At 39.5% G+C, this 72089-nt stretch overlaps 1 protein-coding gene across 3 annotated transcripts; it reads right to left on the minus strand.

Moving 5' to 3' along the window:
- Nucleotides 1–14189: 14189 nt before the first annotated feature.
- On the minus strand, nucleotides 14190–37851 carry LOC103974039 (calcium-transporting ATPase, endoplasmic reticulum-type). Of its 3 annotated transcripts, none has more exons than XM_009388769.3 (9): nucleotides 37695–37851; nucleotides 35495–36977; nucleotides 34725–34830; nucleotides 34512–34633; nucleotides 17138–17416; nucleotides 16644–17027; nucleotides 16138–16247; nucleotides 15831–16059; nucleotides 14190–14995 (listed from the first exon to the last, which is right to left on the minus strand). In XM_009388769.3, the coding sequence occupies exons 2-9, from the start codon at nucleotides 36854–36856 to the stop codon at nucleotides 14435–14437; spliced, it is 3153 nt and encodes a 1050-aa protein (XP_009387044.2). In that variant the 5' UTR covers nucleotides 36857–36977; nucleotides 37695–37851; the 3' UTR covers nucleotides 14190–14434. The 3 variants fall into 3 exon arrangements, with proteins under 3 accessions (XP_009387044.2, XP_065024382.1, XP_065024383.1); XM_065168310.1 differs by lacking the exon at nucleotides 37695–37851 and adding an exon at nucleotides 37417–37688; XM_065168311.1 differs by lacking the exon at nucleotides 37695–37851 and adding an exon at nucleotides 37150–37388.
- Between the last annotated feature and the right edge of the window lie 34238 nt (nucleotides 37852–72089).

Consider the following 72089-nt stretch of genomic DNA (forward strand, 5'->3'; position numbering starts at 1 on the left):
TGCTAGTCATAGGTGCCCAGCAAGCCAATCACGTGAGTGATGGCATGTGTGACTTGATACAGAATCTTTTTGCTTATTATATTTTGGCATATATCACTTTATAACTATTGCATAAATGCATACATATATTGTGATGTCCTTGGATTTGTGCAACGGGAATCGGATCGTGATGAGATCACGATAATGAGATCGATTCACCTTTACACACATATCCTAAATAATCCCGGTCATAGGTTACTCGAGAGGGACATCGTGATAACCGGATAGATTGGCGTGCTGTATACCCGTTCATATGATGGATGCAGCTGGTCTCATAGCTGCTCGTGTAGGGACACTAGGGATACAGTACAGGTGCTCATTGGAGAATGAGTTCACTGATTGATCCGCTTACGGAATGCTGGATGGTTGATGATGCCTTATTGTCAGACAGTGATTCCGTAGTCCTAGTGGTGTATCTGGTCCTTAGACTTGAGACACCAAGGATGTCCTGTATGAGTGCTCCACTCTTTGATACCAGACTTATAGGTTTGGCTGTCCCCAGATCTAGTACAGTTGGTCATTGGGAGTGGTAGTCGACCTTACGAGGGCTATTGAGTGTCGATAGAGGATCATCCACTCTTGGCATCATGAGAGGAATATCCTATGTGTTCTTGCTCAGACAAATCCCTGGCTAGGGTCATTCGGGTTGAGAGAGAAAGAGTTCTCCGGGAGAATCCGATTAGAGCGAGACTCGAGTAGAAACCGTATGGGTCTGACAGCACCATGCTCGATATACGGTCTCTGGGATATTAGATGGATGAGGGACTATAGGTACATGGTAACTGAGGACAGATAGGTCTAATGGATTGGATTCCCCTATATCGTCTAGGGACTACGGCGTAGTGGCCTAGTACGTCCGTAGTCGATGAGTCGAGTGAATTATTACAAAGATAATAATTCACTGAGTTAGAAGGAGTTCTGATAGGTATGACTCACGACCAGCTCGATATTGGGCCTAGAGGGTCACACACATATGGTAGGCATTGCGATGAGTAGAGGTTCGGATATGAGATATCCGACGGAGCCCTTGTCTTATTGGATGCAGATCCAATACCCACTAGGGAAGGACCTATTAGGGTTTGACACGGGATCTCTATAAATAGGTGGGATTCACAGCCTCATAGGCTAGAGTCTTTACTTGCTTTTCCTATTCTCCTCTCCCTCTCCACCTCAGAGTAGGCCTGGAGTTTTGAAGAGCGTCGTCGCAACCCTACTGTGTGGATCACCGCTAGAGAGGAGGACGCTTGACCTCCTTCACCCTCTCCTAAGGATCTGCAAGGAAACAGGGATATACGATTTCCCTAGGTAACACAATCTCTATACGCAGTTTTATGTTTCGCGGATTTTTCGCACCAATCTTCGCACGACGACGAACATCTTTTTGGGAATCGGGGATTTTGTTTTCTTGTTCTTCCACTGCGCATGTGATGTCGCCCCCATTGATTTCCCAACACACTAATGGTCTTCCTTCAATAGGCAAAGACCAACCATATTCTTACAAAGCTTTCTCCTTTTTACGGATTTAGGAGACAGCCCTTACAAGCCTCACACCTATTCTCTAATTATTACAAAGTTGAAGAAAGAGGAGGACTCTTAGTACTTTTACAACACTTTTATACCCCAACACTTAAAGATTTTTTCACACTTTTCTGCTATTTTTATTACCCTTTTATGCAAAAAGGAGTGGGGTATTTATAGGCCCCAAAGGTTTCAGAATTTAAGCCAAAAAGTGTCTCATCCTAGATTTTTAGGGTACTAGCGTTACCACCGCCAGTACTGGGCAGTACCACCACCTGACACTCTAACATTGGGTAGTACTATCGCCTGATAGAGCCTTGGAGACTGGGCTCTGGTAATACCATCGCTTGCAGCATTAACTGTCGGTGGTACACTGCCCAATCTAGGCTATACCATCGCCCAAACCACCTTAGAGGCTGAGCCTCAAGCGGTTCCACTACCTACCCTAGGCAGTGCCACCGCCTAGCATGGCTCCAAGTGGCCGAGTGGGCCTTCCATCCGGCCCAACTCAACCCTAAATCGGGCCCAATTGGCCCCTAACTGAATCCTAACTCAATCTAAGTTCTAACTATGACAATTAAGGTATTAACTAAGCAATCTTTGTCTGGTATATCAATTATTCTTCCGGTGAAGTCTCGATGAACTTCCGATATACTCTTGGCTTGCTTTTAGCGAACTCTTGGCGAACTCCCGATGAACTCTCAGTGAACTCCTGATGAACTCTCAGCGAGCTCCTAATAGACTCTCGGCGAGCTCCCAATGGACTCTCAGCGAACTCCTGACGAACTCTTGGCAAACTCCTGACGAACTCTCGACGAACTCTTGGCGAGCTTCCGATACATCATCCGAATCTTTGATGTATCATCCGATCTTTAACTCTGGCCTAATATCTATTTATGCCTTATTCATTATCGTAGTTAAACCTATAATACTTATCTGAATATATAGATTAGATTCAACAGCTTTAACTGAGTTAATTTAGTGTGAACCAGGGTTCAATTGGAACTAATCCAAGTCACGGCTCAAGTGGCCTGAACTGACTCTAGATGGTCTAAACCAATGAATTGGTTTGAATCTACCTCAATTGGTCCAGACCGCAACTCAACTCAATTCTCTAAAATAAGATATTTGCTTGTACTAGTCTTAATTGGTTTGAATCTACCTCAATTGGTCCGAATCGTAACTCAATTCAATTCTCTAAAATAAGATATTTGCTTGTACTAGTCTTAATTGGTTTGAACCAAAACTTAATTTTTCTGAATCGAGATTCTGGTCCAATTATACCCAAACCAGGTTTAGTACACATCCAAGCCTAGCTGCAATCCAGACCGCCGGTTCGGTCAGACCGAGGCTAGCTGCTTTGATTCAAACCCAAATTGGTTTAATTCTGACCGATCCTTGCCTTTCTAGGCACCAAATCTGAATATATGACCCAGTTTAGCATGTTTAGATTCGGCCCAGTGGATTTTAGTCCAATAAAGATGGTCATGCCTGCTCGTATGGGTGTGCTTCTTGGGCTTGGGCCTCGGCGCAACTTAGTCAGATTCGGCAAGCGTGGGTCTGGGTCCTGATCAAGACCAATGGAATCGTTCTCCCTGATCGGGTCAACAGGATCTGACCAGGGTCGAACCTGGTTAAGAGCCGCCCAAACTTGCACTTAGGCATTGTTGAATCTCGGATTTTGATGATGAAATCAATTGGTAAATTATTTGATCTAATCCATGTGTTGAGATAAGTGTGCAAGATGAACTACGATAGCAACAAGGCGTAAAGCAGATGATGGGCCAGAGTCGAAGACTCGGATGATATACTAGGAGCTCGTCCAGAGTTCATCATGAGATCACCGGAAGCATGTTGGAAGACTCACCAAAAGCTCATCGGAAGATCGCTGGAAGCACTTTGGAAGACTAGCTGAGAGTTGGTCAGGAGTTCGCCAGAAGCGCGCCAGAAGACTCGCCGAAAAGTTCGTCGAAAGATCGCCAAGTGAAAAATCGATGCACTGGACCATGCTTGTCTTAATCATAGTTAGAATGATAATTAGAGTTGATTTGGAATATAATCTCATCAACTCTGTTAGGGGCCAATTGGGCTCGGAGTTGGGCTGGTTTGGCCCGGAGTCAAGGCCCAACCAGGATGCTGAATTCCTGGCCAGCGGTGGCACCGCTTGGAAAGTAGCATCCCAGGTGGTTTGGGCGGTGGTACCACCGGAAGTTATTGCTACCGGTGGTGGTACCACCCCTGTCAAATAGTGGTACCACCAGAGCTCGGTCTCCGAGCTTTGTCAAGCAATGGTACCGCCCAGACTGAGCGGTTGTACCGCTCAGTGTTAGGTGTTAAGTGGTGGTACCGCTCAGTAATGGCGGTGATATCGCCAGTACCCTAGAAATCCAAGATGAGACACTTTTTAGCTCTATTTTTTAAAGTCATTAGGGCCTATAAATATCCCACCCTTTTAAGCATGAAAAGATACTAAAGTGTGATAATAATCTTGAGTTATTGGGGTGTAAAAATATTATAAACAAGTGCTAGAGTTCTTCTCCTCCCTTTCTAAATTTTCAGATTATTCAAGAGAGGGGTGAGACTTGTTAGGGTTCTCTCCTAAACTTAGGAAAAGGAGAAAGTGCTGTAAAGAGATATTCGGTCTTCACCTATTGAAGGAAGACCTTTAGTGGATGTCGGAGATCTCATCGAAGGAGGAATCCGAAAGTGGACGTAGGTCACCTTGACCGAATCACTCTAAATTCCAGTTTGCTTTTCATTTGTACAATTTACTTTACTGCAAACCTCCTTAATCTTCTCTTGCACCTTTACGAAAGCTTTCAAGTTTAACTTCTTTCCGAAATAGATTGAACTGAAACCATTTTCATCGGAATCAGTTTTAAATGAAAAGTTTTTCGTTGCACTAATTCACCCCCCACCTCCCCCCCTCCTCTTCGTGCCGCTCTTGATCCTAACAATTGGTATCAAAGCAAGGTTCACTCTCATTTGGTTTAAAACCTAAGAGAGATGGCATTTATCGGCAATCAAGATGGTCATTCAATTACATGTCCACCCATATTCAATGGGATGAATTACACATATTAGAAGACTAGAATGAAGATCTTTCTAATTTCAATGGATTTTGAGCTATGGAACGTTATCGAAAATGGTTTTCAAAAGTCTTCTCTTCCAATGAACGATTAGAATGAGTTAGAGAAAAAGACTTTCACTTTAAATGCCAAGGCTATAAATGTATTATTTTGTACATTAGATAAAAACGAGTTTAATCGAGTATCGACTTGTGAAACGAATTTTGATATTTGGCACACACTCAAAGTGACTCATGAAGGCACTAGTAGAGTGAAGGAGTCAAAAATTAATCTTTTAGTACACACTTATGAGTTGTTTCAGATGAAACCGAGTGAGACCATTCGAGACATGTACACCCGATTTACGGATGTCAATAGTCTAAAAGGAATTGGTAAAAGTTTCTCGGATTTTGAACTTATTAATAAAATTTTAAGATCCCTTCCAAAGGACCCTAAAGTAACGGTCATTCAAGAGGCTAAAGATCTAAATAATTTTCCTCTCGAAGAACTAAATAGGTCACTAATGACCTATGAAATAACTTGTAAAGCTCATGAAGAGATTGAGGACATCCTTCTAAAGAATAGGAAGGATATGGCACTAAGAACCCAAGAAGACCACTTGAAAGAAAACTCAAGTGATGAGGACCTTGATGAAGATTTGGCACTCTTAACAAAAAAATTCAAAAAATTCATAAAAAAAAATAAATTTAAAAATGACACTAAAAATAAATTTAAACCCAAGAAAGATCAAGTAATATGATACGAATGCAAGAAGCCAAGACATTACAAGAGCGAATGTCCCCTAGCTAAGAAGAGGAAACCAAAGAAGAAGGCTCTCAAAGTAACATGGGACGACTCAAGTGTATCCGAAGAAGAGGAGCCTACCATCACTAAGCAAGTTGCTCACTATGCACTAATGGCCATTGGAGACAAGGTAACAAGTTCATTTGATGCAAATTTATCCTTTGATGAACTATCAAATGCTTTTCATGATTTATTTGATGAATATAAATTAATTAGTAAAAAATATAAATTATTAAAAAAGGAGCATGCTTCTCTTGTTAGTGATTTTGATAGATTAAATATTGAGCATAATAGTAGTTTAACTCCTTGTACGAAATGTGATGAACTAGAAATACTTAAAAAAAAAAACTTACTACTCAAAGAATCCTTAGAAAAATTGAAGGTTTGTAGCAAGTCTTAGAACGTGATCCTTGCCAATAAGGGTCATGTTCATAGGAGAAGTAGAATCGGATTTGTGAGTAGCTCTCACCAAAATCCAACCACCTTTATTAAAGGGCCAACCTTACATATTTCACCTCACAATAAATGCAACTTTTGTTGCAAACTCGGACATATTGCCTATAAATGTCCACTTAAAAGATATAGTCCACATAGATTAATTTGAGTTCCTAAAAAAACCTCAAATGATTCAATACAATATGATAAGATATGTAGATCAATTTTTGAGACACCTAAGGTCAAATGGGTACCTAAAAATCATCATTTTTTATAGAAAAATGTACCATCACAAGCTAGGAGCAAGAGATGGTACCTTGATTTTGGATGCTCATGGCATATGACCAGAGATTCATCTTATTTCTCTAAGCTCACTAGCCTAGACAAAGGATATGTCACCTTCGGAGACAACAACAAGGGCATAATCATTGGCAAAGGAACCATAGGTAATAAATCCAACCTTCTTATTGAAGATATATTGTTAGTTGATGGTTTAAAGCATAACCTTTTGAGTATTAGTCAATTATATGATAAAGGATATATCGTTAGATTTGAATCTAATACTTATATTATTAAAAAATCACACAAAAACATATATATGATTACCCTAAAATAAAATAATGTATACACTATCGAGATTGATGATTTTTGTAATGAAATATGCTTTTCGATTTTGAATGATGATACTTGGCTTTGGTACAAGAGATTAGGTCATGCTAGCATAAAACTAATCCCTCAATTTTCATCTAAAGAACTTATAAGAGGAATTTCTTATATCAAGTTCGTCAAAGATAATATGTGTGATGCATGTCAACTAGGAAAATAAATAAAAGGTAGCTTCAAACCTAAGAACCAAATAAGCATCTCTAGACATTTGCAATTGATTTATATGGACTTGTTCATACTAATTGCTACATCAAGCCTAGGAGATAGCAAATACGCATTTGTCATCATTGATAATTATAGTAGATATATATGGACTTATTTTCTAGTACACAAAAGTGAATGCTTTAGGTATTTCTCTAAGTTTTGTAAACTTGTTTAAAATGAAAAGAGTTTTATGATTTCATCAATTCGAAGTGATCATGGTGATGAATTTCAAAACCGTGATTTTCAAAAATTTTGTGAATATAATTGATACAACCACAACTTCTCTACTCTAAGAAATCCTCAACAAAATGGAGTAGTAGAAAGAAAGAATAGAAACTTATAAGAAATGGCAAGAACCATGTTAAACAAACATAGCCTACCCAAATATTTTTGGGTCGAAACCGTAAATACAATATGCTATGTTATGAATAGGGTTCTAGTAAGACCACTACTTTCTAAGGCTCCTTATGTGTTGTGGAATAACAAAAAACCTAACGTTTCATACTTTAAAGTTTTCGGATGTAAATGTTTTGTTTTGAATGAAAAAGATGCCTTAGGTAAATTTAATGTAAAATCCGATGAAGGAATTTTTCTTGGCTATTCTTTTATCTCTAAAGCATTTCGTATATTTAACAAAAGAACTTTGATTATAGAAGAATCTATTCATGTTATTTTTAATAAAATTTTCGAAGGTAAGAAAAATAATTTTGATGACGATCTTAAATTTGATCCTTTGAATTTAAATGAATCCCTTTCTCCATCTAGTAACTTAGATGTATCTTCTTCCGAGCCTTTTTTGTCGAAGGAATGGAAGTATGTAGATGCTCATCCTAAGGAGCTAATTATAGGAGACACATCGAAAGGGGTTCAAACTCGTTCTTCTCTTAAGAATTTTTATGCCAACGCTGCTTTTCTCTCCCAAATTGAACCTAAATGCATTGATGAAGCCATGAAAGATGATTCATGGGTCATCGTAATGCAATAAGAATTGAATCAATTTGAGAGAAATGAAGTATGGAAGCTTGTTCCAAGGCCAAATGACCATTTAGTTATTAGTACTAAATGGGTCTTTAGAAACAAGTAAGATGAATTTGGTATTATGGTTAGAAATAAGGCTAGATTAGTGGCTAAGGGTTTCAACCAAAAAGAAAGTATCGATTATGAAGAAACCTTCACTCTTATAGCACGATTAGAAGCCATAAGGATGCTCCTTGCCTATGCTAGTAGTAATAATTTTAAGTTATTTCAAATGGATGTTAAAAGTGCTTTTCTTAATGGCTTTATCTTCAAAGAAATTTATGTTGAACAACCTCCCGGATTTGAGAATGATAATTTTTCTAATCGTGTTTAAATTGACTAAAGCTCTCTATGGATTGAAACAAACCCCAAGGGCTTGGTATGAGAGACTTAGCTTATTTCTAATTCATAATAATTTCTGCAAGGTCGATACTATATTATTTATTAAATATTTTAAAAATAATTTTTTATTATTTAAATTTATGTTGATGACATTATTTTTTGTTCTACAAATGAATCTTTATGTGAATTATTTGGCAAAAGCATAAGTCTAGAATTTGAAATGAGCCTAATGGGAGAACTAACCTTCTTTTAATCCTTACAAATTAAACAATTTAACAATGGTATTTTTCTTAGTCAAACAAAATATGCTTTAGACTTGCTAAAAATATTTAACATGGATAGTTCAAAAGCTTCCTATGAGTACCTCCACTAAGTTAGACATTGATGAAAATGGAGAAAGCTTTGATCAAAAAGCTTATAAGGGTCTGATAGGTAGTTTACTTTACCTCACCGTAACTAGACCAGACATCATGTTTAGCGTAGGACTTTGTACTAGATTTCAATTTAACCCTAAGCAATCTCACTTAAAAGTTGTTAAAAGGATATTTAGATACCTAAAAGGAACTCCTAAACTAGGATTATGGTATCCTAAATCTAAGAACTTTGAATTGCTTGGTTATGCTGATGCGGATTTTGCTGGATGTAGTTTAGATAGAAAAAGCTCATTCGGAACGTGTCAATTTTTAGGACACGCACTCATTTCTTGGTCTTCCAAGAAACAAAACTCGACTGCATTATCTACAACTGAAGCTGAGTACATAGCTATAGGTGCATGCTGTCCTCAAGTTATATGGATGAAAAACACTTTAAAGGATTATGGAATTGACCTGAAAAACATACCTATAAATTGTGATAACATTAGTGCAATATGCTTAGCTAAAAATCCTATTCAACACTCTAGAACTAAACAAATTGACATTATGCATCACTTTATATGAGATATTATTAATAATCATGATATAATAATCATGACATTATGCATCAATTAGCCGATATCTTTACAAAACCCTTAAATAAAAAATAATTTGATTTCATTAGAAGGGAATTAGGGATGTTAAACTATCCGAACTCATGAATTTGTTAAATTTTTATTTTCGGACTTTCTTGATCACTCACCTAAATTATGATCTTATAGTATGCGCAATGAGCCATATGCATTTTTCCATATGAGTTATTACGTTGCTTGCGTATAAATTTTATATGGTGAATCATGAAATTACAATATGTATTTTTTTTACAAGTTCTATACAATGTTTGAGTATGGTATGTATTTTATATGATAAATCATGAACGTACAATCTTCAATACGAATCTTCTCCTCTTATGATATGAATTTTACGTGATGAAGTAAATAAAGTTGTGTGCTTCACAACAATAAAAATCTTGCAAAATTGAAATCACTTGTGATAGCACCACACACCAATGTGAGTAGTGCTCACTGCTTGTAGGCGGTGGCACCGCCTAGCTGGCGATAGCACCGCCAGTTGTCACGAGTGGAAGGCGGTAGCACTGCCCAGCTAGTAGTGCCACCGCTCGCAACCTCTGCCCTGTAAAAAGGCACTTAGGGCCGATAGTAGAACCGACCCTAAGCCCACCTATATTCCTCCAAACACCTCTAAACACCTCTCCACCCCTCATTCTCCTTGATCCTCCTCTAGAAACTCAAGGAAACCCTCCTCTTCTTCAAATTCAAGGATCAATCTCAACCTTTCAAGAAGATTACTGCAAAGGTAATTCTCAAACCTCTTCTCTCAATTTATTAATAGATCTTGCCTCTTATGTGTAGTTCTTTCATCATTTATGTGTTTAGTCTCATGGCTTTTAGAAGATCCTCTAGGGACAAAGGGAAGAGGAGATTAGATAAAAATTATGACTCCCTACTTTTCGATTCTAATCAACATGCCCTAAAATTTCCATCAATAGAGTCTAGACATGTTCATAAGGGTAAATATATTGATTTATATAATAAAGTGATTTGAAAAATATTCAATGGTTTGCTAATCTAGACATTCTCCTAATCCTTCAAATGAGTGAACCTATCTACCCTAGACTTGTTAGGCTATTTTACAATAATTTATATGTAGATGAAGATGAAAGGGTATTTACCTATCTATTAGGACATTATATACCCATTACGGATAGATCAATTTCCAACATCATAGGAATTCCAGTAAAAGAAATAGAGTGTTATTTTAAAGGACAATGGGATAAAGAAACAATTGGGACTACTTACGTTGATGCCTTAGGAACATTTTTTGGCAATCCTAACTTAACAATTCTTCCAAAAAGCTGCGAACATTTACTACCTTTAAGCACAAAAATATTTCATCACATCCTGATAAGTATCATTCTTCCAAAGCAATATCATCATGATGAAGTAAGCCAAATGGAACTAGGTACCATATGTTAGATTATGAAGGGACATAACAATTGTTTTAGTTACCTAATCCAACAAAATATGATTGAACTATCAAAAAAGGACATGATACTTCCATATAGGGGCTTAATCACAAGACTACTCCATGTCTATAATATTACCATTCCACCCAACGAAGAAGTTATAAAACTAAACAGATTTAACATCATAAATAGAAATCTATTTCGAAGGATGAGATGTACATTCAGAAATGATATATGGACTAGACTGCCTAGAAGGACTGATCCCCTCCAACCTAAACCAGAACATAAAACATTAATTTTTAGGGATAATCTATCTCCTCCAACTGGTCCCTTTGAGGAATCACCTCCAATAGAGTAAGTACCTCCCTCATCTATCAACGACATAGGGACTCGGATGGATCGATTTGAATAACGTCAAGATCGACTTGAACAATGCCAAGATCAAATTTTGATTGAGCTACAGTAAATTCATCAACAACTCAATACCCTGTTTAGACATTTTGACTAACCACCACTTGAATAATTAATTATGACTTTTTGCTGATAACAAAGGGGGAGAAATGGATAAAATCTCATTTTATTCTGCTTACTTTAATGTTGTAATCCTATGCTATTTACCTTGATGTTGTAAACTTCAAATGCTACTTACTTTGATGATTATAATTCTGTACTTTGATTTCCATGTTATCTCTTCAAATGATGAGTATGATATCATGCTTACCTTGATGCTAAATATTTCTATCAATATCATGCTTATTTTGATACTGAAAATATATGTGATTTTGACTCGAAAATGGATGTCATGTCTTAACATCATTTTTATCGACGAATACATGGTATCATCTTTAGATTTGGTAAATCATAATGTGCATGATGATAATAAGTCTAAATTATCAATTTAATACTTGAATTCAAAGGCATTGAATTCAAGAGTATCTTTTCTCAATTATGGCATATAGATAGGGGGAGTTAAGATTAACTTCATCACCAATTGGTTGTCATCATAAAAAAGGGGGAGATTGTTGAATCTCGAATTTTGATAATGAAATCAATTGGTAAATTATTTGATCTAATCCATATGTTGAGATAAGTGTGTAGGATTAACTATGATAGCAATAAGGCGTAAAGCAAATGATAAGGCGTAAAGCAAATAATGAGCCGGAGTCGAAGACTCGGATGATATACCGGGAGCTCGCCGAGAGTTCATTGTGAGATCACCAGAAGCACGTTGGAAGACTTACCGAAAGCTCATTGAAAGATCGCCAGAAGCACGCCGGAAGACTAGCCGAGAGTTGGTCGGGAGTTCACCGGAAGACTCGCCGAAAAGTTCGTCGGAAGATCGTCGAGTGAAAAATCGATGTACCGGACCATGCATGCCTTAATCATAGTTAGAACGATAATTAGAGTTGATTTGGGAGGTAATCCCATCAACTTTGTTAGGGGCCAACTGGGCTCGGAATTGGGCTGGTTTGGGCCGGAGTCAAGGCCCAACCAGGATGCTGAATTCTTGGCCAACGGTGGCACCGCTTGGAAAGCAATACCCTAGGTGGTCTGGGTGGTGGTACCACCGATAGTTATTGCTGCTAGTGGTGGTACCGCCCTTGTCAGGCAATGGTACCGCCAGAGCTCAGTCTCCGAGCTTTGTTAGGCGGTGGTACCACCCAAACTGAGCGGTAGTACCACTCAGTGTCAGGTGTCAGGCGGTGGTACCGCTAAATAATAGCGGTGGTACCACTAGTACCCTAGGTGGTCTGGGCGATGGTACCGTCGATAGTTATTGCTACCAGTGGTGGTACTGCCCTTGTCAGGCAATGGTACCACCAAAGCTCGGTCTCCGAACTCTGTTATGCGATGGTACTACCCAAACTGAGCGGTAGTACCACTCAGTGTCAGGTGTCAGGCGGTGGTACTGCCCAATAATAGCGGGATGAGATTTTTTTTGGCTCCATTTTTAAAAGCCATTGGGGCCTATAAATATCCCATCCTTTTCAACATGAAATTGTACCGAAGTGTGATTATAATCTTGAGTTATTGGGGTGTAAAAGTGTTGTAAACAAGTGCTAGAGTCCTCTTCCTCCCTTTCTAAATTTTGAGATCATTCAATAGAGGTGTGAGACTTGTAAGGGTTCTCTCCTAAACCCAGAAAAAAGAGAAAGTGCTGTAAAGAGGTGTTCGGTCTTCACCTATTGAAGGAAGGCTTTTAGTGGACACCGGAGACCTCGTTGGAGGAGGAATCCGAAAGTGGATATAGGTCACCTTGACCGAACCACTCTAAATTCTAGTTTGCTTTCCATTTGTACAATTACTTTACTGCAAACCTCTTTAATTTTCTCTTGTACTTTTATGAAAGCTTTCAAGTTTAACTTCTATCCGAAACAAATTGAATCGAAATCATTTTCATCGGAATCGGTTTTAAACGAAATGAAAATGAAATGAACAATTTTTTAAAATCGTGCAAGTTTTTCATTGCTCTAATTCAACCTCCCCCCCCCACCCTCTTAGTGTCACTCTTGATCCTAACAGGCATGAGTCGGCCTTACGCACAACCCTGATGTAAACCGCGCGGCTTTCCGTCTCTTTCGTGTTTTCCCTTTTTCTTTGAATAAAAGTTAAATTGAAATACTGTAATCCAGAAATTAGATTCATAAATCTAAAATTCTTATACTTAGATTACATGTCAAATTACATAATTTAGTGACATGATTTAATTCTAAGAACAAGCCAAATCCCATATGATTGATTATTGACATTCTTTCCTGTTTTAATTCTTTGTTATTATAAATCCGGAATTAACAGAAATATTTTTTAAAATCATTGAATCATGGTTCGATATCATTTTTTCATGAATCTCTTAAATGATGCCTTCCATAAAAATCTAAACTTGATGCAACATGTATAAAAAAAATTCTAAAACAAATAATATTACATTATTTAAAGGAATATAAATTATTTAAACACAACAAATAATGAGGAAACCTATCTCTTGGCCATAGCTCCCCCTCCTCCAAGCACCCATAAAAACTAAGCCAATTTGTGTGCGGAGAGGGCGAGGGCTAGGGCTTAGATAGCTGTTCAGATGAGCTAGTTCTAGTGTTTAAAAATGTTAAAGACTCTTAGGCATATTATCTTTAGGGATAAAATATATTTTATAAATTCAAATATTAATATAAAATGCATAAAATCCTAGTAAAAAGAAATATCGGGTGTTAAAAATATACTGTAATTAGATTCTGTATGTCTATGGGGGGAATTTGTTCAAAGTGTTTATGTTTTATCTTTTAGCTAATAGTATTTTGATTTTCTTATTTAAAATAATTTGCTATATGTTAAAAATTAATAAATCTAAATCAAATTAGTCAATACATATATCAATTTGAATATCGATTCAATCCAAATACTTAAGCTTATTAGATTGTGTCAAACCCTATATATATATATATATATTGAACAATACCAAATAACAAATCGAAATGCCACAAGTTGCAGCTACTGTGCAAACGATACTCTCTGGCCACAGGCAGGGGTTCACAGCAGAAGTGAGAGGAAACAGAAGGGTTTAGGTTTGATAACAGAGGTAAAGGAGGCGACTAAGTTCTCCACCTGACAGCAGAAATTGTTCGCTCTAAATAGGCATTTTGCCACTTGGTCTCTAGTTAATAACTCTTTAACTCAGTACCAAAATAGAAGTTACAAGAATTAGAAAGAAAAGCATAACACATTGACCAGTTATATAAATTTTCACCAGTAACTTTTACAGATTGCGGTACAAGGCGCAATACATTAGCACCGGGGAAGATACAGAAACACTCTTTCACCTGATGGTTTCTAAAGAACTAAACGCTATTTGATTTCTAACAGAAAATTCTACTGTACGATTTAATCAGTGTCTATGAGAGGGTTACAATCTTTCGAATGTTCAAAATACTACTAGGTCACGGCATCTATGCCATCTTTTGCTTATGAATCCTCCACCATCGCCTCCTACCGGCATACTTCAGCACCTCATCAATTAGCACCACAGGGAGAGACACCGATACAACCAGAAGCCATTCATTCAGGCTCAACGGAACGATTCCAAAAATATTTGCCAGAAAAGGGACATAAACAATGATAAAATGGAGCCCAAATGAAACCAGCATTGCAAGGATTAGCCAAGGGTTCCTCCATGGGGGCACATGAAGTAAGCTATTGTCTTCTGATAAAGCATTGAGAGAATTGAACATCTCATTTGCTACTAAAACAGATAAAGATAAGGTCATTGCCTTGACTTTCCCAACTGTGAAATAGTCACAGGGATCTGTGAAAGAAATCACTCGATCACCAGCTACAAATGAATTAGGATAGAAATCAGGCCATGCAGGGCATTCTCTCCATGAGCGGAGTTCAGCTAGAGAGATAAACGTGTGGCCATCACTAGCAAGATCTAGGCCCATGAAAGATGGTTGAGTGTACCACAAGATGAAGACACCAACAGATGCTAAACCAACATAAGCACCGATCACCTGATTAATCAAAAACAGGCATAGCTCACAATCAAATTGTACAATTCAAAAATATTTGATCTAAGTGAACGCACAAATGTGACAGTTTAACAATCATAGTTAAAGATTTTACTTATTAAAGCTGTTCCACTATGACAAAAAATGTACTATGATTTATCTCAGAAAAGCAATAATACCGAAAAAATACCATCATAGAATCTGACAGAAACACATTCGAGATAAGCATCCAGCAAGTTCCTCTGCTTATACATCTCTATGAACTCAAGTGATTGGCCCAAATTTAGTAGACCTTATATAACACTTAATACTAAACCGAGTATTTTATTGTTTTGAACACATACTACATTTCTATCATATGCGAGAGAGAATCTTTTTAGTTGTGCACTAAATTCCTAAGAAAAATCAGATAGGTAGCTGTGCACTATATTCATAAGAAAAATCAGATAGGTAGCTGTGCACTCGATGAATGAGAAACAGAGCCCACGGAGTGGGGTGCTTATGTGAGTTTTTTGGTTGATTTTGCCGTTGTGCATTGAGCCAGCAGTAAAAAGTTTTGTTAGGTCACTTGATTTCGTTAGTTGCAAGAGATATTCTTTTCAATTGAATTCAATAAGTAAGAAGTGAGTTTCAGGGTGCATTATCAAGCTCTTTCTGCTATAGGGCTTTTGGAACAAGTATGAAATACAACACTTGCAAACAAAGAGCTTTAGAGTTTGTGATGTATCACAAGTTTACTCAGACAACTTTAGTTCTGCGGTCTGCAATCAGGTACTTACCAGATTTAACATCTTCAGACAACTACAGAAGGGCTTAAAACATAAAGCATTATACTTACCATGTAACGGAAGAGAACCCAAGAATTAATAAGAGCAGCATTGCTTTTGCAGGGTGGTTTCTGCATAATATCAACATCCGCAGGGTTAAAACCCAGAGCTGTTGCGGGAGGCCCATCTGTCACCAAATTAACCCAGAGAAGCTGAACTGGTATTAGGCATTCCGGAATGCCAAGTGCAGCAGTCAGAAAAATGGAAATTACTTCCCCCATATTAGATGATATCATATATCTAAACAGAAAGAATCATAAAATGAGCATAGAGGTCACAGTAAGTCAAGAAAACAAAAAATACTCAGAAAAAAGGTACCTAATAAAAGATTTCATATTACTGTAGATAGCACGGCCTTCTGCAACAGCTGAGACAATTGTACTGAAATTGTCATCTGCCAGAATCATATCAGCAGCTTGCTTTGCAACCTGAAACAGAAGTGATTTGTAAGACATTTAAGATCAATTATTTTTAGTAACCATAATAGAAAATCCTAAAATTTGGACAAAGAGGAGCTGGAAAGATAATCCTTAAAAAAGATATCTCATGTTTTTGAAGTAAAGAAAGACAATCCAATATCTTACTTCAAGCAAAATAACATAAAAGAGGCATTATTACCAAGGAATACCTCAAAAGAAAAAGTGTTCATAGGAAAGCCAAGTCACAATACCCGTCAAATGAATTCATAAGTTACAAGTTCATATCTGAATTAACCTCTAAGTGAAAACATGAAAATGCCAAGAATTGTCAATTGAGTGATTGATAAATGCATTTATTGCTCTCACAATTCCACTATATTCATAAAGCATGCATGCTCCACTTACTTCTGTTCCTGTTATACCCATAGCAATACCAACATCAGCTAGCTTTAGTGCAGGTGCATCATTGACACCATCTCCAGTCATTGCAACTATCTCACCCATGTCCTTTAGTAGCCGCACAATATCTTGTTTATGTCTTGGCTCAGCCCGTGAAAAAACTACACCTCCAGGCTTTGACAAAATTTCCATTTGTTGGTCAGCTGGAAGGGTCATGAACTCTTTACCAGTAAAACTTTTGCCTCTGAGGCTTGTCTTGTCACTAAATAGTGCAATTTCCTTGCATATTGCCTCTGCAGTGGACTTATTGTCACCAGTTATGACCATAACTTTGATACCAGCACATCTACAATCTTCAATGGCCTTGTGAACTTCATCACGAGGAGGGTCCTACTCAAATTTGCAAGTTCATAGTCATCAGTGCGCAAGAAAATATTTACAATTCAGAGAAGCAACACGGAAGAGTATAACAAATTATAAGAAATAACTCAAGGAATTACCCTCAGACCAACCACTCCAACAAAAATTAAATTACTCTCAATTTCAGGGTAGTTAGCAGGATCAAGCAACCTCTTGTGAGCTGGATGAGTTTCTGAATTGTAGTCAGAAAACTCTCCTAAGTCATCCTTAAAAGCAAATCCCAAACATCTTAATCCCTTCGAACTCATTGCCTGGACATTCGACGTTATTAACCATTTAGATGCCTCATCCAGCAAAGCAACTGATCCATCTGAAAGCTGGACATGAGAACTCCTCTCAAAAACACTTTCGAAAGCACCCTGACAATGGAAACAAAATTAATGTACAAGAGAGAGTATCAAATGTGATTAAATATTATCCAGTAAATATAAACTTTTAATTGAAGTTCATTTAGATGTAACAAACAATATCAAGCAGTTTTAGCATAATTATGTATCCTTCAACGAGAACCAACTGATACAGTTGATGATATCTTGAACTGCCAATTTTTTTTAACTAAAGAATTTACTAGATAGTTATTTGATTGAAACATTATTTTCTTCGTCATATTCTTACACATTCATTTAGTGAAAAGACATTTCTTTGGATTCTATGAGTTAAACCTTTTTCATTTCTAATTTTCTCATGCTTGTATGACACTTTTATAGGAGTTCAGAAACAGAGATGCCTAATGAGTCATGCAACCTCCTCTGTTCCTCTGTGATTTACTGAAGAAGTTACCACCTAAGTGGTGCAACACTTACGTCATGGACCTGGCACATTCAAAATGGCGGAGATGAGATTATTAGTAAGTCTTCTCATATTCATATGTTGAACAATGGATGTGAGACATAAATGCTATTATAATGGTTGTGTATTTTAAATGTACTGATCATGTATTGGAGCCTAAGAAGCATGGACACAGACATGAGACATGAGACATATATATATATATATACATACATATACATACATACATATATATATATATATATATATATATATATATATATACATACATATACATACATACATATATATATATATATATATATATATATATACATATATATATATATATATATTCTATTAACATGAATTTTGTAGTACTTGTACTTAAATTTTATAAACTCAATAATATAAATAAATAAATATCATCATATAGGTTAAAACAATTAAGATTATACAAATGTAAGTATCCAAAATAAAGGTTGGGTATACCAAATAGAATTTAACAATTTCTAAATAAAATTGATATATGTTTCCTTATTACGATCTCCAACAGTGATTTAAAAAGCGTTATGCATCAAAAGGCACCAAGGTCCAAAAACGCCCAAGGCATTAGGCGCTCGCCCGAGCGAAGCGAGACGCTAAAATATAAAAATATATAATATAATTAATAAATATAATTATTTAAAATTTTAAATAAAAATATGCTATTAAATTAAGAAAATCTAAGATACAAAATCACAATGTAATATTAACAAAAAGTTTCAAAATTCAAAACAATAAAATTTTACATCAAGGTCATTCATCATAATCAATATTATCGTCATTTTCACACAAATCATCTTCATTGAATTCGTTATCTTTTTCTTGTCCTTCGACTCCTTCCTCTTCATCAAAATATGTTTCATTCTCTATGTCTTCAACAATAGTAGGAGTCGAGCTTGATGCTTTTGTACTCATTTTTCTCTTTATCATCTGTCTTGTATATGTTTGTAATTCTCCAACACCTGAAGCTCTTGTCACATCTCCTCATGTCAATCTATCATTTTCAAATACAAGCTCGTCTTCGACATCTTGCAAATTAGCACTCATTTCTCCTACCAACCACTCATTTAAATCATCAATATCTTAAAATGAGATTGAATCAATTATATTTTGCAAATCATAACGAGCCTTCAAAGCTTGATTATACTTTATGTAAACAAGATCGTGCAAACGTTGATGTTCCAACCGATTTCTTCTCTTCGAGTGAATCTATCATGTCATATAATTTAAAAATATATTAATACATCTATCTAAATAAATAAATAAATTAAAACAAAAATATTTAGTGATCCTTACATGCTCAAAGACACTCCAATTTCGCTCACAACCAACTCAAAGCACTACATGTTAAAATAAGTGCACTTTGATAGCAAATTCCTATAAGTTCGGGGTGGAATTTCTAAATAGACTCCACCATTCAACTGCAAAATTTATGTTATTATTAGCAATAACATAGTAACATAATATATATGAAATTAATTATATCAAATTATTAATACCCGGAGACGTAGTTGTCTTCGATTAAATGGTAATTGAAATTCTAAAAAGACTTTCGACATTTTTATATAAAGATAATTCACGAATAATCTTATCTTGAACCTCAAGGTTGTGAACTAATCTTGTAACGCACTGATATAACCCATCCAAAACTTCTGCATCAAACCCAATAGATTTAATCTTATAAAAAAATTCAGGGTTCAAATAATATCCAACTACATATAAGAGATGATGAAGTTGACAATTTCATCTTTCGTCAATGATTGTAAAAATTTTCTCATATTTTTCTTCATTTTTATTAAAAGACTTTTTAATCGTCTTCTTTATTCTATCCATAGCCTCATAAATATATCTCATTACAGGTTTATTTTCATTATCCACCAATCGAAGGACTCGAAAAAGAGGGCTCATTATCTTTAATATATAAACTACATGATTCCAAAAGGATGACATTAAAATGATATCAGTAGCCCTCTTGCCTTTTGCTTATTTTGCCTATTTACTTGTCACCCATTTCTCAGAGATAAACATGTATCTCAGATTATGTTTTTGACGATGCACACTTTGTAATGTCAAGAATGAAGTAGCAAATCGGGTGACACCATATCTTACTAATTCTTTGTTACTTGTAAATTCTCTCATCATATTCAAAGCCCTAATATGATTATAAATAAATCCAACAACAAAAATTGCCCTTTCTAGGGTTTTCTTGATATCTAAGATTTTTCTAATATCCGTCAACATTAAATCAATACAATGTGTTACACATGGAGTCCAATATAAGTATTGTCTTTTTGTTTCAAGTAATTTACCTAAGACAAAGGATAACAAAAATAATAAGACTTAAGGGTTTAACACATTTAATTGAAGATAAACTAATTAAAAAATTTAAAAGATGAATATTACCAGCTAATACATATAGTTGCTTCCATTGTCGGTTATGATTTGAACGGCATTTTGTTCTCCAATTTCTTCCACGAAGTTGTCAAGTAAATCATATATCTTATCTCTAGATTTTACAAAAGATGAAGCATCTATTGACTTCACAAACATAGTCCCTAAAGAACAATTAACAATAAAATTAATTATACTCCTGCACCTCCTGTCAGTCCAAACATCTGACATAATAAAGCAACCATGTATTGCCCATAATACTTTATGACCCTTTAGTAAGTCATTTATATAATTTAACTCTTTTTGCAACAATGGAACTCGCATTTCATAATAACTTGGAGGTTTTAATCCGACACCATATTTTCCAATAGCTTTAATCATATCCTTAAAACTGTCTAAACAAGTTGTACTAAGGGGAAGACCAACCTAATAGAAAAAGCGAGCAATGTGTTAAATTATTCTTCCTCTTATTTCTTTATCACAAGCGTCACTTATATTTGTTTGTCTAAATTTTGAGCCTCTTGCTTGCCCTTATTGCTTCTGGGATCCTTGAAACATATATAGATCCATTGATCCTTTTTTATCCTTCTTTATACTTATAACTTCTTTTCCTTTTTTGTCGTATACTTTTTTCCCACTTGGGTTAATACTCATAGAATAATCTTCTTCTTCATCCCTGAGATGTTCAACATTATCTTTTGGTAAATTCCCATAAGATTTATTCTTGTCTTCTTTTCATTTATATAACTCAACAACTCTTCTTTTACCTCAGGTGGACACTTTTTGCAAGCTGCTATATTTTTTAAATTTCCTACTAGATGTTGTTTTGCACGAAAAATACCACCTCTAGTAGTCTTATCGCAGAATATGCAAGTAATTGCATTAAAATCTTTTGGATCCTTTATATAATTATACTTCCATGCATGATCTTTTTTTGATGTCATTGGAGACTCTATTGAGTTACTCTATACACTTGCCATTTATCTTGAAACCTAACAATAATTTCAAATAAATAAAAATTAAAATAATATATTATTAATTTAATAAATACAAATACATTACTATTACTAGTATACTGTTAATAGTATACTTTCAAAAGAGGAGAAGGAAGAGGAGTGTAAGGGAAGACCGAGGGTGCAACGATAGCGGTAAAAGTGAGCAGCGGCAGCGAGAGTGGCGAGCGGCGATAGTGGCAACGGCAGCAGTAGGAGCGGGAGCGGCGAGCGACGACAGCAGCAGCAATAGCGAGCAGCGGTAGTGGGAGCGGCGAGCAGCGGGAGCGGCGAGTGGCGGCGAGCAGCAGCAGCGGTAGCGTGAACGCAAGCAGGGTTAGGGTTGGGCAGCGGTAGCTAATATAGGTGCTTTAATTGGTTCGATTAAACCAACTAAAGCATCGGAGACCAAACCAGACCTAAAACGCTGGTTCAATCGCTTGGTTTTGTTAGGATCAAGAGCACTAAGAGGGGCGGGGGGGTGAATTAGTGCAGCGGAAAACTTTCGACGATTAAAACTGCGTTCGTACGTTGAAATCCGATTCCAACGTAAAAGTCGTTTCGTGCAAATAATAACTTTGAAAGCTTACGGAAATGTATTTGAAGTAAATAAGGCAGGAAGTTTGTAGTTAAGATAGAAATCGGAATGTAAAACCGTTTTCGGAAACTTAACTTGAAAGTGAGTTCGTAAAAGAGCAGAAGGCAGTAAGCTATTGAGGAGGTTTGCAGTAAAGATAAAATGCTCAAAGTAAATGCAAACCGAGATTTATAGTGGTTCGGTCAATCTTGACCTACATCCACTTTTGGCTTCCTCCACCAACGAGGTCACCGACGTCCACTAGAGGCCTTCCTTCAATAGGCGAAGGCCAACCACCCTTTTACAGTTTCACTCCTTTTGACGGGCTTAAGAGACAACCCTTACAAACTTTTCTCTCCACTCTTGAAAGATTAAAACTTGGAAAAAGAGGGAGGAGAACTTCTAGCCTTTACAACACTTTTGAGCTCTAAAAATCACAGAGTAAGATTGGATTTTCGGTGCCCTTTCATGCAGGAAAGGGTGGGGTATATATAGGCCCCAAACTAGTTTGAATTTTGAGCTTAAAAATGTCTTTTCCCGGATTTCCGGGGTCCTGGCGGTACCACCTCTTGACTTGGGCAGTACAACCGCCTAGCAGCTCGGAGACTGAGCTTCTGGATGGTGCCACCACCTGACAGGGGCGGTTGCACCGCCCAGTCTCGCTCAGAGACTGAGCCCTGGTGGTGCCACCGCCTTCCTGGGGCGGTTGCACCGCCTAGTCTCGCTCGGAGACTGAGCCCTGGCGGTGCCACCGCCTGTCAGGGGCGGTTGCACCGCCCAGTCTCGCTCAGAGACTGAGCTCAGGCGGTGCCACCGCTTGCCTGGGGCGGTTGCACCGCCCAACTTTCCTAGGAGACCCTCTCCTAGGCAGTGCCACCGCCTAGTAGGAATTCTGGTTCGAATGGGTTGATCCATTCGACCCAATATGGGTCTGTCAAGGGCCCAATTGCCCCCAGATTAAGTTAATGGGATCACCTCCCATTCCTAACTTAATCTACATACTAACTACGACAATTCTTAAGACATTTACTACAGCTTGCTCCGGTGCGTCAATCGTTTCTTCCGGCGAGCTTCCGATGAACTTCCGACGAATATCCGACGAACCTCCGGTGATGCTCCGACGGACTTCCGGCAAACTCCTGGACTTGCGACGATCGATTTGGCGAGTTCCGACGAGCTTCTTTTAGCAAGCTCCGATAACCTTCCGGACTTCCGTCGAGCTCTCGAACTCCAAACGTGATCATAGTCTTTGACTCCGGCTCAACTCCTGCTGCATGTCTTACTTTCATCGTAGTTAATCCTGCACACTTATCTCAACATATGGATTAGATAACACATGACAATTGACTTCATCATCAAAATCCGAGATACAACAGGTTTAACCCAGGGGCTCGCCCGAAGCGCCCAAACGACGCCTCTTTGAAGCGCATCGTCCGGAAGTGAAACGAGGTGCTCGGGCCTCGCCTCGCCTCGCCCGAGCGCCTAGGCGAGCACTCGAGCGCCTATTGAAATCATTGATCTCTAGATTTTTTTCCTTTCAATGTCGACAATTCATTATTGAATCTCGGATTTTGATGATAAAATCAATTGATGGGTTAATTAATCTAATCCATATTATTGAGATAAGTATGCAGGATTAACTACGATATATTGAAGACATAAAGCAAAGTCTACAGGAGTCAAGTTCGATGGGTGTTCGAGAGTCCGCCGAGAGTCCGAAGATTTGTCGGAAGTGCTGCCGGAACCAACCGAGAAGAAATCGGGGACTTGTCGAAGTTTTCGGAAGTCCGCCGAAGAGATCGTCGGAGGTTCGCGGAGATCACCGAGAAGCAGTGATTTAAAAAGCGCTATGCGCCAAAAGGCGTTAAGGTCCAAAAACGCCCGAGGCGCTAGGCGCTCGCCTAGGCGCTCGCCCGAGCGAAGCGAGGCGCTAAAATATAAAAATATATAATATAATTAATAAATATAATTATTTAAAATTTTAAATAAAAATATGCTATTAAATTAAAAAAATCTAAGATACAAAATCACAAAATTAATAACATTAAAATCAAAATAATATATTATTAATCTATTAATGAAAATTAATCATTTCAAAATTCAAATAAACTTAATATTAAGATTTAAGAGTATACTGAGCAGTCTGAGCTTGACGGAGAAAGGAAGCAGCGGCGAGCGGCGGGGGGAAAAGGAAAGGGAGCGGGAGGCGCGAGTAGCGGGAGGGCTCGCGGGAGTCGCGAGCAGAGGGAGGGCTCGCGGCAGCTGGGAGGGCTCGCGGGAGGCGCGAGCAGCGGGAGTCGCGAGCAGAGGGAAGGCTCGCGGGAGGGCTCGAGGGAGGCGCGAGCAGCGGGAAGGCTCGCAGGAGGGCTCGCAGGAGACGCGAGCAGCGAGAGGGCTCGCAGGAGACGCGAGCAGCGAGAGGGCTCGCGGGAGGGCTCGCAGGAGGCGCGAGCAGCGAGAGGGCTTGCGGGAGGCGCGAGCAGCGGGAAGGCTCGCGGGAGGCGCGAGCAGCGTCAGCGGGAGCAGCGGCAGCGAGCGACGAGATCGCGATCGCGATCGAGAGCGACAGCGGCAGTAGGTTAGTGTTGGGTTAGGGTTTGGGTTGGGGTTATATCGGTTTAGTTGGTTCGATTGAACCAACTAACAACCGAACCAGGACCGAACCAAACCTAAAATTCTGGTTCGGTCGCCTTGGTTTACCCAGGCGCTCGCCCGAAGCGCCCAGCGCCTGGGCTCGGGCGAGCGCCCAGGCGGCGCCTGTTTGAAGCACGCCGCCTGGGACATTAGCGAGGCGCTCGGGCCTCGCCTCGCCTCGCCCGAGCGCCTAGGCGAGCGCCCGAGCGCCTTTTGCAATCACTGCCGAGAAGGCTCGGCTACTTGCCAAAGACTCGCTGAACTCGACACAAGATCGGGAGCCTGCTGGGAGTCCACCGGAAGAAATCCGAGGGTGTATCGGAAGTCCGTCGGAAGATCGCCGGAAAGCTCACCGGAAGGAAACTCGACGTTGCCAGTTAAAAGATCTGCTTAGGATTATGTCTTGTTTTCATAGTTTGCATGTAATTAGGGTTAAGATTAAAAAATAATCCTATATCCTGGTTAGAGGCCAACTGGGCCCAAATATGACTTGGTTTGGGCCAGATTTGAAGCCCAACCAGTGACCCGTAAGGTCGGGCAGTGGCACCGCCCAGAACCCAAAGGATCGGGCGGTGGCATCGCCACTGACATGCGGTGGCACCGCCAGTAAACGGTCAAAATGACATTGACAGGCGGTGGCACTGCCATCTCCGGGAACTCAAAGGAATTCAAAATTTGGAACCCAAATTTGAATCCTCTTAGGGTCTATAAATACCCCTCAATTCTCAGTATAGGACAACTTTTGAAAAGTAAGAGATTAAGATAAAAGATTTAGCAAAGTCTTTAGCAAGTTTTGTTTTTAATAGCTTGAGTGTTCACCTCCCTCTTTCTCTTTGAAAATTTGTAAGAGTGTGAACCACTTGTAAAATGTTGTAAGATAGGTATTTGTCCTTCCCCTTCAAAGTGATTTGCTAATGGAAGTTAGGAGCCTCATTGAAGAAGGCTTCGTAAGTGGATATAGATCATTTTGACCGAACCACTTTAAATTGGTGTGTACCTTGAATGTGTGAGTATTTACTTTTCTGAAACCGTTATTTACATAGCAGCAAGCTTTCAGTTTTCATCTTCTCACTTTACTCGAGCTACTTTCTCCAAGTTATTGACGAATTGAAATCTCTACGCATTTACGAAATCGTTTTCAAATTTACAAATTTTAATCCGCTGCACTAATTCACCCCCCCCCCCTCTTAGTGCCGCTCCGATCCTAACAATTGGTATCAGAGCAGGCTCACTCTCATATTTGGTTTAATACCCAAGAGAGATGGCTTACTCCGGTATGCTTGAGGGTCATTCTATTACACGTCCACCTATGTTTAATGAGTCGGATTACACGTATTGAAAGACTCGAATAAGGATCTTCCTCATTTCCATGGATTTCGAGCTTTGGACTATTGTCGAAAGCGGATTTCAAAAATCTTCTCTTCCGATGAGCGAATGGGATGAATCGGAAAAGAAGGTTTTTACTTAAAATACAAAGGCTATGAATGCCTTGTTTTGTGCATTGGACAAAAATGAATTTAATCATGTTTCAATTTGTTATTCGGCTTTTGATATTTGGAGAACTCTTGAGGTCACTCATGAAGGCACTAGCCGAGTGAAAGAATCCAAAATCAACATTCTTGTGCACTCTTACGAACTTTTCCGAATGAAACCAAGTGAGTCCATCGGAGATATATGCACCCGTTTCACGGATGTCATTAATGGACTCAAAGCTCTTGGTAAAGATTTTTCTAACATTGAACTAATAACTAAAATCTGAAGATCCCTTCTAAAAAGTTGGGATCCAAAAGTTACGGCCATTCAAGAGGCTAAGGACCTTAAAACATTTCCTCTCGAAGAACTTATTGGGTCTCTAATAACCTACGAAATGACGTGTCATGCTCATGAAGAGCTCGAGAACCCTCTTCCAAAGAATAGGAAGGATATGGCGCTTACATCACAAGAAGACCACTTGAAAGGAACATCAAGTGATGAGGACAGTGACAATGACATTGCACTTTTAATTCAAAAATAACACCAAAAACAAATTTGAACATAAAAAAGATCAAGTAATATGCTATGAATGCAAGAAGCCAGAGCACTTGAAAAATGAATGCCCCCAAGCCAAGAAGAAGCAACCAAAGAAGAAGAAAACTTTAAAAGCTACTTGGGACGATTCAAGTGATTCCGAAAGTGAAGAAGCTAGCAACAAAGAGGAGGCAAACTTCGCGCTAATGGCTTTAGGAGAAGAGGTATATAATTTAATTAATGAAGATTTATCTTTCGATGAACTTTCTATCAGAAGTTTAATCTTTTAAAGAAAGAGCATGTCTTACTACAAAAGAAGCTTGATAGTCTTCAAACTCCTCCATGCTCTAAGTGTAAAAACTTAGAAGCAATAAAAAATAGAAATTTGCTACTTAAAGAGACCTTAAACAAGTTTAAGGTCGGTAGCAAGGGATTGGACATGATCCTTGCAAACAAGGGTCACGTTGCAAATAGAAGTGAAATTGGTTTTATGAGAGGATATCACCAAAATCCTACCACTTTCATTAAAGGACCCACATTACATGTTTCACCTTGTTTAAAATGCAACTTTTGTTGTAAATCCGAACATATTGCTTACAAATGTCCATTTAGAAAAATTAATCCACATAAGTTGATATGGGTTCCTAAAGGAACTATAAATACTTCAATGATGAATAACAAAACTGGTAAATCAATTTTTGAGGCACCCAAAATCAAATGGGTACCTAAAAACCATCATCTTTTGTAGATAAACCCACAAGCTAAAAGTAAGAGATGGTATCTTGATAGTAGATGCTCAAGACACATGACTGGAGATTCATCTCATTTCTCTATGCTCACTAGCAAAGAAGAAGGGTACATCACCTTCGGAGACAACAACAAAGGCAAAATCATTAGCAAGGGAACCATAGGTAACAAATCAAGTTTTTCAATTGATGATGTATTACTAATTGATGGATTAAAATATAATCTCTTAAGTATTAGTCAATTATGTGATAAAGGTTACATCGTTAGATTTGAATCTAATGCGTGCATTATTGAAAAACCAAACAATAATATGTCAATGATTGCTTTAAAACAAAATAACGTCTACACCATCAACCTTGACGAACTAAGCAATGAAATGTGCTTCTCCGCTTTAAATTATGATGCTTGGCTTTGGCAAAGGAGATTAGGCCATGCAAGTATGAAACTAATATATAAGATCTTATCTAGAGAATTAGTACGAGGGATTCCCAATATGAAGTTTGTTAAGGACAAAATATGTGATGCGTGTCAACTAGGTAAACAAATAAAAACTAGTTTTAAACTAAAAAATCAAATTAGCACCACTAGACCATTACAATTGATCCATTTGGACTTATTTGGACCAATTGACACGACGAGTCTAGGATGAAGCAAATATGCCTTTGTAATTGTAGATGACTATAGTAGATACACTTGGACCTATTTCTTGGCTCACAAAAGTGATTGTTTCAAATGCTTCTCTAAATTTTGTAAACTTACTCAAAACGAAAAAGGCTTCATGATTTCATCAATTCGGAGCGATCATGGTGGCGAATTTCAAAACCGTGACTTCCAAAGCTTTTATGAATCTAATGGATATAACCACAACCTCTCCACTCCGAGAAATCCTCAACAAAATGGAGTAGTTGAAAGAAAAAATAAAAATCTACAAGAAATGGCAAGAACTATGTTGAATGAACATAGTCTACCCAAGTATTTTTGAGTCGAAACCGTTAATACGACCTGCTACGTAATGAATAAGGTTCTAATAAGACCATCTCTATCAAAACTCCTTATGAATTATGGAATAACAAAAAACCAAATGTTTCTTATTTTAAAGTTTTCGGTTGCAAATGCTTTATTTTGAATGAAAATGATGCCCTAGGAAAATTCGATGCCAAATCCGATGAAGGCATCTTTCTTGGTTACTCTTTCGTTTCTAAGGCTTTTCATGTTTTTAACAAAAGAACCTTAGTTATAGAAGAATCTATTTATGTAGTTTTTAATGAAATTTTCGAGTTAAATAAAAATGATTTTGATGATGATCTTGGTTTTGATAATTTAAATTTATGTGAACCCTCACCTCAAAATAGCAACTTGGATGCTTCTTCTTCCTTACCTAAGGAATAGAAGTATATGGATGCTCATCCAAAGGAGCTAATTATATGAGATACATCAAAAGGGGTTCAAACTCGTTCTTCCTTCAAGAATTTTTGTGCTAACGCCGCCTTCCTTTCTCAAATTGAACCTAAATGCATCGACGAGGTCTTGAAAAATGATTCATGGGTTATTGCAATGCAAGAAGAATTGAACCAATTTGAGAGGAATGAGGTATGTGTTCCTAGACCTAGTGACCATTTAGTCATTAGCACTAAATGGGTCTTTAGAAACAAGCAAGACAAATGCGGTATCGTGGTTAGAAACAAGGTTAGACTAGTGGTCAAAGGTTTCAACCAAGAAGAACGTATCGACTATGAAGAAACCTTCACTCTTGTGGCAAGGTTAGAAGCCATTAGGATGCTCCTTGCCTATGCTAGTAGTAACGATTTTAAACTATTTCAAATGGATGTCAAAAGTGTCTTCTTGAATGGTTTCATTTCCAAAGAAGTTTATGTCGAACAACCTCCCGGATTTGAAAATTCTCTTCTTCCTAATCATGTATTCAAATTGACTAAAGCTCTTTATGGCTTGAAACAAGCTCCTAAAGCTTGGTATGAAAGACTTAGTTCCTTTCTTATTTTAAATAATTTTACCAAAGGCAAGGTTGATACTATATTGTTCATCAAACACTTTGAAAATAATTTTCTTATTGTGCAAATTTATGTTGACGATATTATTTTTGATTCTTCGGATGAATCACTATGTGAATCATTTGCCAAATGTATGAGTCATGAATTTGAAATGAGTCTAATGGGTGACTTAACCTTCATTTTAGGATTGCAAATTAAACAACTTAGTGATGGTATATTCCTTAATTAATCTAAATATACATTAGAATTGCTAAAACGTTTTAACATGGATGGTTCAAAAGCGATAAACCCTCCTATGAGTACCTCAACTAAATTAGATATGGATGAAAATGGTGAAAACTTTGATCAAAAAACGTATAGGGGAATGATAGGTAGTCTACTTTACCTCACCACGACTAGACCGGATATCATTTTTAGTGTAGGACTTTGCGCTAAGTTTCAATCCAATCCGAAATTATCTCATCTTAAAAATGTTAAAAGAATTTTTAGATATCTTAAAGTAACTCCCAATTTAGGATTGTGGTATCCGAAATCCGACAAATTTAATATAATAGCTTATGCAGATGCCGATTTTGGCGAATGTAGGATAGATAGGAAAAGCACATCCGGAACATGCCAATTTTTAGGACATATACTTGTTTCTTGAACTTCCAAGAAACAAAATTTAGTTGCACTATCTACGGTGGAAGCCGAATACATTGCTGCAAGTGTATGCTGTGCACAAGTTGTTTGGATGAAGAATACATTATAAGACTATAGAATTTACTTGAAGAACATTCCCATAAAATGTGATAATACAAGTGTCATTTGTCTTACCAAAAATCAAATTCAATACTCTAGGACTAAGCATATCGACATTAGGCATCATTTCATACGCGATCATGTCCTTAACAATAATATCATTCTAGAGTTTATTGACACAAAAAATCAATTAGCAGACATTTTTACAAAAGCCTTAAATGAAGACCAATTTGACTTTATTAGAAGGGAACTAGGCATGTTAAATTGTCCTTGTGAATAAACTTGATTGTATGTATTTTCCGAAGTTTTTTTTTTTCCTCTTTCCGGTTTTCATGGATTTGACTTCTTCCTTCTTTTTCGATTTCAAATGACATCTTAAAGAACAATCCAAGATCCTATCCTATCTTGAATCAAACACCTCTGAAAACAAAAAAGGGGAAGGGAAAGAAAATTTTTGGCACGCCAGCGGTGGCACCGCCAGAACCGGCGGTAGCACCGCTTGGGCGCTCAGTCCCCAGGCGGTGGCACCGCTCTGATTGGCGGTGGAACCGCCCGAGAATCCACATATAAGTGGAAGAGTTAGGGCCGGCGAGAATCTCTCCCTAGAACTCCCACAAAACTCTCTAAACCTCTCTCACCCTCATTCTAACCTTTAGAAGCCTAAGAGAGGGATTCTTGTTTGATCAAGCTCTCTATCTTCTAAGGAATTCTCCATAAGATAAAATATGAAATCTTTCCTTCTTCTTCTCATTATTTTGCCTACTCTTCATAGTTTTTTCCTTGATTTATCATCTTGTTTAGGCATGGCTCTTAAGAGATCAACAAGAACAAAATGGAAGAGGGTGGAAGGAGATTCCTATGACCAAAACTTTTTTAGATCTAATGAAGTAGCTCTTAAGTTTCCTAATTTCGAAACAAGAACTATACATAAGGGCAAACATTTTGATTTAGATAAACATGGAAACCTAGAACCCATTAGATGGTTTGTAGATTTAGATGTCTTACCTCTCCTACAAATCAATGAACCAATTTATCCTAGGTTGGTTAGGTTATTTTACGCAAACCTATGTGTGAACAATGATAGCTTAACAACCTATCTTTTAGGAACACAAATTCAAATCATTGATAACACTATTTGTGAACTAATTGAAATTACCGTAAAAGATAGGGGCTGTTATTTTAGAAATAAATGGGATGTCAATATAATCGGAGCAACTTACTCCGAAGCCTTAGAAACTATTTTTGCAAATACAAATCTAGGCATGATATCTAAAAGTTGCAAGCACTTACTGCCCTTTAACTCTAAAATTCTTCATCACATCATGACTAGCATACTACTTCCTAAGCAATTTCATCTTGATGAAATAAGTCAAATAGAGCTAAGCACCATGTATTGAATTATGACCGGACAACATAATTGTTTTGGATACTTAATCCGGCAACAAATGCAGGATATAATAGCTAAAAACATAATGTTACCATATGGGGGGTTAGTCACTCAATTAATACTTGCCCATAATATTTGTGTCTCACCCAATGAAGAAATAATTCAAGTTGATCGATTTAATACCATCAATAAAAACTTACTCAAAAGACTTAGATGCACTTTTAGCAATGGTATATGAATTAGGCAACCTAGAATGACTGATCCAATTCCCCCACTAGTAGAACACCCCGAAACACCAATTTTTAGGGGAAATGAATCTCCTCCTCCTAGTCCCTTTGGTGCAGCACCTTCATAATCTGCTCCTGCTTCATTCTCTGAAGATCTTATTATGGCAGAATTGCATCAGATCAAATCACAAGAGCAACTCAAATCACAGCAAGAGCAAATTCAATCTTAGCAAGTTGAAATTTTAAAGAACTATGACAAATGAATCAAAAGATAGATGTCATGTATAAGAACAATGGATTTCCTCCTAAGGATTAATCGATATGCTTTCTTATTCTATTACCTTGACATGCGATCCTTGTATAATTACTCTTAATGCCAAGTTAAAGCTTTGTCATCTTTGTTCTTTTTGTATGAAAGCTATGCTGATTCTTTTTTAGATGAATTTTGGATGAATGCTGATTTTCTTTCGAATGATATGAAGTTTGGATAAATGCTGATTTTCTTTCTAATAATATGAATCTTGGACGATTACTGAACTCGTTGTTATAAGATGAATTTTGTATAATCTTATGAATGCTGAATGATCGATCTTAATGGTGAATTTTTAATCACAAATTGTATACTCAAAAGTCTCATCTCCTTTTTTGTTGATGACAAAGGGGGAGAAGAATGAGTAAAATATTGATGACTTGTGCCAATGCGATAGCATGACTTATATGAATTGCAAAAGCTTGTGTAATGCAAATGTCTTATATGCATCGATAGCATGACTAATATGAATTGCAAAAGCTTGTGTTTTACATGCATCGATAGCATGACTTATATGAATTGCAAAAGCTTGTGTAATGCAAATGTCTTATATGCATCGCAAAACTCTTTGAGAATATCGCAAGTTCTTAGATTGGTTGATCATATGAAATCATGCCTTACATTTATATCATGAAATTCATGTTAAAAGTTCATATCTCTTGTCGAAATGATAATTGCCTTTTATCATTCGACTTAAAAATAATTTTCATAGCTTGAAATTATGAGAAATACGAAGTTTCGTATTTGCTCATGCTTATTGAGAATAACAATAAGTTCAACGGATAAAACTTATCGGTTTAGGCTTGAATTCAAAGAGATTGAATTTAAGTGTTTTTATCTTCTCATTATATGACATTTAGATAGGGGGAGTTATGTTTAACTCTATCATCAATTGATTGTCATCATAAAAAAGGGAAAGATTGTTGAATCTCGGATTTTGATGATAAAATCAATTGATGGGTTAATTGATCTATTCTATATTATTGAGATAAGTGTGCAGAATTAACTACGATAGATTGAAGACATAAAGCAAAGTCTACCGGAGTCAAGTTCGATGGGTGTTCAAGAGTCCGCCGAGAGTCCGAAGATTTGTCGGAAGTGCTGCCGGAACCAACCGAGAAGAAATCGGGGACTTGTCGATGATTTCGGAAGTCTGCCGAAGAGATCGTCGGAGGTTCGCGGAGATCACCGAGAAGGCTCGGCTACTTGCCAAAGACTCGTTGAACTCGCCACAAGATCGGGAGCCTGCTGGGAGTCCGCCGAAAGAAATCCGAGGGTGTATCAGAAGTCCGTCGGAAGATCGTCGGAAAGCTCACCGGAAGGAAACTCGACGTTGCCGGTTAAAAGATCTGCTTAGGATTATGTCTTGTTTTCATAATTTGCATGTAATTAGGGTTAGGATTAAGAAATAATCTTATATCCTGGTTAGGGGCCAACTGGGCCCGAATATGACCCGGTTTGGGCCAGATTTGAAGCCCAACCAGTGACCCGTAAGGTCAGGCGGTGGCACCGCCAGTAAACGATCAATGTGACATTGACAAGCGGTGGCACCACCAGCTCCGGGAACCCAAAGGAATTCAAAATTTGGAGCCCAAATTTGAATCCTCTTGGGGTCTATAAATACCCCTCAATTCTCAGCAGAGAAGACAACTTTTGAGAAGCAAGAGATTGAGATAAAAGCTTTAGCAAAGTCTTTAGCAAGTTTTGTTTTCAATAGCTTGAGTGTTCACCTCCCTCTTTCTCTTTGAAAATTTGTAAGAGTGTGAACCACTTGTAAAAGGTTATAAGAGGGGTATTTGTCCTTCCCCTTCAAAATGATTTGCTAGTGGAAGTTAAGAGCCTCATTGAAGAAGGCTTCGCAAGTGGATGTAGGTCGTTTTGACTGAACCACTTTAAATTGGTGTGTTCCTTGAATGTGTGAATATTTACTTTTCTAAAACCGTTATTTACATAGCAGCAAGCTTTTGGTTTTCATCTTCTCACTTTACTCGAGCTACTTTCTCCAAGTCATTGACGAATTGAAATCTCTATGCATATACGAAATCGTTTTCAAATTTACAAATTTTAATCTGCTACACTAATTCACCCTCCCCCTCTTAGTGCCGCTCCGATCTTAACATTCGTCTCCATGCAGAATCTGAGTGCAGCACCACATGTGAGGGCCACATGATAAAGCGCCAAGGAGTGAAGTGGGAGCGGTGCCATGTCCCACAAATAGAAATCAGAATAAATAAAAAAGACAGCTGGAGACATGTCGAACATGTGTTCGGTCGTGTCCGTGTCCGACCCATGTCGGACACGGACACATCCACCACATGGGTCGGACACGGACACATCCACCAAAAGCATGTGTTCGTGCTTCTTAGATTAGAGCCATATGAAGCCAACAACAGGTCTTGTGTCTTTCACTTCTATTACTAGTAGTTTAATTCTCATGAAATAAATGCAGGATGTACCTCCTTTCAACTTCAAAAAAAAGAAGGGAGAGATGATTTATAGAATAATGGGGACAAAATAGTTGAGACTTAAGACTGCCTTAAAAACAATTAGAGGTTTTTCAGAAAATAGAATTTTACTCTAATCCAAATGCAATAGAAGTAAATCATAACGATCAAGCACCTTCACAAGAAGATGGTTGCTTCCAGTTGGTCTATGGACAATAACACTCATAGACTTGCGCACACGATCGAACTCCAATGCCGCAAGCCTCTTAGATCTCTTTGTCCACCACTCACAACAGTCTGTCTCAGAAATAATTGAATCAGAAAAAGAAATTTTCTTGACAATTAGTATAGTCTGAAAGACCAAAGAGAAAAACATATTTCTCCTCACCTAATCTTATAGTATTATGGTTGATGGAAAAGTCAGAAGCAAACTCTGTGTCACGAAATCTGTTCCTTACTTTTGCACCAGGAAGTCCCATCTTCTCAACCAGTACCTTTAAGAAGGATAATATTATCAGATAATTTACGATGCATGAGAAGAATAAAAATATATAGAAAAGATAAGATACATGGGCTAATTTAAAAATTCAGAATAACATTAAACAATAAAAATAGAAAAATTTGCTTGTTTAACTGCTTTTTGCTTGAAATGCATAATTTTTTATTGTTTATATGGAAAGATGAGAAATTTTGGTAAACATTCAAAGTTGGTTATGTATAAATCGATATAATGCCACGTAACTTTATTGAAGGCACTATGTTGTTCTAGAAATATACAACATTAAATTTCAATTATGTATCATAAGAAATGCATAAAATACCTTACTCAGTGCTTTATTATAAATCTGCCCTCAAACAGTAATCATGCAGTCTACCATTATGCAGTTACTATTTACTTTGCACAAGCTTGGTTAGCATTATTCAGATGCATTTCAAAATTTATAATTACATTGTTTATTCACTAGTCGCTTTACATTCTATTACCATTACACTTATTTTCGCACATTACATTCAAATATCTGCAAAAAATATGTAACATATTTTATCATGAGTTCATTAGGGTGTAATGTTGAATAAGTAATCATTTCACAGTGTAATATATGTAAAATGGTACATGCTTGTATGATAAATGCAAGTCAATTTGTATATAGCATGAACCTTGAGAGCTGCCTCTGTAGGCAAACCTGTAGCACGGAAAAGATAACCGTCACGATAAATTCCAGCATCATTGCAGATTGCACATATCTCCGCTAGAGCCTGCAAGCTCTCACCCATGTTGCGGTTGCACCAACCACTTATTCCTCCATCCTTTGGATTGTACGTTGTACCATCTACATGAAACACTCGAATAGTAGACAGCTTCTCACCGACAGTAAAGAATTCATTCACAGACATCTGGTTGGTTGTTAGTGTTCCAGTCTTATCTGAACATATTACAGTTGTACATCCTAAAGTTTCCACACTTGGAAGCTTCCTAACTATTGCATGTTTTTGAGCCATCTTCCTAGTACCCAAAGCTAAACATGTTGTGATTACAGCTGGAAGACCTTCAGGAATAGCCGCCACGGCAAGGGTTACTGATATTTTGAAATAATATGTGCATTTCTCGAATGAAAAGTAAAAATTCCACATTGATGTGTTTACACTATCCCAAGTTATAAAATTCCGGAAGTTCATGGCCCAAACTACCAAACAAACTATCCCAATTGCAGTAGTCAAAGTTTCGCCAAACTCATCTAGCTTCTTTGTGAGGGGTGTGTCTTGCTCCTCCTGTGAAGCTTCACTGATTTGAGCCTGAATCTTTCCTATTTCGGTGTTCATACCAATGCTAGTTACGATACAAATACAGCCACCATTGACAACAGTAGTTCCTGCAAACAGCATGCAATCTTTTGCTTGCAATTCACAATCATCTAAAAGCACAGGGCTTGTCCCTTTGATCACTGGCATGCTTTCCCCGGTCAACGAGCTTTGCTCAACTCTGAAACTTGAGGTAGTTAAAGTTGCTATTCTCATGTCTGCAGGGACCTTATCTCCAACCCTTATTTCCACAATATCCCCCGGGACTAGCTCTCGGGCAGGCAAGTCAGGAATATAGCGCCCATCTCTCTGAACCTTAGCATATTCACACTGCATGCTCTTCAGGGCTTCAAGGGCCTTTTCAGCATTTGTCTCCTGCCAGACACCCACCACTGCGTTAATGATAAGAATCGAAAAGATCACAAGTGGTTCCACATACACCTCAAGCTCTGTGTGGCCAGATTCATTTCCCTCCAGGTAAGCAAGTACAAACGAGATAAATGCAGCCACAAGGAGAATCTTGATAAGCATATCATCAAATTGTTGTAAGATCAGACGCCACAAAGGCTTTCCTTTCTCTTTCTTAAGCTCATTCCATCCGTACATCTCCCGCCTCTTTTCAGCTTCAAAAGAACTTAAACCCTTGCCCAATTTGACATTGTGCTCTTTCAAGCAATGCTCCACAGATCTAGACCACGCTGGGAATGGTTTTTCCTCCATATTCTAGATAAAACAAGTCAAACATTCCAATGGATATATTGACTGTTTCCTTAGCAGCATTCAATCAAACAGGAAGAGCTCATTAAATACATGATCAGCGAAGTACGTCCAGAAATATAATCTGAAATCCAAACGACAAGAATTAATACCAGACCATGTTGAAGAAACAGTTGAAGTATACTCATCTAAATGTAGTTTTTTATATTCGTTTCCAAAATGATTTTTATTCTCTTACAGTTCTGAATCACGGATTAGGAGGCAAAATAAAAAGAGAAGACGTGGGTTGCAAGTACCTGAGTCTGAATATAACGCGGACAGATTGCAACGAATCAGAATCATTAATTGCAGAAAACAAAGCATTGCAGAGGAGGAAACAATGAACCCTCTCTCCCAAAAAAAAAAGAAAAAGAAAATAACCCTCCCATAAAAATAAAGAAAAGAAAACAAGCATTTCCCTACCGAGACACGCTACGTTGGCATGCCAATCCATGAAATCAAATAAAATTATACGCACTAAGCGAATCAACATAAAGGAATCATTTTTTTTTTCTCTTCCGCACCTGCCAACGACAAACTCGGACAAACCAAAGCAACTGCGAAGAACGATGGGGCTATAATTGCATTATGACACAAACACAGATAAGCAGACTCCAACAAACAAGAGAATGACACCATAACTGCCACGGGAGAGAATTATTTGTGCCGCCGAAGAAATTTTCATATTTGCTATCTCTTTGTTGGAAAAGAACTACTTTTAAGTTTTGGTTAGTAGCAAATCTGTGGAGTAAACTGTAAAAAACCGGGAAAAAAAAAAGACGACGAAGGGTAGCGGCTGCACCTTCGCGGATGGGGCGAGAGAGAGACGGAAGGGAGGGCAAATCATTCTTATTTGCTTGGGACCAAAGCAAGGTATCGATGTCGATAAGCCTGGACGGGATGACCGACATAACTTGCGTGGCCTTAAATTAGTCCCTCAAAACTCTAATAACAGCCGTCTGCCTTGTGAAACCGCTCCGGCTTTTTAACTCTTCGCAAACAAAGGGGGCGCACTTGTGGTGGCGTCGTCACAAACCGCCCCGCCGTTTAACCCTTCAGTAAAAGGCGGTGTGAGTTCCTAAATTTGGAGTCGTCAGCTATTTTAATTGATAAATATTTTAATTGTTCCCCCCTTCCATCATTTATTTTAAACATCATAAATTTAACTGTGTGGAGAAACCCATCGTGTGGGTCCCAATGTTCTTACGGATAGGCCTCTTAGTCTTTCGTTGCTCAGCAGGAGAGACTGGCATGAACACTTCCTGCTACTACCGTGCAGTCACCTAATTGGATCCCATGTCCTCTGGACAAGCCACAAAATTAGTTGCAGACCTGCAGCCAGCCTTGTGCAGGACACTCTGATGAGACCCGTAAGATATATGCCGTGGGGATTGCAGAATAACTGAGTCACATGAAGTGTCGTATCATCACCTCTATCTCGATACTTGGGCGTCTAGTATCACCCGTTTCATGGTCAATAAATTAGGTTAAAAGACATGCACAAAGTAGGAGAATTTAGGTCGTTCACGTAGTTACTGTGGTAAGAAGCATATTTATGGAAATTATCCAATAAATTACGGGAAACAAACTGTCTGAAAGATAATGTTCAAAAGAACACTTCTTCAGAATAAAATTATCATTTTTTAATCATCGGGGTGGTTATGTAAATTTTGAAAACGGAATATGCCATGCAAGAAAAGGGATAGTTAAACTTCTTTAGGAAATTTATCCAAAATATGTGGTTTTTATGAGCATCATATCACAATTACAAATATCAAAAATTAAAATTTGAAGTTATCAAGAAAAAGAATATGTTTCATGCTTTGTTATTATTAGTGAAGACAGAGCTCGAAAAATTCAAGACTTCAAAAGTTGAAGATGTAGATGATAGCAGATAAGATTTTTTTGACTACATGATAAAATCTCATTGCTCTAATCCATCATCTTTTGTATCGTAATTCTCGTTCGGTAAAAAACTACTGCAGCTCTCTAATCTCTACCGCACTACAAATAGCTTCTTCGGAGAAGACCATATCATTGCCTATGCTCCAGAGCAATCTCCAAACCAGATCTGTGAAGTGGAACTTAGCCATCCCCACCGATTGACAGTGACAAGAGGTCCACGCCATTATCCACTGTGTCATCCCTCTCTCTTCTCCTTTCCCGATGGTGCTGCATCCCTCTTTGTTCTTTATTTCTCATGGACGACGCTCCCAAAGGAAGCACAGGTGCTGCCACCTTCGGTCATCAATGATCATATCACCGCTTTCCTCTTTGATGGACGACGCCTATCTTCTCTCGCTGTCGCTTCGTGCTAATGTCTGCTCACTATAGCCCAACATGCCCTCTGTTAGCAACATAAGATCTCATATCCTCTCCGCTGCGATGCCTCTAGTGTTGCGTTTACCAGCATTGCTCCCCCTTCTTCCTTGCTGACAGACATTCGCCTGATCTGCACCAAATGGTCGCCCCTCCTCCTCCTACGATCGTTCCCTGGGAACCGATAGGGAGGTGGAACTTCTTGTGAGAACCTTTGCCTCGAAGGACAGATCTCGGTGGCCGCTACCAGCTACACCGCCGAAGCTTCCTATGCGAAAGACAGCGATAGACTTCTTCCCTCTTCTGATCTGCCTAACTAACGAATAAGTAGTAGCAGCCCTTTGCCACTGATTTCTAAACTCTGCCATCGACCGCTACTCCAGAGATCGACAGCTGCACCTTCGGGTGCTCTCATCAGAGCAGCGGCACCTTCAGCAACAGGACTGGTGGGCTCATGGGACTTGGAGCCAAGCAACTCTCCCTCATTTCCCAGCTCGGTTCCTCCATCAACAGCAAGTTCTCCTACTGCTTGGTTCCGCAGCCTTCCACCACTAGCAAGCTAGTTTTCGGTGATGGTTCTGGCCCCTCTGGAAGTGATGTCTTGACCACACCCCTCACCAAATCTTTCTGTCATCTAACTCTAACTGGATCAGAATCAACAACACAAATATCTCAGCTATTGAATCTCGGATTTTGATGGTAAAACCAATTGATATTGTTTATGATTTGATCTGTATTTTGAGTGACACAGGAAGCTTCGATCAGGGAGAGACAATTAAAACAAGAAGAATCGTGTTGGGTCGGAGTGAAACATATCAGAAGATTGGACATTGAGTCGGAGGATCGATCGACGTATCGGTAAAGGCTTCGGGTCATGGGTTCGAGCATCGGGCCAAGAAGAGTAAAAATTACGTCAAGGAAATCGGAGTTGCGGAGATTAACTGGCCGATTGGGCAATAGGCTATAAGAGAGGATGATGCGCCGAAGATTTGAATGAAGCGTTGATGAACTAATGACATGCCAAACAATATTTGATTAGCTTTGTAATAATTATCTAGATCGAAGTAGGTTTTAGGCATAATTAGATTGTAATTGAGCCAACTCAATTAGGGGCCAATTGGGCTCAAGTTTAAGCTATGTTGAGCCAAGTGAAAGGCTCAAACATTGACTCAATTGGTCGAACCGTCATGACACAGTCTCTGAGACGGTGTCAATCAGTGGTACCGCCCAAACATAGTCTCCTAGAGACTATCAAGCGGTGGTACCACCAGACTGAGCGGTGATACCACCCAATATTAGTATTGCAGGTGGTGGTACTACCCAGTGTCAGTACTGTAGGCGGTGGTACAGCCCAACACAAGCGGTGGTACCGCTAATACCCTAAAAATCGGGGATGAGACACTTTTAGGCTTCAAGTTTGAATCCACTTAAGGCCTATAAATACCTCTCATCCTTGGTTAACATATATAAGAATTTAGAGCAAAAAAGAAGAAAAATGCTATTGTAATCTTATAAGAACTCCTCTAAAAACTCTAAGTGTTAGTGTAGTTTAAGAGAGGAGTAAGTGGGGGTGTAAAGGTTTTCGCCTGAACCTGTCAGAAGGAGAATCGGGTGTGAAAGGGTAGTTGATCTTCGTCCATTGAAGGAAGATCAGTAGTGGAAGTCGGTGGCCTCGAGTGAAGAGGAATCGCGAGTGGATGTAGATCACGACGACCGAACCACTATAAATCGGTGTGCATTTCTATTATTGTCATTTACTTACTTTGCAATTGCTTCACTTCCTCTTTACTTTACTTTCACTACACTTATGAACAAGCATTCAATTTCAAGGTATCTTCCGAGATCGATCTTTATCGTACGAAGATTTTTCAAACCGACGTTTTTATCTACGACACTAATTCACCCTATATCATTCTTGATCATAATAGTTAGTATTAAAGCCACGTTTTTTCTCGTTTGGTTTAATACCCAACAGAAATGACATTTTTTGGCTTTCAAAAGGGCTTTTCTATTGTTTGTTCTCCCATGTTCAACAGGACAAACTATACTTATTGGAAAACTCGAATGAGAGTTTTCTTGCTTTTTTTGAATCTTAATTTATGAAATATTATTGAAAACAGATTTGAAAGGTCTTCTCTTCCAATGAACGATTGGAATGAGTTGGAGAAGAAGACTTTCTCTTTAAATGCCAATGCTATGAATGTCTTATTTTGCGCTTTAGATAAAAATTAGTTCAATCGAGTATCTATTTGTAAAATAGCTTTTGATATTTGGCACACACTCAAAATCATACACGAAGGCACAAGTAGAGTAAAAGATTCTAAAGTTAATCTTTTGATGTATTGAGTTATTTCGTATGAAGTGAAGTGAAACTATTGTTGACATGTACACTCATTTTATGAATGTCGTCAATAGTTTAAAAGCTCTTGGCAAATATTTTTTGAATTTTGAACTTATTAACAAGATATTAAGATCCCTTCCAAAAAGTTGGGATCCTAAAATCACGATAATACAAGAATTAAAGGACTTGAATCATTTTCCCATTAAAGAACTGATTGGGTCATTGATGACCTACGAAATGAGTTGTATGATTTATGAAGAGGTTGGGAATAACCTTTCAAAGAATATAAAGGATTTGACACTTAGAACAAATGAATACCACTCGAGCGAAGGCTCTAAGTGATGACGACTTTGAACTCTTGACTACAAAGCTAAAAAAATTCTTAAAACAAGAATCTAAGAACAAAAATGAATCTAAAAAGAAGAAGCTACAAAAGAAAAAGAGAATATTCAAGGTGGCTTGGGACGAATCAAGTTCATCCGAAGATGAAGAACAAACCAACAAAGGCGATGTGGCAAACTATGCCTTAACAACTTTCGACGACGAGGTAACCAAAATTTCTTTATTTTATTTCAAAATTACATGATGCATTTCATGAGTTATTTTTAAATTAGTTTAAAAAAATTATATATAATGTTTTTTGAAAATTGCATGATGTAATGAAAATGTTAAAAGTTTTGGGATCATGCTTATCTTTCTAGTGATTTTGAAAAAAAAAAATTGAGCATGACAATTGCATATTAACTCCTAGCACTAAGTATGATGAGTTAAATTCACTTAATCATTTTAATTGAAAATGATCATTTTGTAGATCTAATGATGCATAATGATTTAAAATTTTATATTTTGGAATTACGCGTTACATTTTTTATCTTATATCATTCATGACATAATTTTTTTGTATTTATGATTTGTATATCTCATGATATGATTGAATCCTTGATGCAAAGAAGGAAAATGCATTACTACAACAAACAAAATGATTTTGATTAAAAACATTTTATGAAATCATGCTTGATAAAATAATGTAATGATGATTTGAAATCATACTTAATGAGTTTATATTTCAAAATTATGCATAATGATCTTTGTGATGTATGGCTTATTGATCTTGTCGTGATGAACTTTGCTTTTAAATGATGATGCATGTATTTGTTTGGCATAAAAGACAAAGACATTCTTGTATGAAATCAAATTACTTAAATTGAAACAACTAAAAAGAGGAAAACATTTTTCTTGAAAATTTTTTTTTCTCTATCTTATTGATTTTTCACTAAGAGGTTGATAAAGTTATTTATGCCATTTTGAATCTCTTGAAAGTAGTTTTGATGATTTAATGATTTGAATTTGAATGAGTTTTATCCAAATCATGATCTTTATTTCTAAGAATTACTTAAGATTTTTTTTTAATCAAGATCCCTTCTTTGTACTCCTACAATTTTTTCTTGGTATTTTATTTAAAGAGGAGATTTATTATATGAATCATGTCTTTTCGTATTCACATGATCTTATCTTTCATGATATGATTTTTTTTAATTCCTTGAATTCATGAAGTATATTTCATCATCAAAATTTTCTTGATATCTTCCATGTGATTACTTGAATATTTACACCTTTGTGCTATTCCTCTCTTTTTGCCTATAACAAAAGGGGAGAAAATAAATGATGAATGTTTGGTACCAACAACCATGAAGTGATAAATGCTTAAAAAATATTAATTTAATATTTAACATCATGAATGCTTTAGTATCATGTATGATATGCCCATAGTGTGATGATTGATTGGTATCATACATGAAGTAAAGATGAAATGTAAGGTTTTGAAATTGTGAATATTTTAATTTGAAACTATAATTATGCATAAACATATTGAAATAAAATTGATACCTTATCCTTGTCATACTTTGAAAATTATTGTAAAGGGAATAAGAATTATAAAATTATATTCTTCTATTCTTTTTTGACAATGACAAAGGGGGAGATAAATTTGTTGGCTTGTACATTTCAAAGATAGAAAACCTTGCATGCATATCTAAAGAGAAGCAAAAATTATAAATATACACATTACAAAGAGAGGCAAAACTTATTAATTTGCTTATCTTAAAAAAGAAGCAAGAAATGCTATCTTGCAATCTCAAGAGAAGCAAAAGTGCTATCTTGCCTATCTCAAAAATTAAAACTTGCAACTTGCACATTGCAAAAAGAAGCAAGAATTACTAGCTTGCAAACTTCAACAAGTAGCAAAAATGCTATCTTGCATTCTTTTTCGAAAACATTACAAAGAGAGGCAAAACTTATTAATTTGCTTATCTTAAAAAAGAAGCAAGAAATGCTATCTTGCAATCTCAAGAGAAGCAAAAGTGCTATCTTGCCTATCTCAAAAATTAAAACTTGCAACTTGCACATTGCAAAAGGAAGCAAGAATTACTAGCTTGCAAACTTCAACAAGTAGCAAAAATGCTATCTTGCATTCTTTTTCGAAAACTTACTAGCTTAAATATTACAAAGAAAAGCAAACATGCTAAACTCTGCATATCTCTTAAACTTGTTAGCTTGCATGTTCAATATTTACTATCTTACTAACTTGCATAGTTACACTTCTTCTTTTTGTTGATAACAAAGGGGGAGAAGATATTATGACAATCATGCATTGAATGATATATTGAAATTTTAGATTATGCATGATTTTATGATGACATGTTGATTGGACTTATAATGATTTCATGATTAAATTTGCCTTGACTTGAATTCAATTTTTTTGAATTAAAGAGTTCTATCAATGTAGCATATTGATAGGGGGAGTTAAGCTTAACTCCGTCATCAATTGGTTGTCATCATTAAAAAGGGGAAGATTGTTGAATCTTGGATTTTAATGATAAAGCCAATTGATATTGTTTATGATTTGATCTGCATTTTGAGTGATGTCGGAAGCTTCGATTAGGGAGAGATAATTAAAGCAGGAAGAATCATGTTGGGCCGGAGTGAAACATGTCAGAAGATTAGACGTCGAGCCAGAGGATCGGTTGACGTATTGACAGAAAGCTTCGGGCCATGGGTTCGGGTAGCGGGCCAAGAAGAGTGGAAATTACGTCAAGGAAATTGGAGTTGCGGAGGTCAACTAGTCGATTGGGCAATAGGCCGCAAGAGAGGATGATATGTCAAAGATTCGGACGAAGCGTCGATGAACCAATGACATGTTGGACAACATTTAATTAGCTTTATAATAATTATATAGATCGAAGTAGGTTTTAGGTGTAATTGGGTTAGAATTGGGCCAACTCAATTAGGGGCCAATTGGGCCCAAGTTTGGACTGTGTTGGGCTAAGTGAAAGGTCCAAACAGTGACCCAATAGGTGGAATCATCATGGTACAGTCTCTGAAAATATGTCAGGCGGTGGTATCACTAGTCTGGGTAGTGGTACCGCCCAAACACAGTCTCTGAGAGACTGTCAAGTGGTGGTACTACCAGACTGGGCAGTGGTACTACTAGACTGGCGGTGGTACCGCCTAATGTCAGTGCTGCAGGCGGTGGTCTCGCCTAGCACAGGCGATGGTATCGCCAGTACCTTGAAAACCGGGTGATATGGCATATTTTGGAACTCCCAACACGTCACCATTAATGCCACATGCCAAGTCATAACCGTACTAAGAAGCTGTTCCACCTGCCCCATCTCGAGAGCTCAAGCGGTGCCGTATGACACTACTCTGCATGTCCCGAACATGGCGGTCGATCAGAAGTCTCATTCCACCCCTCGAGGGTCAGCGGCCATGCGTTACCGACCCTTGTGCAATAGTATAAAACCCCTAGCCGACCTCTAGCCAAAAAGGGGGGAAAATAAAAAAACAACAAGCCACCCCACACTAACTTGCTCGTCGGAGGGGCCATGGCCGGGGATCGCCCGACGAGGGCCATTTTTGCAGGCGGATGACCCTCATAAGCGGTGAGCGTCTCAATCTAGGAATCACCATCTAGTGTACGAGGATGAGCTGCCAACCACCTCGGAGATGGAGAGACGTAGCTCATCATAAACGGTGCTTGGATCCCGACCAACGTCCCCAAGGTGAGCCATCAACTAGCCCAGATCCCGACCAGCGCCAACCAGCACCCCGTCGCAAGGGCCCGATTGACCTTGGCATCCAGTTCAACCAACAGAAGGCTCCCGACATCGACTTGTGAACCAAGCCATGCTGACTCATCAACCATAATATATTTGTTCGTTAACATTTTGGCGCTAGAAGGAGGGCATGTCGCAGGAGCTCTTGGTAGGAGCTCTCCCCAAGGGAGAACCACCGACTAGTTTCCCTTCCAGCAAACCCGAAAGTCAGGCCTCCCCCCCGCCCCCGGAGATGGGGGGGGGGGGGGGGGGGGTGCGGGGGCCGGCCTCGACGCCAGATCACTACTGGCGCTTGTTCAACGACCCGGGGCTGTCGCCCCCCAGACTTACTATGGGACCCTCGACCATAACATCCGAGGCATTCCTCAGCCTGACCAAGTAAGTGCAAACCATGGGGGGCATGATGTAGACGCTCGCTCCACTCATTCCTCGGATCGTGCGGCTAGCGGCTCCCCCGACTGACCCTACCTGGCAGAGGCCGAGCGGGGAGCAAGTCGAGACCGGAGAAGCCCGAGATCAAGCGAGGGATCTAAGAGGTCCGCTTGGGAAAAACATACCCGCACCCTACCGAGCCACACTACCCCACTTTGAACCTGACACTGTATCATCCGACTCGGTAGATGACTCGTTTAGCGCCTAGTTGTCCTGAGTCAACCGACGTCTGGACGAGTTCCAGTGCAAGTTCCAAAAATCGTGGGGTGAGGCCAGCGAAGGTGGCTCAGGCGGGTCCCCTTTCACTCAAGAAGTATAGGATAAGTCGATACCCCTCAACTTCAGGCTGTCGGCATTGGAAACATACGATGACGGCTCTGATCCTGCGAAGCACGTCTCCGCATTTCGGGCTTAGATGGCCCTCTATGGCACCTCTGATGCATTGATGTGCCGGGCATTCTCGACTACCTTGAGGGGACCGGCGCAAGCGTGGTTCAGTCGGCTACGCCAATCCTCGGTCTCGTCCTTCGATCAGCTTGCAAGGGAATTCGAGCAGAACTTCCTTGCTAGCGTGCGACCTAGGCCTTCCATGGCCGCCCTGCTTACGTTATCACATCGTGAAGACGAGCCGCTCTCCCAGTTTGTGGCATGTTTTGCCACTGAGATCCGGGGATTCTTGGATGCTCACCCCTCTTTAATCATGCAGGCATTCCTAATGGGTTTGAAGCCTTCGAGGTTCTTCTAGTTACTGATCGAGAAACCTCCAGTGATTGTCTTCAAAATGCTCTAGCGTGCTAACCAATATGTCACCGCCGAAGCGTTGGTGGCAGGGAAGCACATGGATGGCAAGAGGCCAAGGGCGGAATAGTCCCAAGGAATGACCTTAGTAGCCCCAACGTAGCCTCGCCGGAGGCCCGACCGATATGAACTACTGCTCCCGAGACCCCCGCCTCTCCCCTTGAATACGTCCCACACTGAGATCTTACTCCAAATTAGGGAAAAGGGTCTCCTGCGACAACCTCGCCCCATGAAGGCCCCTCACAAAGATCGGTCTAAATATTGTAGGTTCCATTGGGACTACAGCCATGACACGGAGGACTGCCATGACCTCCAAAATCAAATAAAGGGGCTAATCTAGAGAGGCCACCTCAGACGCTATCTCAAGGAACCCCGGGAAGCGACTCCGCGCCCTAAGGGACCCGTCGAAAGACAAATTGACGTCATCTCCGGGGGGCCAGTAGCCGGTGGCAATAGCTCTACATCGAGGAAGGCCTACACTCGCAACACGGTCAAGAAGTGACCTCGGTCTGAACGCGAGCCTGAAATCACCTTCGGGGCTGGAGAAGTCGAGAGTTCCCATCACGATGACGCTCTGATGATCTTCATCCAGGTCGCTAACGCCCGAGTCAAAAGGGTGATGGTTGACATTGGGAGTTCCGCCGACGTCCTTTACTTTGACGCCTTCAAGAAGCTCGACTTGACCGAGGGAGACCTCACCCCCATGGCATCAGCGCTCACAGGATTCACGGGGGATTCCATCTCCCCGCTTGGGACTACGGTCCTCCCTGTCACCATTTGGGAGGAGCCGAGAGTGAAGACAGTGTTGGCTACCTTCATGGTAATCGATCTGCCCTCAGCCTATGACGTCATCCTTGGCAGACCGACGCTCAACAAGTTAAAGGTGGTGGTTTCCACCTACCACAGGGCCATCAAGTTTCCGACCTCGGCAGGGATCGGGGAGGTTCGGAGCGACCTGAGGGAGTCAAGGCAATTCTATCTCACCATGGTTACTCTCCCGGAGAAATCGTGACCAACTCAAGCCCCCGACCCCCGTGAAGGACCCATGGCACCGACGCTGCTGGAGCCTCCCGAGCGACTTGTCGAGGTGTCCCTAAAAAGGAGCCGACTCGATTTGACCGTCAAGGTCAGAACCACACTCCCTGTAGCAGATCAACTCCACCTCATTGATTTCCTGAGGAGGAATGCCGACATGTTCGCCTGGTCCCCCGACGAGATGCCCGGGATTGACCCGAAAGTGGTCCAACACTGGCTCAATATTGACCCCGAGGCTCGGCCGATGAGACAAAGACCAAGGAAGTTTGCCCCCGACTGACAGAAGGCAATCGGTGATGAGGTCGACCACCTTAAAAGGGTCGGGTTCATCACTGAGGTTTAATACCCTCAGTGGCTGTCGAATGTAGTCCTCGTTAAGAAATATAATGGAAGCTGGAGGATGTGTGTTGATTACACCGATCTCAACCGAGCATGCCCCAAGGATTGCTATCCACTCCCCAGGATAGACCAGTTAATCGACACCACTACAGGCCATGAACTCCTCACATTCATGGATGCATTCTCGGGCTATAACCAAATCCGGATGACAGCTCATGATCAAGAGAACACTGCCTTGGTCTCCAACAGTGAGGCGTATTGTTACAAGGTGATGCCCGTTTGCTTGAAAAACTCTAGGGCAACTTACTAAAGGATGGTCGACAAACTCTTCAAGCACCAACTCGGGAGGAATATGGAAGTGTACGTGGATGATATGATCATAAAAAAGCAAGGTTGCAAGCACGCACTTGATTGACCTAGTGGAAACATTCCAAATGCTCAAGCGGTTCAACATGCATCTGAATCCCGCAAAGTGCATCTTCGGGGTCAGCTCGGGGAGGTTCCTTAGCTTTATCATTCACTAGAGGGGGATAGACGCCAACCCAGAAAAGGTGCGAGCCATAACCGAGATGCACTCCCTCCGCTCGGTCAAGGAGGTGCAACGACTCACTGGAAAGTTGGTAGCACTCAGCAGGTTCGTGTCATGATCAGGCAACAAGTGCCTCCCCCTTTTCCGGGTTCTGCGACAGGCTGACAACTTTACATGGACCTCGGAGTGTGAGGAAGCCTTCGAAAAATTAAAGGCGCACCTCACCTGCTTGCCTCGACTTGCTTCACCCGAGCCGAGCGAAACCCTTAGCCTCTACTTGGCGGCCTCGGTGCAAGCAGTCAGCTTGGTGTTAGTTCAGGAGATACCTGTTAGGATCGAGAGCACTAAGAGGGGGGGGTGAATTAGTGCAGCGGAAATCTTTTAGCGATTAAAAACGAAAGCTGCGTTCGTTCGATAAAAATCAGTTTTGATGCAAAAGCCGATTCTAAGATAACTTATGATTAAGTGCAGTTTATGTCTAAACACAGTTTACGTCTAAATGCAATTTGTATCTAAATGCAGTTTGCGTCTAAACGCAGTTTTACGTCTAAACACAGTTTTACGTCTAAACGCAGTTTGCGTCTAAACGCAGTTTTACGTCTAAACGTAGTTTTACGTTTAAAAGTAGTTTACGTCTAAAACACAGTTTTAAGTCTAAACACAGTTTGCGCAGTTTACGTCAAAAACACAATTTTACGTCTAAACACAGTTTGCGCAGTTTACGTCTAAACGTAGTTTTTACGTCTAGACGCAGTTTGCGCCTAAACGTAGATTTACGTCTAAACGCAGTTTCAAAGGGATCTGAACTTAGAAACTCGATCGTAAAAAGCGCAGAAGATGGTTTTGCAGAATCAAAATGTAAACGTAAACTGTAATGTAAATATCGTACGAAAACACTGATTTACGTCTGAATGCAGATTCGGAAAGATCAGCACTTAGAAACTTGTTTGTAAAGGCGCAAAGAGCAGAAGCTATGTAGGAGGTTTGCAGTAATGATAAAGTGCTCAAAATAAATGCAAACCAGAGATTTAGAGTGGTTCGGTCAGTCTTGACCTACTCCACTTTTGGCTTCCTCCACCGACGAGGTCACCGACGTCAACTAGGGGCCTTCCTTCAATAGGCGAAGGCCAACTGCCCTTTTACAGTTTCTCTCCTTTTGACAGGCTCAGGAGACAACCTTTATAGATCCTTTCTCTCCTCTCTTTACAACTCAAAACTTGAAGAACAGAAAGAGGAGAACTTTAGGACTTTACACAAATTTGAGCTCTTAGAATCACAGAAAAGATCAGGAATTCGGTGTGGATCTGTATCTTTTCAGTGCTGAATGGGTAGGGTATTTATAGGCCCCAACCCAATTCAAATTTGGAGCTCAAAACGATCAAATCCCGGAATTCCGGGATCAGGCGGTTGCACCTCCTGACTGGAGAGGTTGCACCGCCTGGCAGAGCTCGAAGACTAAGCCCAGGCGGTTGCACCTCTCTGTCAGGGGCGGTTGCACCGCCTGAGTCTGGCTCGGAGACTGAGCCCCAGGCGGTGCCACCTCCTGACTGAGGCGGTTGCACCTCTCTGCTAGAGCTCGAAGACCGAGCTCAAGCGGTGCCACCTCTCTGTCAGGGAGGTTGCACCGCCCAGTCTCGCTCGGAGACTGAGCCCAGGCGGTGCCACCGCCTGCCTGGGGCGGTTGCACCTCCCAGCTTCGCTGGAGAACCTCTCCTAGGCGGTGCCACCTCTGACCCTGGCGGTGCCACCTCTTTCACTATTTCAGCTCACTTGGTTTGGCTCCAAACTTGGCCCAAACCAGTCCGAACTTGGGCCTAATTGGCCCCTACTTGGGTTATAGGATTAACACCTAATCCTAACCCTAATTAATGTGCTAACTATGATTTTAAAGACATTTTCTAAGCTATTACAAAGTTCGCAAGTCAAGACTTCTTCTGGCGAGCTTTCGGCAAACTTCCGACGGTCTTCCGATGAACTCTCGGAAACCATTTTGCGGACTCCCGGCAAGCTCCTAGACCTCACGATTTGTTCTTAGCGAGTTCCAATGAGCTTCTTCGGCAAGCTCCGATCGTATTCCCGATGAACCTTCGGACTTCCGTCGAACTCTCGAACTCGCAACAAATCCTTCGCGCTTGACTCCGACACTTTGTTTCACTTTATGTCTTCATCGTTATCATAGTTAATCCTGCACAATTAAAACAAAACTTTGATCGAGACAATTAATTCTAAGCAATTAACCAAGTTGTCCGACATGTCATTGGTCCCTCGACGCTTCGTCCGATTCTTCGGCGCATCGTCCCCTCCTGCAGCCTATTGCCCAATCGGCCAGTTGACTCCGCAACTCCGATATCCTTGGCACAATACCCGCTCTTCTTGGCCCGATGCCCGAGTCCATGGCCCGAAGCCTTCTGTCGATACGTCGACCGATCCACCGGCCCGACGTCCAATCTTCTGACATGTTCCTCCGGCACAACATGATTTTCCTGCTTTAATTGTCTCATCCTGATCAAAGCATCCTACGTTACTCAAAATGCAGATTAAATCATAAACATATATCAAGTAGTTTCATCATCAAAATACGAGATTCAACAATCTCCCCCTTTTTGATGATGACAACTACTTGATGTCGGAGTTAACCTTAACTCCCGGAGTTTAAACAAACTCCCCCTATCAATATGCCATATTGATAGAACCTTGAATTCAAACTGAATTCAAGTCATTGCAATATTCATCATGAATACTTGCAACATATCATCATGAACTTATGCATAAACTTATGCATAACATGTCATGTCATCAACATACTTCTCCCCCTTTGTCATCAACAAAAAGGAGAAGTACCACAATCAAGTGTTTGTGATATGGTTTAACTCATTGCATGAAAAACATATTATCAAGTTTTATCATCATGCAAGTTTGCTAATATCAAATATCAACATGAAAAATTATGATGTAAGCTTTTGATATCATAACGCAAACATTTCAAGTGTTTATTAATTGTAGCATTTAATCACATGGTAAGATATCAACGCGTAAAATTATGATACAAGTTCTTGATATCTTAACGCATGATGCAATCATAGCATCAATTCATATATCTCTTAATGATGCAAGCATTGCAACAGTGTTCATAGCATCAATTCATATATTTCTCCCCCTTTGTCATTAACAAAACGGAGAACAATATAAGCAAATTTTAAGCATAAGTGCTTGTTGTTATGTATGTGAAATAAATCCTTGCAAGTAAAAACACTTTCATCCATATTCATCAAATCAATTTCTCAAAAAATATTTTTCACATGATGTGTGTATGAGAGATGTATTTGCTAGTTAATTACATATGTCAAAAATCAATGATATGAACTAAACTTGATATGACATATGCTTGTTAAGTTTGGAAGAGAGTGAACTTGATATGTTAGATTCAAGAGAATCCGAAAATGAAATTTGACTCTTTCTTCCATTCGGACAAGGTTTTGCTATAGATATTCAATTACAATCATAAAGATAAGACATGCTCATCATCATGGTAGTATGATAACAAGTTTACCATATACAAGCTAGCAAAAAATTTCTACATTTTAAGGCCCGCAAGCTAGCAATTTTGAGATGTTCAAGAAAGCAACTCTTGCTTCTTGAGATATGCAAATTTGTCAAGTTTTGCTAGATGTGTAAGTTAGCATTTTTGCCTCTTGAGATAGGCAAGATAGCACATTTGCTTCTTTTGAGATAGCAACTTTTCGCTTCTCTTTAGACTACGAGCTAGCAATTTTTACGATGTACAAGTTTCACAATATACAAGCTAGCAAAAACTTCGAAAGCAAATGCAAGATAACTTTCTTGTGTAGGCTCATGATTATTGCTTCCTATTGTAATGTGCAGGTTGCAAGTCTTTCTTCTTGAGATATTCAAGATGGTGATGTTCAAGAAGACAACTTTTGCTTCTTGAAATAAGCAAATTAGCAATATTTGCTACTTACGATAGGCAAGCTAGCAATCAAGTTTTTGCATCTTCTTGACTTGTGCAAGCTAGCTATCTCCCCCTTTGTCATTGTCAACAAGGGAAAAACCCTTTACATCAATTTCTAAATCATGACAAAGGTAAGTAATCATTCTTATTTGTGCATCATTATAGTTTCAATGCACAAATTCATTAACATTACATTTCAAAAAATTTTATGCACGATACCGAAAAATCAATCATCATCATGAGCATATCAAACATGATATTCAAGCATTCATGATATATCATTTTGGCAACATGATCATAGATATTCAAACGATGGTATCTAGAATTCATTACATCCTATTATGCATGATCATTAACTCCTCATTTGTATTTCATGCATTATTTCATTTCATCTCATAAGGAATATCAAGAAGAGTTATTGGATGATGAGATAAATATTTTATGAATACACAGAATATCATAAGTGTTTCATGTATTCATATTATCACATGAAGCATATTATCATTTTTAAGATTCATAACATGAATAACGTCATTATTATTTCATCAAAATCAATTTCGAGATTCACATAATATCATGAAATCATTAATCTCGATAAGATGGGAAAAGCATTTTCTTTTTAAGTGATTCTTTTAACACATCATAAAAAAGAAAAACTCATTCATAATTCAAGTGATTTACAAGATATCATAAATGAATTTATCACTTGTATTTCACCAAAATCGAGAACTCTAGAGATAGAAAATGATTGAAGCATTTAATCTGATTGAAGCATGATTCATATTTAAAGTGTAGCATTTGTCAAATCTGAAATCATCAAGTATAACTTTAAAATCTCATGCATAAAATCGTCAAATTATAGTATCAAAACTTTAATATTTTCATTGCAACATTAAGCAAGGTTTCATTGAACATAATTTTGAATGATTCTTATAAATGCCTAAAACTTCTTTAATTTTAATTTATATGATTGACTTTATAATAGCATGCTCAAATCTTTATTCTTATGTCAAAACCATACATCATATTTAATAAACAAAGACAATGAAAAATATCAAGCCTTCCAGATAAAAGCCATGTATCGTCATTGAAAAGCAATATGAAAATCATCAAAATATACATTCTTGCTTCTCAAGCACATAAATAAGATTAATCTCACTAGGTGTAAAATCATTAGATTTCTATCTTGCATTAATATAAGACATGCAATTTTCATTATCATTTTCAAAATTACAAGCATGATCATATTTTTGCATTTTCATTATTAAATTATTAAAAATATAATTTTCAAGAAATTTTAAAGAAAAAGAAAAATGCATCATGAAAAACATCATGTAATTTCGAAGTAAATTAAAGGCATTTTGATTACCTCAGCGTCGAAAGGCGTAAAGGCGTAGTTTGCCACCTCGCTTTTGTTGACTTTCTCTTCTTCGGAGGAGCTCGATTCATCCCAATTTTTGTTCTTCTTACGTTTAAAGCAAGTAGTTCGATTCTTTTTGCTTTTTAATTTTCGTTTCATTTGTAGTTTAAGTTCACCATCACTTGAGCTTATGCTCGAGTGGTCTTCAAATGTTCTATGTCCCAAATCCTTCCTGTTCTTTGGAAGGTTGTTTTGTTCATCATTGTCCTCATCACTTGAGTTATCGCTCAAGTGGCATTCATTTGTCTAGAGTTCCAAATCCTTCCTGTTCTTTGGAAGGTGATTGTGTTCAACATGTTCATCATGTGCATTGTGCACCATTTCATATGTCATCAATGAACCAATTAGTTCTTCAAGTGGTAAGTTGTTTAGGTTTTTAGCTTCTTGTATTGTAGTTACTTTTGAATCCCACTTCTTAGAAAGAGAACGCAAAATCTTGTTTACGAGTTCAAAGTCCGAAAAATATTTTCCAAGAGCTCTTAAACTATTGACGACATCCGTGAAACGGGTGTACATGTCGCCTATAGTCTCGCTTGGTTGCATTCGAAAAAGCTCGAAATCATGCAATAAAAAGTTAACTTTTGAGTCTTTGACACTACTAGTTCCCTCGTGCGTGATTTCAAGTGTTCGCCAAATGTCAAAAGCTGTTTCACACGTAGAAATCCGATTGAACTCATTTTTGTCCAAAGCGCAAAATAAGGCATTCATAGCCTTTGCGTTTAAAGAGAAATACTTCTTCTCCAAATCCGACCATTCGTTCATCGGTTTAGAGGGAAGTTGAAAGCTGTTTTCAATGATATTCCATAAATCCAGATTTAGAGAAATCAAGAAAACTCTCATTCGAGTTTTCCAATAAGTATAGTCCAATCCGTTAAAGAACGGTGGACGAAAGACCGAAAAGCCCTCTTGAAGAGCCATTTCTCTCGGGTGTAAATCCGAAATGAGAAATACCCCGCTCTGATACCAATTGTTAGGATCGAGAGCACTAAGAGGGGGGGGTGAATTAGTGCAGCGGAAATCTTTTAGCGATTAAAAACGAAAGCTGCGTTCGTTCGATAAAAATCAGTTTTGATGCAAAAGCCGATTCTAAGATAACTTATGATTAAGTGCAGTTTACGTCTAAACACAGTTTACGTCTAAATGCAATTTGCGTCTAAATGCAATTTGCGTCTAAACGCAGTTTTACGTCTAAACGCAGTTTTACGTCTAAACGCAGTTTGCGTCTAAACGCAGTTTTACGTCTAAACGTAGTTTTACGTTTAAAAGTAGTTTACGTCTAAAACACAGTTTTAAGTCTAAACACAGTTTGCGCAGTTTACGTCAAAAACACAATTTTACGTCTAAACACAGTTTGCGCAGTTTACGTCTAAACGCAGTTTTTACGTCTAGACGCAGTTTGCGCCTAAACGTAGATTTACGTCTAAACGCAGTTTCAAAGGGATCTGAACTTAGAAACTCGATCATAAAAAGTGCAGAAGACAGTTTTGCAGAATCAAAACGTAAACGTAAACTGTAATGTAAATATCGTACGAAAACACCGATTTACGTCTGAATGCAGATTCGGAAAGATCAGCACTTAGAAACTTGTTTGTAAAGGCGCAGAGAGCAGAAGCTATGTAGGAGGTTTGCAGTAATGATAAAGTGCTCAAAATAAATGCAAACCAGAGATTTAGAGTGGTTCGGTTAGTCTTGACCTACTCCACTTTTGGCTTCCTCCACCGACGAGGTCACCGACGTCAACTAGGGGCCTTCCTTCAATAGGCGAAGGCCAACTGCCCTTTTACAGTTTCTCTCCTTTTGACAGGCTCAGGAGACAACCTTTACAGATCCTTTTTCTCCTCTCTTTACAACTCAAAACTTGAAGAACAGAAAGAGGAGAACTTTAGGACTTTGCACAAATTTGAGCTCTTAGAATCACAGAAAAGATCAGGAATTCGGTGTGGATCTGTATCTTTTCAGTGCTGAATGGGTAGGGTATTTATAGGCCCCAACCCAATTCAAATTTGGAGCTCAAAACGATCAAATCCCGGAATTCCGGGATCAGGCGGTTGCACCTCCTGACTGGAGAGGTTGCACCGCCTGGCAGAGCTCGAAGACTGAGCCCAGGCGGTTGCACCTCTCTGTCAGGGGCGGTTGCACCGCCTGAGTTTGGCTCGGAGACTGAGCCCCAGGCGGTGCCACCTCCTGACTGAGGCGGTTGCACCTCTCTGCCAGAGCTCGAAGACCGAGCTCAAGCGGTGCCACCTCTCTGTCAGGGAGGTTGCACCGCCCAGTCTCGCTCGGAGACTGAGCCCAGGCGGTGCCACCGCCTGCCTGGGGCGGTTGCACCTCCCAGCTTCGCTGGAGAACCTCTCCTGGGCGGTGCCACCTCTGACCCTAGCGGTGCCACCTCTTTCACTATTTCAGCTCACTTGGTTTGGCTCCAAACTTGGCCCAAACCAGTCCGAACTTGGGCCTAATTGGCCCCTACTTGGGTTATAGGATTAACACCTAATCCTAACCCTAATAAATGTGCTAACTATGATTTTAAAGATATTTTCTAAGCTATTACAAAGTTCGCAAGTCAAGACTTCTTCTGGCGAGCTTTCGGCAAACTTCCGGCGGTCTTCCAATGAACTCTCGGAAACCATTCTGCGGACTCCCGGCAAGCTCCTAGACCTCACTATTTGTTCTTAGCGAGTTCCAATGAGCTTCTTCGGCAAGCTCCGATCATATTCCCGATGAACCTTCGGACTTCCGTCGAACTCTCGAACTCGCAACAAATCCTTCGCGCTTGACTCCGACACTTTGTTTCGCTTTATGTCTTCATCGTTATCATAGTTAATCCTGCACAATTAAATCAAAACTTTGATCGAGACAATTAATCCTAAGCAATTAACCAAGTTGTCCGACATGTCATTGGTCCCTCGACGCTTCGTCCGATTCTTCGGCGCATCGTCCTCTCCTGCAGCCTATTGCCCAATCGGCCAGTTGACTCCGCAACTCCGATATCCTTGGCACAATACCCGCTCTTCTTGGCCCGATGCCCGAGTCCATGGCCCGAAGCCTTCTGTCGATACGTCGACCGATCCACCGGCCCGACGTCCAATCTTCTGACATGTTCCTCCGGCACAACATGATTTTCCTGCTTTAATTGTCTCATCCTGATCAAAGCATCCTGCGTTACTCAAAACGCAGATTAAATCATAAACATATATCAAGTAGTTTCTGTTGAATCTCGGATTTTGATGATGTAATCAATTGGTGGGTTAATTGATCTAATCCATATTATTGAGTTAAGTGTGCAGGATTAACTACGATAACCAGAAAACATAAAGCAAGGATACCGGAGTCGAGCTCGATGGACGTTTAAGAGACCGAAGAATCATCGGAGATGCTGCCGGAACCATCCAAGAAGAAATCGGGAACGTGTCGGAAGTTTGCCGAAGAAATCGTCGGAGGCTCGCGGAGATCACCAAGAAGGCTCGGCTACTCGTTAAAGTCATCACAAAGATTGGGAGCTTGCAGGGAGTCCGTCAGAAGAAGTTCGTCGGAAAGCTCGCCAGAACAAGACTCGACGTTCGCGGTTGAAAATTTGCTTAGGACGTGTTTTGGTTATGTAGTCCACTTGTAATTAGGATTAGGATTAAGAGATAATCCTATATCCTGGTTAGGGGCCAACTGGGCCCAAAGTCAGAGTTGGTTTAGGCTAAAAATTAAGCTAAACCAGCGAACTAGAGAGCCAAGATTGAAGCCCAACTAGTGGCTGAAAACACTGTAGTCGGGCTGAAAACACTGTAGTCGGGCTGAAAACACTGTAGGCGGTGGCACCGCCCAGCACCCGAGTGCTGGGCGATGACACCTCCTTGGCTGGGTGGTTGCACCGCCCAGCACCCGAGCGCTGGGCGGTGGCACCGCCTGGCTGGGCGGTGGAACCGCCAGCACCGGGAACCCTAAGAGAATTCAAATTTTGGAGCCCAAAATTTGAATCCTCTTGAGGCCTATAAATACCCCTCAAATCTCAGCTGAGGTTACAACTTTTGAGAAGCATTTTGATTGAGAGAAAAGTCTTAGAAAGTCTTAGCAAGTCTTGTTTTCAATTTGCTAGAGAGTTCTCCTCCTTCTTTCTTATTGAAAATTTGTAAGAGGTTGAGCTGCTTGTAAAAGGTTGTAAGAGGGGTGTTTACCCTTCCATTTCAAGAGACTTGCTAGTGGAAGGTGGGAGCCTCATCGAAGAGGGGCCTCGCAAGTGGAGTAGGTCATTTGACCGAACCACTCTAAAAATCGGCGTAATCTCTGGTTTGCTTTTTATTATTGTCATTTACATTACTGCAAATCTTCTTACTGCTTTAGTTCCTTATTACTCTTGCTGCGCAACTTTAAGAATACGCCTTCAAGTTAAATTTCTCAAGTTTCGTTCTTAACGTACGAAAGATCTTGTTAAAATCGAAGTTTTAATCCGCTGCACTAATTCACCCCCCCCCTCTTAGTGCCGCTCCGATCCTAACAAGTGGTATCAGAGCAAGGTTATCTCTCATATTTGGTTTAATACCGAAGAGAGATGGCTTACTCCGGCATGCAAGAGGGCCATTCTATTGCACGACCACCTTTGTTTAATGGGTCGGATTACACATATTGGAAGACTCGCATGAGAATCTTCCTCATTTCTATGGACTTTGAGCTTTGGTCTATTGTCGAGAATGGATTTCAAAAATCTTCTCTTCCGATGAGCGAATGGAATGAATCGGAGAAGAAGGTTTTTGCTTTAAATGCAAAGGCTATGAATGCCTTGTTTTGTGCATTAGACAAAAACGAATTTAATCGTGTTTCAATGTGTGATTCGGCTTTTGATATTTGGAGAACTCTTGAGGTCACTCATGAAGGCACTAGCCGAGTGAAAGAGTCCAAAATCAACATCCTTGTGCACTCTTACGAACTTTTCCGAATGAAACCAAGTGAGTCCATCGGAGACATGTACACCCGGTTTACGGATGTCATCAATGGACTCAAAGCTCTTGGTAAAGATTTTACTAACTTTGAACTAGTAACTAAAATCTTAAGATCCCTCCCTAAAAGTTGGGATCCAAAAGTTACGGCCATTCAAGAGGCCAAAGACCTTAAAACATTCCCTCTTGAAGAACTCATTGGGTCTCTAATGACCTACGAAATGACATGTCAAGCTCATGACGAGCTCGAGAACCCCCTTCCAAAGAACAGGAAGGATATTGCACTCAAATCATAAGAAGACCACTTGAAAGGAACATCAAGTGATGAGGACAGTGACAATGACATTGCACTTTTGACTCAAAAATTTAAAAAATATTTAAGAAAGAACAAACTTAAAAATAATGTAAAAAATAAATCTGAACAAAAGAAGGACCAAGTGATTTGCTATGAATGCAAAAAACCAGGACACTACAAGAATGATTGTCCTCAAGCCAAAAAGAGGACATCAAAGAAGAAGGCGTTCAAGGCAACGTGGGATGATTCAAGCGCATCCGAAGAAGAGGAGTCCAACACCGAGCAAGTTGCTTATTACGCGCTAATGGCGTTAGGAGAAGAGGTATGTGATTTATTTAATGAAGATTTATCTTTTGAAGAACTATCTATCGCTTTTCATGAATTATTTGATGAATGTAGAACTGTTAGCAAGAAGTTAAGTATCTTAAAGAAAGAGCATGCTTTGCTACAAGATAAGTTTGATAGTCTTCAAACTCCTCCATGCTCTAAGTGTGAGCACTTAGAAGTAATAAAAAATGAAAACTTGCTTCTTAAGGAAACCTTAAACAAGTTTAAGGTTGGTAGCAAAGGATTAGATATGATCCTTGCACACAAGGGTCACATCGCAAATAGGAATGGAATTGGATTTGTAAAAGGATTACATCAAAATCCTACCACTTTCATAAAAGGACCTACATTACATGTTTCCTCTTATATGAAATGCAACTTTTGTTGCAAATCCGGACATATTGCCTACAAATGCCCATTTAGGAAAATTAGTTCACAAAAATTAATATGGGTTCCTAAAGGAACTATAAAGAATTCAATAATAAATAACAAAGTTAGTGGGTCAATTTTTGAGGCACCCAAAATCAAATGGGTACCTAAAAATCATGCTCTTTTGTAGACAAACCCACAAGCTAGGAGCAAGAGATGGTATCTCGATAGTGGATGCTCAAGACATATGACTGGAGATCCATCTCATTTCTCTATGCTCACTAGCAAAGAAGAAGGGTACGTTACCTTCGGAGACAACAACAAGGGCAAAATCATTGGCAAGGGAACTATTGGTAACAAATTTAATTTTTCCATTGATGATGTCTTACTAGTTGATGGATTGAAACATAATCTCTTGAGTATTAGTCAACTATGCGATAAAGGTTACATCGTTAGATTTGAATCAAATATGTGCATTATTGAAAAACCAAATCATAACATGACTATGATTGCTTTAAAACAAAATAATGTCTATACCATCAATCTTGATGAACTAAGTAATGAAATGTGCTTCTCCGCCGTAAATGATGATGCTTGGCTTTGGCATAGGAGATTAGGCCATGCAAGCATGAAAACAATATCTAAGATCTCATCTCAAGAATTAGTACGAGGAATTCCAAATATAAAGTTTATTAAGGACAAAGTATGCGATGCATGTCAACTAGGCAAACAAATAAAAACAAGCTTCAAACCAAAAAATCAAATTAGCACTACTAGACCATTACAATTGATCCATTTGGACTTATTTGGACCAATTGATACAACAAGTCTAGGTGGAAGCAAATATGCTTTTGTGATTGTGGATGACTACTCTAGATACACTTGGACCTATTTCTTAGCTCACAAAAGTGATTGCTTCAAGTATTTCTCTAAATTTTGTAAACTCACTCAAAACGAAAAAGGCTTCATGATTTCATCAATTCGGAGTGATCACAGTGGTGAATTCCAAAACCGTGACTTTCAAAATTTTTGCGAAAGTAATGGGTACAATCACAACTTCTCAACTCCAAGAAATCCTCAACAAAATGGAGTAGTTGAAAGGAAAAATAGAAACCTACAAGAAATGACAAGAACTATGTTAAATGAACATAGTTTACCTAAGTACTTTTGGGCCGAAGCCGTAAATACGGCTTGCTACATCATGAATAGAGTCCTAATAAGACCATCCTTATCCAAAACTCCCTATGAATTATGGAATAACAAAAAACCAAACATCTCCTATTTTAAAGTTTTTGGTTGTAAATGCTTTATTTTAAATGAAAGGGATGCTTTAGGAAAATTTGATGCTAAATCCGATGAAGGCATCTTTCTTGGTTACTCTTACGTTTCTAAAGCTTTTCGGGTTTTTAATAAAAGAACTTTAGTAATTGAAGAGTCTATTCATGTAGTTTTTAATGAAATTTTTGATTTAAAGAAAAATGATTTTGATGATGATCTTGGTTTTGATAATTTGAATTTAAATGAACCCTCTCCTCAAAATAGCCATTTGAATGCATCTTCTTCCGAAATTTCTTTACCAAAAGAATGGAAGTATGTAGATGCTCATCCAAAAGAGCAAATTATAGGAGATACATCAAAAGGGGTTCAAACTCGTTCTTCTTTCAAAAATTTCTGTGCTAATGCCGCTTTCCTTTCTCAAATTGAACCTAAATGCATTGACGAAGCCTTAAAAGATGATTTTTGGATCATTGCAATGCAAGAAGAATTGAACCAATTTGAGAGGAATGAGGTATGGAAGCTTGTTCCTAGACCAAGTGACCACTTAGTCATAGGTACTAAGTGGGTCTTTAGAAACAAGCAAGACGAAAATGGTATCGTGGTTAGAAACAAGGCTAGATTAGTGGCCAAAGGTTTCAACCAAGAAGAAGGTATCGATTACGAAGAAACCTTCGCTCCCGTGGCTCGATTAGAAGCCATAAGGATGCTCCTTGCCTATGCTAGTAGTAATAATTTTAAACTATTTCAAATGGATGTTAAAAGTGCTTTCTTGAATGGCTTTATTTCCGAAGAAGTATTTGTCGAACAACCTCCTGGATTTGAAAATTCTCTTCTTCCTAATCATGTATTCAAATTGACTAAAGCTCTCTATGGCTTAAAACAAGCTCCTAGAGCTTGGTATGAAAGGCTTAGTTCCTTTCTTATTTTAAATAATTTTACCAAAGGCAAGGTTGATACTACATTGTTTATTAAACATTTTGAAAATAATTTTCTTATTGTGCAAATTTATGTTGACGATATTATTTTTGGCTCTTCGGATGAATCACTATGTGAATCATTTGCCAAATCTATGAGTCTTGAATTTGAAATGAGTTTAATGGGTGAATTAACTTTCTTTTTGGGATTACAAATCAAACAACTTAGTGATGGTATATTTCTTAACCAATCCAAATATACATTAGAATTGTTAAAACGATTTAACATGGATAGTTCAAAAGCAATAAACACCCCTATGAGTACTGCGACTAAGTTAGATATGGATGAAAATGGTGAAAGTTTCGATCAAAAAACATATAGGGGAATGATAGGTAGTCTACTCTACCTCACTGCGACTAGACCGGATATTATGTTTAGTGTAGGACTTTGCGCTAGATTTCAATTTAATCCTAAATTATGTCATCTTAAGAGTGTTAAAAGAATATTTAGATATCTTAAAGGAACTCCAAATTTAGGATTATGGTATCCAAAATCTGAAAAATTTGATTTAATAGCCTATGCGGATGCCGATTTTGGCGGATGCAGAATAGATAGAAAAAGTACATCCGGAACATGCCAATTTTTAGGACATGCACTTGTTTCTTGGACTTCCAAGAAACAAAATTCAGTTGCACTATCTACGGCAGAAGCCGAATACATAGCTGCAAGTGCATGTTGTGCACAAGTCATTTGGATGAAAAATACATTAGAAGACTATGGAATTCACCTTAAAAATATTCCCATAAAATGTGATAATACTAGTGCCATATGTCTTACTAAAAATCCAATTCAGCATTCTAGAACTAAGCACATCGACGTTAGGCATCATTTCATACGCGATCATGTCCTTAACAATAATGTTGTTCTAGAATTCATTGACACAAAGCATCAATTAGCAGATATATTCACAAAAGCCTTGAATGAAGACCAATTTGAATTCATTAGAAGGGAATTAGGTATGTTAAATTGTCCCTAAACAATAAACTTGTTTGATTGGATTTTTCGTAAAGTTTTTCATCTTCTTTCCATCTCTCATTCTCCTTCAAATTCCATATGACATGTTGTGAAATCTCGAAATCGACTTTGATGACTTGATTATGAATTTCAAGTTAGCGATTTGATTTAAATAAGTTTTATCTAAATCATAATCTTGATCTTGCAAAATTGGAATCACAAATAATATCTTTTGGCATTCATGAATTGATACTTACAAATATGAAAGCATTGGCATTCATGACTTGAATTTGATTGAAACATTGTATGCTTAAATTAATCATTCTCCTATGTTTCAAAAATTCTTTAAATGCCTTATGTGATGATTAAAAAGTAATGTTGAGATTTTCATTAATTTGACGATTTGAATGAGTTTGTATTCGAATTATGATCTTGACTTCGTGAAATTACTACTTGAATTTTTTTTTTCCCAATCTCTCTCTTATAAATCTACAATTTCTGTTATTCATAGAAAGAAGAGATTAGATAATATGAATGCATGCTGAATTTTCCTCTAAAATGAACTCTGCGTAAATATTTTTGCATACTTAATTTTCAATGATAAAATCGTTGTATGACAAAATATGTGCTTCAAGTCTCACTTTCCTTTTTGTTGATGACAAAGGGGGAGAAAAGTGATGACTTATATCATTCTTAATAGCATGACAAAATATGAATTGCAAAATCCTTGAGAAAAGTGATCGATCGATGATTATCTTATATGCCTTGCAAAATCCTTGAAAATATCGTAAGATTGATTGATCATATTGAATGCATGTCTAAAATGTATAATCATGCAATTCAAGTTGAAAATCTTTATCTCTTATCATAGTAAAATTTGTCTCTTATCTTTCGACTTGAAAAAGATTTTCATCAAAGTTTCGCATTTACATTATGTTTTGTCACGCCCCCCCCACAGAATTTAATTTTCATTCAGGAGGTGTGAATCTAACTCAAGATTGATAATATTATAATTCAACAAACAATCCAGGATCCAGTCACACATTTGAGGTCACTAAGAAAAACATTCAAGTCATTCATCTCTACAATCCACAATTCACAAAACCTGTGCAGTTTATAATCATACATCATGTCACTATAAGATTCTTAAAATCCAAAAGCAACTTAACTAAAACATAACTATATCATAAATCCATAAGCGCGGTAATTAATGCAATCACAAAACCAACATGTACTACATGTTTATATCAGTACACAGTTTAGACTTAACATTTCCAAAATTCTAACATAAGAGGTACTTTTCAAATATTTACAATATACATCAATCTAGATTTGTCATTGATATTTCATTACTCCCAAAAAGAACTTATACAACATCAACCTATCAAGTACAAAATATTTGCCCCAAAATCTTCTAGTCTTCCACTGCCTCAACCCAATTTACACATTTTAGTGAGCGATAAGCTATCCTGAAAAATTTATATAGCAACGGGGTGAGCATATAAAGCTCAGCAAATAACTAACATATCCATAGCAAAGAGGACAGTTTTCAAACAAATGAGGTATCAAAATACAAAGCAGAGATACAGGATGAAACAGTAGCATGTTTTGTTTGAATGCAGAATTTCAATATCATATCGTTCGAAGCACGTTTTATTCATTCAATCGAGGAAAGGTAATTGGAGCATATCATTGGCATGAGGAGCATATCGATGACATATGGTAGTTTTCAAGGTATAACAAAGACTTATAACATTTCATAAATATATCAAAGAACAAAACATGAATAGAAGCTCAAATGTCACATGACGATGCAAACATATCAATCTTATCCAAAGCATATACAAAAACATATAACCAAAGCTCTGGATATCATATCAAACATACAGAAGGTGTAGTGGGATCTCAGTCAGAATGTGATTCATCCATTTCTGAATGACCACCTGACAAAAGTCTCCCACGTCTGGGAGCTCCATCCACCCACGTCTAGGTGAAGTCAAAGGGGGCCGGCAGAGCATCGCAGGCTCTAAGCACATACCCACATAGCGGGCAACAAGCGCATATCCCACATAGCGGGATCCCACATAGCGGGCAACAAGCGCATATCCTTTACCATTTCTGGCAAGGGTCCAGACAATCCCACACACCAGAGTACAAGAGGGCAGTTTTAACAATAAGCAGCATATATCGGAAGCACACGCGGAACAACAAAGCGTACATGTGCCTTTACGAGTCAATCCGAAGTAAGCAATAATCTTTCACAAGTATATTCAGATTTGAAAGGAAGCAAAAGCAAGAGCATACAAGGATTTCAAGAAATCACATATAGCTCAATTGAAATAAGAAAGTTAGGTGAATACAATGGCCAACGAAATGAAACTGGAAGAGGCACATTTCAAAAGCAAATGCGGAACAATGGGATGCATGTGCCGAATTACGATGCAAACATGAACTTTAGATGATAGCTGCAGATATACAAATAAATAAAGGACTAAAGTATACAGGAATTTAAGATAATAATGTAAAGCTTAACTGAAGTAAGAGTTTTTGCCAAAATCGATTTCCAAAGGAAAGTAACAAGGAAAGCCGAAATCGACCAAAGCTCGATTCTGGCAGAATTTGATAGGAACATTGTATGAACTATTTGGATAACCAATTATGCTCCAATTTATACAAAATAGGTGTCATTAGAAAGCTTTGTCAATCTAGTTTTATGCAAATCAAGTTTTACAAGATTTGGAATTTACAACCGGGAGTTATAGATAATTTCGCAGCGAAAGGTCTGAAAATATTAGCTCTGTTTTACTGAATCCATAGGGTCGATGAAAGCAGATGTTTCAGTTAGCAATTGTACTCCAAAAATTTCAAATCAGGTATATACAGAAAGCATTTTGAGTCTAGCTTCGAATAAAACATACTTTGTATGAATCTGAGTTCACAGCAGAAAGTTATAAGTAGTTAAGCAACAAGAGGTCAGAAATTTCAGTCCCTGTTTTGCAGAATCTGTAGGGTTAATTTAGACAGAAGTCTTAGTAGGCATTTAAACTCCAAATCATTCGATCTTTATATCAAAATAAAGATTTTCTTGTCTACTTTCAAATGGAACAGTTTTGTCTAAATCAGAGTTTATTACAAAATGTTATGATCGAAACATTGCATAGAGGTCAGATTACCGAAAAATTACAGATTCATATCTTTATATCAAAACGAAAGAAGGTTTGGTTCTCAGTTGAAATCTTTCAAATTTTGCAGAATAAAAATGAAAACAGAGATTAAGGTTACTGTGGGATTGGGTTAGAACACTTGCCTTAGATGAGTTTGATTCCCAAATATAGGGAGTTGATGCAAAACCTCAAACAAAGTTTCCTCTTCTTCTTCTTCTTCTTCTTCTTCTTCTTCTTCTTCTCCTCAAACTAACGTTGGCTGCAACTCTTCAGGTTTGTTTTCTTTAACCTTTCATCTACTTATTTGGGTTTTGACTAATGCAAAAGTTACAAGGTGTCATGCATGCATGAAAGGGCTAGGTGTCATCTTTAGAGCAAAGATAAGTGGCACCCTTAGGTTAGCTAGTGAAACTTGTCCAATATTTTTTTTTTTTTTTTTTTTTAAATCTGAATCTTTCATAAATTATATCAAACTTCTAATATTTACTCTTAGGTCCCTAGCCATAAACTTTTAATATAATATCATTTAATATAAAATAATCATTAAATAATCCTTATTTTTACAAACAAACCTTTTACTAAATTTTCAAAAATGGGGGATGTTACATGTTTAATGAGGATAACGATAAGTTCTACGATTAGAACTTATCGGGTTATGCTTGAATCCAATGGGATGGAATTCAAGTGTTTTTTATCTTCTCATAATATGGCATATAGATAGGGGGAGTTATGTTTAACTCCGTCATCAATTGATTGTCATCATCAAAAAGGGGGAGATTGTTGAATCTCGGATTTTGATGATGTAATCAATTGGTGGGTTAATTGATCTAATCCATATTTTTGAGTTAAGTGTGCAGAATTAACTACGATAACCAGAAAACATAAAGCAAGGATACCGGAGTCGAGCTCGATGGACGTTTAAGAGACCGAAGAATCATCGGAGATGCTGCCGGAACCATCCGAGAAGAAATCGGGAACGTGTCGGAAGTTCGCCGAAGAAATCGTCGGAGGCTCGCGGAGATCACCAAGAAGGCTCGGCTACTCGTTAAAGTCATCACAAAGATTGGGAGCTTGCAGGGAGTCCGTCGGAAGAAGTTCGTCGGAAAGCTCGCCAGAACAAGACTCGACGTTCGCGGTTGAAAATTTGCTTAGGACGTGTTTTGGTTATGTAGTCCACTTGTAATTAGGATTAGGATTAAGAGATAATCCTATATCCTGGTTAGGGGCCAACTGGGACCAAAGTCAGAGTTGGTTTAGGCTAAAAATTAAGCTAAACCAGCGAACTAGAGAGCCAAGATTGAAGCCCAACTAGTGGCTGAAAACACTGTAGTCGGGCTGAAAACACTGTAGTCGGGCTGAAAACACTGTAGGCGGTGGCACCGCCCAGCACCCGAGTGCTGGGCGGTGACACCTCCTTGGCTGGGCGGTTGCACCGCCTAGCACCCGAGCGCTGGGCGGTGGCACCGCCTGGTTGGGCGGTGGAACCGCCAGCACCGGGAACCCTAAGAGAATTCAAATTTTGGAGCCCAAAATTTGAATCCTCTTGAGGCCTATAAATACCCCTCAAATCTCAGCTGAGGTTACAACTTTTGAGAAGCATTTTGATTGAGAGAAAAGTCTTAGAAAGTCTTAGCAAGTCTTGTTTTCAATTTGCTAGAGAGTTCTCCTCCTTCTTTCTTATTGAAAATTTGTAAGAGGTTGAGCTGCTTGTAAAAGGTTGTAAGAGGGGTGTTTACCCTTCCATTTCAAGAGACTTGCTAGTGGAAGGTGGGAGCCTCATCGAAGAGGGGCCTCGCAAGTGGAGTAGGTCATTTGACCGAACCACTCTAAAAATCGGCGTAATCTCTGGTTTGCTTTTTATTATTGTCATTTACATTACTGCAAATCTTCTTACTGCTTTAGTTCCTTATTACTCTTGCTGCGCAACTTTAAGAATACGCCTTCAAGTTAAATTTCTCAAGTTTCGTTCTTAACGTACGAAAGATCTTGTTAAAATCGAAGTTTTAATCCGCTGCACTAATTCACCCCCCCCCTCTTAGTGCCGCTCCGATCCTAACAGTTTTATCATCAAAATACGAGATTCAACAATACCATCGATCCAGCAACCCATATACTATGTCAGCCATATCCTTGTTGGCCCCGAGATGTGGTACTCCCCAATCGAGAAGCTAACTCTCACTCTAATGAAGGTAGCCCGAAAGTTGCGGCCTACTTCCAAGCCCACACAATCAAAGTGATCACTGACCAACCGCTACGACAGATCCTTTCCAACTTCGATGCATCTGATCGCATGCTACGGTGGTCGGTCGAGCTCAGCAAATTCGACATTCAGTACTCCCTCAGGACCACCATCAAAGCTCAGGTATTGGCTGACTTTATTTCCAAGCTAACTCCCGAAGACCATGCTATGGGGCAGGAGAACAACCAGAATGCATGGACCCTATATGTGGATGGCTCATCCACTACCAGAGCGGCCGGGGTTGGGCTCGTCCTCAAAGGCCTGTCAGGAGAGACCTACAAGAGGTCGCTCCAGTTACAATTCCAAGCCACTAACAATGAGGCCGAATATGAGGCGCTACTCCATGGCCTACGCCTCACTCTAGAGATGCATGTGGGCGACCTTGAAGTCTTTAGTGACTCCCAGCTGGTAACGGGACACGTCAATGGGAGCTACGAAGCTCGAGATCCAACGATGGCGTCATACCTAATGGAGGCGAAGCGACTTGCCCACCGCTTCAACCATCTCTCAATCACTAGGATACCTCGGGCACAGAACATGCAGGCCGACGAGCTAGCCAGATCGGCCTCCTCTTGCAGCCCGACATCAGCCCCAACAATCGAGTCCGTAATAGCACCGACGATGATGACTTACGAGGTCACTGAAACGAACTCATCACTGAGCTGGTTGGAGGAGATCCTCCACTACAAAATGGATGGAAAGGAGCCCGACGACCCGACGACTACAAGGCGGTTAAGGTGAACCCAAGCCTAGTACTACATCGTCAGTGGAAAGCTATATCAAAGGGCCTTCTCTCAACCCCTCTTGCGCCGCCTCATGCCATTAGAGGCCGAGATGGTCCTCCCTGAGCTCCATGAGGGGATTTGTGGGGAGCACATCGGGGGACGAACCTTAGCCTTCAAAACTCTTCGACAAGTGTACTACTAGCCAACTATGCACTTGGACGCCATGTCATACGTGCAGCAGTGCCCACAATGCCAAAGGCATGCCCGACTACCACACCAGCCAACGGTTCCCCTCACTATGATAGACATGGCCTGGCCCTTTGCCCAATGGGGGCTCGACCTCCTTGGACCTTTCCCTCTAGCATCGGGTCAGCGGTGTTTTCTCGTAGTCATGGTTGACTACTTCATGAAGTGGGTTAAAGTAGAACCCTTGGCCTCCATTACCGAGAAGCAAGTCCAGAACTTCACATGGAAGAATATCATCACCTGGTTTGAGATCCCAAAGGCTATCATTGCTGACAACAAAGCTCAATTCAATAATGCCAAATTCAAGGCCTATTGCCAGTCATACGGGATCCAGCTGAAGTTCAGCTAGGTCGCACACCCCCAAACCAACGACCAAACCGAGGTGATGAATCGAGTGATTCTGGAAGGCCTCAAGAGGAGAATCTCAAGCGCACATGGATCCTGGGTGGACGAGCTTCCCACCATCCTATGGGCAATGTAGACGACTCCCAAAACTTCATCGGTGGAGTCCCCATTCAGCCTGGTGTTCAGGACCGAGGTGGTCCTTCCGCCCGAGATGGTGTTCCCGACCCTGCGCACCTCCAATTACTAGCAAGGGGACTTCGAGCGAACTTGGATCTCCTTGAGGAAAGGAGAGCCAAGGCGCATTTGCATACCTTGGCGTACAAAAAGGCGACAGCTCGGATATACAACCGTAAAGTCCGCCCGAGACCGATCAAGGTTAGGGACCTCGTCCTCCAAAGAGTAGAAGTGAGCGACTCGACTCGAGTAAGGGGAAAGCTCGTGCCCAACTGGGAAGGCCCCTATTGAGTCTACGACGTGGTCCAAGAGGGGACTTACCGACTCGAGACTATGGAGGGAATTCCCTTGTCGAGAACGTGGAACATGGGTCTGACTCTAGCTCCAGGTCTGGGTACTTTGCTCGGAAGCGAGCGCAGGCCATCGTCGAAGGGGACATTTGCCAGCATGTCGACATCCTGATCCACCGGGTTATCAGCAAATGGGTCTGACTCTAGCTCCAGGTCTGGGTACTTTGCTCGGAAGCGAGCGCAGGCCACTCGGTACCCATACTCGTACGTGCCCTGCCCCAACCGAACCAGGCCACGCTCAAACCCGACAAACGCCTTGTACCCAGCGATCGGCTCCTCGACCCTCTTGGGCAATGCCAGCTCCTCCTCCTTCAGGACCTCCTCGGAGGCCCAGGCCATGGACCTGGTGGTCACAACGTCATGGGAGAGGGTCAATAGCTCGTCATCCACTAATTTGATGTGCGACCAACTTACTTCTAGCTCGGTCTTCAAACGAGCCACCTCCTCACCCAGTGCCGAGGCACGCTCTTCCGCCACAGTAACAACCTCTGGCACCCCCCTGGCTCTCAGTTCCAGGTTCTCCAACTGGAGGGTGGTGTAGGTATTCGACTGGCGCCCGATCACCTGCCTAGCATTGAGGACCTGGTCGATCAGCACCATACCATAGTGCTGGCTTTGCACGAAGGTTGGTGTTAGCACTCAGACAAGAGGGGATCGAGTAGGGAAGAGAAGCCACCACTTACTCAGACAAACGACTTGGTCGCCTGCTCAACCAGCACTTCGGAGGTGGAGCTGTAGAGGTCCTTGGCTATGGTCAGGTGCAGCGCCCCGCAGATGAACTCCTGGGCAGTTAGCCCGTCACCCCAAATGCAACTGTTGGCCATGAAGGTCGGCTATCGACTGGCGTAAGGGACCCCAGGCTCCCCGACCGGAAGATCGACCATATTCAGGGCATGGTACTGTTCACCACCAGCCTAGGAGTGGATGTGACACAACTCCCATATCGGCAACGGGCGCATTGGCATCCTCTTAGAAGGGTCACTACCGGACGACCCGGTCGACCCCTTTCCCTTCATGCTCCCTGAGCCCTCACCTTGGGGAGCGGCCTCGGGCAATTCTAGGATGGCCCTCGAGCGAGTGGCTAAGCCTGCAGGTGTCTTTCGAGCCACCGTATTCATCTTCTTCGGAGGACAACCCATTGCCGGGGACGCCGACGCCCTCTTCGGAGTGCCCTCCCGCGGAGCATCCCCACCTCCGGAGCCCTCCCTATCTCGAGATGAGGGCATGACAGCCTTGATGTTGGGCGTCCTCTTCACTGAACGAAGGTCCACCATCTCTGCAAAAGAAGACAGATCGGTCAGATAAGTCAAGACAAATGTCTGAGCCATCATAGGCGAATGGCCATACCCCCAATGGTGGGGCTCAGATCCGCTTCAACCATCCACTCCTCGATCATCTCCTTGATTGCCCGAGAAGAGGATAGGATACCCCTTAGTCGACCCACGACTACTATTTCTCCATCAGAGAGCGAGGGGGGGGGGGGGGCATTATCGATGGTCCGAAAGGCCCACCTAGTGCTGAAGCCCCACTCCT

This window comes from Musa acuminata, chromosome BXJ3-9 (genome assembly GCF_036884655.1).
Source record: "Musa acuminata AAA Group cultivar baxijiao chromosome BXJ3-9, Cavendish_Baxijiao_AAA, whole genome shotgun sequence".
NCBI lineage: Eukaryota > Viridiplantae > Streptophyta > Magnoliopsida > Zingiberales > Musaceae > Musa > Musa acuminata.

Excerpts from the sequence above, each read along its gene's own strand:
- LOC103974039 (XM_009388769.3), bottom strand. The coding sequence starts at position 36,856 with ATGGAGGAAAAACCATTCCCAGCGTGGTCTAGATCTGTGGAGCATTGC. Across the intron at positions 34,634-34,724 it reads CCATAATACTATAAGATTAG|ACTGTTGTGAGTGGTGGACA; the intron begins GTGAGGAGAAAT and ends TTTCTGAGACAG. Across the intron at positions 17,028-17,137 it reads TTGGAGTGGTTGGTCTGAGG|GACCCTCCTCGTGATGAAGT; the intron begins GTAATTCCTTGA and ends AAATTTGAGTAG.